General features: G+C 33.9%; 4 protein-coding genes and 1 non-coding gene across 18 annotated transcripts; 2 read left to right on the forward strand and 3 right to left on the reverse strand.

Moving 5' to 3' along the window:
* Nucleotides 1-14,295: 14,295 nt before the first annotated feature.
* On the forward strand, nt 14,296-27,698 carry CFM2 (CRM family member 2). Of its 13 annotated transcripts, none has more exons than XR_005485893.2 (15): nt 14,296-15,141; nt 18,740-19,262; nt 19,333-19,463; nt 19,821-20,126; nt 20,210-20,366; nt 20,483-20,775; nt 21,634-21,693; nt 21,790-21,846; nt 21,938-22,048; nt 22,583-22,825; nt 22,896-23,142; nt 23,709-23,839; nt 23,940-24,177; nt 25,176-25,235; nt 27,263-27,698. XR_005485893.2 is itself a non-coding variant. In XM_090306756.1 (14 exons), the coding sequence occupies exons 1-13, from the start codon at nt 14,461-14,463 to the stop codon at nt 24,126-24,128; spliced, it is 3,114 nt and encodes a 1,037-aa protein (XP_090162882.1). In that variant the 5' UTR covers nt 14,296-14,460; the 3' UTR covers nt 24,129-24,177; nt 27,263-27,698. The 13 variants fall into 13 exon arrangements, 5 of the variants coding, with proteins under 5 accessions (XP_090162882.1, XP_038906194.2, XP_038906192.2 ...); XR_016524447.1 differs by having other exon boundaries at nt 22,903-23,142; XR_016524446.1 differs by having other exon boundaries at nt 22,911-23,142; nt 25,133-25,235.
* On the reverse strand, nt 25,948-26,698 carry PMZ (zinc finger (AN1-like) family protein). The gene is made up of 2 exons (XM_039050270.2): nt 26,564-26,698; nt 25,948-26,469 (listed from the first exon to the last, which is right to left on the reverse strand). Exons 1-2 carry the CDS (start codon nt 26,675-26,677, stop codon nt 25,996-25,998), a joined length of 588 nt encoding a protein of 195 aa, XP_038906198.1. The 5' UTR covers nt 26,678-26,698; the 3' UTR covers nt 25,948-25,995.
* Nucleotides 27,699-30,752: 3,054 nt separating the features above from the next.
* On the reverse strand, nt 30,753-32,514 carry LOC120092078 (peroxidase 63-like). The gene has a single exon (XM_039050279.2). It carries the CDS (start codon nt 32,166-32,168, stop codon nt 31,188-31,190), a length of 981 nt encoding a protein of 326 aa, XP_038906207.1. The 5' UTR covers nt 32,169-32,514; the 3' UTR covers nt 30,753-31,187.
* Nucleotides 32,515-58,152: 25,638 nt separating this feature from the next.
* On the reverse strand, nt 58,153-62,792 carry SAG101 (senescence-associated gene 101). Of its 2 annotated transcripts, none has more exons than XM_090307668.1 (4): nt 62,526-62,792; nt 62,086-62,440; nt 60,219-60,320; nt 58,153-59,259 (listed from the first exon to the last, which is right to left on the reverse strand). In XM_090307668.1, the coding sequence occupies exons 1-4, from the start codon at nt 62,546-62,548 to the stop codon at nt 58,432-58,434; spliced, it is 1,308 nt and encodes a 435-aa protein (XP_090163794.1). In that variant the 5' UTR covers nt 62,549-62,792; the 3' UTR covers nt 58,153-58,431. The 2 variants fall into 2 exon arrangements, with proteins under 2 accessions (XP_090163794.1, XP_038906094.1); XM_039050166.2 differs by having other exon boundaries at nt 60,219-60,764; nt 62,526-62,756.
* An 8,834-nt stretch (nt 62,793-71,626) lies between these two features.
* On the forward strand, nt 71,627-71,732 carry LOC120092312 (small nucleolar RNA R71). Its single transcript, XR_005486018.2, has one exon. It is a non-coding gene; the product is annotated as a small nucleolar RNA R71 (small nucleolar RNA).
* Nucleotides 71,733-72,089: the final 357 nt, after the last annotated feature.

Raw genomic sequence — 72,089 nt, forward strand, 5'->3', positions numbered from 1 at the left:
ACCTTTAACAATTTCGCGTAAATGTGACCCCTTACTTTCGGTGCCAGAGTCCCGCCCTAATGAGCCCACCGTGAGGAAGAAGCATATTAGAATAAGAGACTAAGTAACCTTATCCTATTACAGAAGATCAAATAAAGAAACGCGCAAAACTGTCATCCTATAGGGGACATTCCCAGGGTGCCTCGAGGCGATGCACAGAAATTTTATTCAATCCAACAAAGAAGACCGTGGGATATGCTGTCGCACTTCCTGCTCCCACTTACTATGAACACTTTCTCCATCCACCTTGATATTGACCTACTCAAACACCATCCTTTAGGAAAACACTCCCAGGGTGCCACGAGGCCAAGGGTAGATCTCACGTTGTGGACTATATATGAGAAATGTGAAAGGTTTAAATGAAGCATCATATGCCCCAAGTACCTCCCACTGAATGTTCTACCTAGGGGTTCATTAACCTAGACAATCTGGTTACTGATTTTAGTCTAAGTCATCTTTTTAAGTCCGCTCATAAACAACTTTTGTCTATGAAATATGAACAAGTTCAAGTAGTCACATTTAAACACTTTAATGGACTATCCTTAACTTGCATGCATGTATCAAATCTATCTAATTCACCTTTCCAGGTAGGTTCTCAAGTAAGGGTGTTACATTTCCATCAACTTAAATACCCAGCCTAGACAGAACCCGCCTTAGGAAAAAGGTCCCTTATAGATAGATTTGCTACACTTTAACATTTTATTAGTCAATTTAATCCTATTAAACTGATTAAAAGATTAAAGCCTAAGGGTTGCTAATCATATTCGAACCATGATCTTAGGTCTATGTCATCCAAGTTTTAAACATTTTAAAACCATGAATTAAACCTAAGTGAGCATGCATGTCTTTCTTATTGCTTTTAGTTCTAATTTCTCTTTAACCTTTAAAAAGAAACAACTAAAACACATTGCGTATAACTAGGTGTTTATAATACTTATAAAGAGACCTATGTGTCATGCTTCATGCAATGTCTGGTCATTACTATACATAACTTTTATATACATGTAATAACCAAACAAACATGCTTTCCATACACCCTTATACTATAACAATTATAATATAAAGATGATGCACGTCTATGCTTTTTATGCATGCATAAATATAACTCTTAGAGCCAGGTTACTGATATTCCAATTTTATTGATGCAAAGAATTGCATATACATTCGTGGTGGGTGCATATCTGCTCTCTGTTTAATTGTTAAATTGTTTGTGGATGTGCATATTAATAGAGTTTTCTGGGATGAAACATGGCTCTGATGCCAATTAAAGGAACTCTTAAACAAGAGTATCAATGCACGGATGCGAATCTTTTTTATTTCATTGTGACAGAATTACCACACATATATTCTAATAAACAGATATGCATTGTAACACTAATTATAGGCATGTTTTAACAATTAAAAAATAAAAGACTGAATAAATGTACCAATTGAAGACAATCTTCACTCGAACTCAGTCCAACGGAAGCTTATTTAAAAAATGCTTGTCCTCAAGCATAAACCAAAGATTCCTTTAGTAAGTCAACTGCAAAGTTCTTTTCCTTTATTTCTTAAGAATACTTTGTTCAAATCCTATGTATCAGAATTTCCTTAAGTCTTATTCAAGTCTCTTCTTAAAATATTTCTAAGACTTAGGGACTACAAGCTTACCTTTCAAAAGAACTTTACTAAATTCCAGAACATCGCATGATTTATTTCAAAAAAAGAAAAATTTTCTACCAGGGTATCAAATGATTTTATCCTTACACAAAAAAATTTCTTCATTGATATTTTTTTCTAACCTTGCGCTGATCCGAGTGCCTTGCCTTCATTTTGGCTTGCCCCCACGTGTGTCATGCGGACATCCAACTACGAGCAATGCACTCTTTCTCAGACTAAACTCATACCTATTTGGCAGTGGAGTTGCGGTCATTTATTTATGAGTTGATCCTGGTAACTTACTTTCGTTTTGGCTTGCCCCCATGTGTGTCATGTGGACATCCAACTACGGGTAAGTGCCTTTCACAACTTAATCTTATCAACATGGGTTTCCCATTGCGTTGACAGTGGAGTTGTTATTCTTAATTTTTTTTTTTTTTTTAGAAATAGCAAGGTCAAAATTAAATACCTCACCCCCAAATTTAAAATGTGACAATGTCCTCATTGCCAAAAGATTAAAATAAGTCATGTGATGGTCATAAAATGCGTTGTAAAGAGAGTTTGAAAGAAAGCTAGTAAACCCCTAACTTCGAGAAATATTTTATGAAGAGACTATCATAAATTTAAGTTGACTCTAGTATATATGAAAGGCATAGAAGCATATTTTTCATCATTGAAATCATACTTGGCAAAGAAATAGAATGCGGTAAACTACTAAATTTATCTATGTCAAATGATTGCAGTGATTAAAAATGATGCGGTGATAAAACTTGTAAAACTAACATGCGATGTGATAGCGCAAAATTTGAAATAAAGATAAAGAAGAGTACACCCCCAAATTTTGCACTGTTGCCCGCATTGTATTGACGCATACATCTTTGTGGCGATGTCTCTTCTTTGGATTGCAGTGATGGAGTAGGATAAGTATTTTGTCGCGTAACAACCCCGCAATCCAGTGCCTCGATCGTTGCAAGAAAAGCAAAGAGAGGGTCAAATTATTTTAAACAAAATAAAACTCGTTATCGTATTTTTTTTAAATAAAGATGGTGCTAGTAACATAAAGATAGATCAGGATTGAAAAGATATAGTAAAAATTCCAAATAATGGAGAAAAGTTGAAGAATCGATGTTTCCCAACACTTGCGTCCCTGATAGATTGCGATCATTTGATAATGCAGGGATCACTTATTTCTAGTTGGTTTGTTCACATCCATGGTGGCTTGTCTCTCTTTTCTTTGTCCTCTGGGATCTTTACTGCCTTAATCTGGAGTTTTTCCCCATGAATGCTCATTACAATTTCCCCTTTTTGCACATCAATTTGAGCGCGACCGGTTGAAAAGAATGGTCGTCTCAATATGATGGATGCAACTTCATACGCTTTATAATCTAAAATGAGGAACTCTGCCGGCATGATGAATTTATCGATCGAGATTGCGGCATTTTTCAACTCCCCTTTAGGTTGTATTCGAGATTTGTTCGCGAGTAGGAGAGTTTTCTTTGTGGGCGTAAGTGTGCCGGCATTCAATTGTTTGAAGATTGACAACGACATTATGTTTATACTTGCTCCAAGGTCGCATAGTGCTTGGCCACTGAAGGTCCCTCTGATAGAGCATGGGATCATGAAGATTCCTGAGTCGCCCATTTTAGGTGGGATCATAGCATTTTGCGCTGCAGCCACTATTGCGATATTTTCTTCCTCAATTTGTTCCTCTTTCAATCTTTGCAGAGTCACTGGTGGTTGGACTTCTTCTATCTCAATATCTAGAGGCTTAAGGGTGGATGCAACTTCAGGGTCTATTTTCTCAGGCTTCTCCAAACTATAGGTCAACGAGTCTTCGGTTATCACCGCATTCAAGTTGGTCGCAATGCACTTCTCCCCTACTTCCGCAGTCATGTCGTCACTTAGCAAGGAGACTGCTAAGCATTGTTCCTTCCCATTACCCCCAGTATTGTAAGGGAGCTCGGTAACGCTCCTTGCGGTCTGTTTTTCAGCTCGCCCGCAATTTGTCCCATTTGGATTTCGAGATTTCTGATGGATGTTGCTTGGTTCTAAAGCACTGATTCATTTGTCTCAATATACTGCTTCAGCAAGCTCTCTAAGTATAAAGATTGCGGTGGTTGTGAGCTGCTAGCTTAGCTTTGCGCTGGACCATTGTTTTGCGGGAAAAATCCGGGTGGCCTTCTTTTTTGTGCTACAGGTTGAAAGTTTTGTCGTTGATTTTTCCATGCAAAATTTGGGTGGTTTCGCCACCCGGGGTTATATGTATTGGAATAGGGATTATCTCTCATTAAGTATACCGACTGTGGGTTTGTTGGGCATTCCTCCATCGGGTGAGCATCTCCGCAAATGACACAACTTGCGATCGTTTGAGTAATTGCGCTGACCTGCCCTTTCTTCGCTCCCATATTATTAATTGCGATTCCTTGCATCAGACTCATCATCGCAGTCTTTTGATTTTACAAGGATACAATGGCCCCATTGTTTGCGTCATTTTCTTTGATTCTTAATCTCTGATCGCTTTCTCTCCAATCTTCATGATTTTTGGAAATGCAATCAAGTATGCTCTTAGCCTCTTCATATGTTTTGTCGAGCAAACCACCAGCGACTGTCGCATTGGCAACGGTCTGCAAAGAGGGATTCAATCCTTGGTAGAAAATTTTCATTTGTAGGCAATCTGGTAAGCCATTGTGTGGACAGTCTCTTACCAGTCGCTTGAACCTCACCCAAGCATCGTTGAGTGATTCGTCATCTTTTTGTTCAAATTTGTTATTAATTTCCTTCTCCTAGCGTTCTCAGTTGATGGGAAATACTTCTTCATAAACTTTTCCATCACCTGTTCCCACGAAGTTATCTCCCTCGATTCGAGAGAATATGCTCATTTTCTCGCCTGATCACACAAAGAAAAGGGAAACAGCGTTAGTCGAACTTCCTTAATTGAGATATTCGGGAACACAAAAGTGTTGCAGATTTCTATGCTGCTCTGGTGATAGGCGTGCGGGTCTTCGCCACGCCTTCCTCCAAATTGCCTAGCAGCCTGGATCATCTGCAACATTACCGGCTTCATTTCAAACCTCGATCAATCTAACATCAGCCTCATGATTCCTGGAGAGAAATCATAGAGGTTAGGTGACGCATAGTCCCGGATGGGTCTATTGCGGTCATTCGCCAGAAGGATAGAGTTGGCCATTATATTATTCGCGTTAGCGGCCCTTGCGTCTGGTTGCTCTGCCATTCTTTGTGTTCCTTCTTGTTGTTGTTGGCAGTCTCTTAATCTTCTTCTAAATGTCCTCTTAATCTCCGGGTCGTAATTCGTCAGAGATTGAGAGTTCTACAAAGAAATAAAACAAAATTACCGTTAGCAAACTATCTTGCCGAAGTCCCCGGCAATGGTGCCAAAAACTTGTTGCTTGTATTTATGAAGTGGAAATATGGATGTTATGCGTTGATGGAATTGCATTGTGCACTCAAGTTTCCCCAGCAGAATCCAAGTGTAAATTCCTCTGAGTTTCCTAGTAAGTCCAGGGTCAAACATAGGGACTTGTGAAAACAGTATGTGTTGGTAATTTTTATGACAACTTTGCGGTAACCAAGTAAATAAATAAGTGTTGGGTTTGTTGTTTGCGTTGATGAAAAAGAAATAAATAAAGGCGGCAGATTTGAGAAAAGACAGTTGCGTTGATAGATGCAATGAGTATGCGATGAACGGGTTGAGAAGATCTTTAGCAGCGTTACTCGAAAATGCGTCAGACTATGCGATCATGTTACAACCATGCACATCAAGTCATTTTCCAATGTAAATGCGATGCTCCTAAATCTAGGATGCATGTGTTGAATGCAAAATGTCCATAGAGCTCATCCCTAAGTCTCTATTCTTGTCCTATGCGATGATGCAAAATGCATAAAAGTAAGGTGACCGTATACAATCATATCTTATCTCTAAGATACATGTGATGCGTTGATAACAAACAGTGCTCATTCCTAAGCGCCTATCTCTTGTTTATGCATTCTAATCTGGCTCTTCCGAGTCTAGATTATAACCTGACCTTCTTAAGTCTAGATCATGTCCTTAAACTACCCTCCCGAGTATCTCTAATGGATGAATGAAGCATCATAAACAAGATAATCGCAAAGAATGAAGATTTCCTAGTTGTGCTAGCTAAATGCTTCTCAACCCATTCAACTGATCTAGCTACTCATGCGTGAATAACAGATAGTGAACAAATATAGAGAAGAAAACTAAGAACAAAGACGTGCGAACTGATCAACTGGTTAACCCATTCTCTGAAGAATGCCTTGGTATTTATAGAGCATCCATGGTGAAAGGTGGCTTCTCTCTCCTGGTTGTACAGATGGGACAGCTTTAATTCCTAATTGATGCGTCGAATAATTATCACCAATAAAGCTGAATATACTTTGTGCCATCATCGGCTGTCAACTTAATTTGGATTCGACTGTCATCAGCTTTTTGTCCCATCACTCTCAATTGGCCTTTCACCCAGATGTACCCACCATGTTGCGCTGACCAAGTTGTGGCAATCCTTCTTGGGCAAATGTTTGCGAGCACAGTCAATGCAAAGCCTTGCGATGAAGTTGCGCTCGACCAATGAATTCCTATGATCGCAATCTTCGCATTGTGTTAACGCATATTCTGCACAAAAATACAAAAAATAACTATTCCAATGCGCCGAACGCATGCGACCGTAATATCATGAAAACGATGCTTAATGGACGCAAGTTAACATATTTCATCAATGCAATCCAACATTCTTTAAAAACTTAGCACTATGATAATGTGGATTTCTGCTCGTTATCAGCTAACACCTCTACGCTTCTTATCACCCAGCAAATAGTCGACTAATAGCACCACAATTGTCTACACGAACGGCAGCGCACGGACCAATAACAACTGGGGATGACACCACCCCTCGAAGCCCTCGGTATTCTTGGACTGAAAATCCAAAGGGTAGATTTGATGGAATTGGTAGATGGAAGAGGAAAAGAAGATCGTGTAGTATGAACAAGCAAGTGGGAGATAGTAAATGACTATCATATAGTTGAATGCTTGTCGTTTAGAGAAAGGTACACGATCGTGTAGGTTTTACTAAGCGATCATCTAGCAAATAGTAAGTGATCATTTAGGTCTGCTCGGTGTGCTAAGCGATCGTTTAGAAATCCATGCGATCGTTTAGTGTGCGAGTGTGTGATTGTTTAGGACAATGGGCGCTATCGCATAGGCTCTTAACGCTAAACGATCGTAAAGTTTTCACACCGTTAGCGAATTTTTGAATCTCTTTATAAAATGAAAACAATTTTCATTTTATTCTTCATTTACAAGAACCGAATTCAATCTTCCCACTTTTGCACGATTACGGAGAAATTCTCGGTCAATTATCATATAACCGCCTAATTAATTAAATAATGAATATAATCATATTATACTCTTAACCTATAGTTTGATATCATATATCTACTATAGTAATTTCTCATCTACTTGATATAAATCATATTTATATCTAATTTCCTCCAAAATAATGTATCTCATATATTTAGTCAATTATATCATATATAATTAACCAGTTCAATTATATCATATATAATCGAACTCCCTCTTGTCAATTTGAACATTTCAAATTGACCCAAAAACTGATTTTCAACTTTATCTAAGCTATCAAGGGGACCTTATGGACTTGTGGCTCGAAGCTCCAACGGTACGTGAATAACTTACTAAACTCTTTAGCCACGAGATCCACCATCCGTTAACTGCCAGACATTCCATTAAAGACCAATAGCTAAACTCTTCTAACCACAAATATATTTCTGTGTCCATCGGATATAACCAATCATGAGTAAGATGACCCTTCACAAATGCTCGTAAGTATAGTTGGGCCAATTTATCGTTTTGTCACTGTAGTTACATCTTACTCCTTAAGTACCACTGATTCCTCTAATGAACATTACAACATAGTCCAAATATGTGTGAATACCTCTCGAGCCAAGAGAAGGTATGTGGCACCACATCGTTCAAGCTCTAAAATTAGCCCTTAAGGGAGCTATCTATCTACTTGCCCCTACTTTGGGGAATGAGTGAATTCCATCTTGTGTAGTTGAGTTCCCAGCTCCTAAATCAGACGAATCCCCAAAATGGTAGGTTTGAGTCGACGACTACCCATGCAAATCAAAGGATTGCTCTCAATGGCAGGAGTTCCTAACTCACTCAGGATTGAGGTCATGTTACCTATGGTCATCCTAGTGAAGTAAAGTTTCTGTTATAGATGGTGTTATATAACGAGACGTTAACACTTCGTGGTCATGTCTTATACAAACTCTTTGTATAGGATGCCCCCGCTCGCATGTCCCCTACCTGAATAATCAGGATCAGACCATCTGTGACAAGCCACAACACTTATGACCATTCCACAAAGTGGGCCGCATCTATAGCGTTACCAAGATAAGGTTTTCCTCCTATATCCACATACTACAGACCATTTTGGTTATCACTTAAGACATGATCCACTTATATGTCACCACATACATGCTTAAGTTACATCCAGATAACCAAGGATTTTCGGTTTATTGGTTTGTGGTAAAGTAAATAAAATATTCAACTGAGCAAAAACAAGATGTGAAGTAAAATATCATATATTATACATCACAAGCGTTCGTACGAACTGTTTACAAACTACAAGACACAAGACTTTAGGGCATCAACCCCAACACCCTCAACTATATCGCCATCGATGTAGTACGACATGGAATCGAATAGAAAGATTGTGCACCCCTGTAGATAGATGACAAACATAAGCCAGTGTTGTTTTTTGTTTATTGGCCCAAATACGTAGTCAGCGTCCGGCCATGCTGGTTTGTATTCTTTGTACTGTCCAAGCATGTAGTCAAGTAAGAAGTGAGAGTCCACCCAAAACCTCACCTCATGTGTACTTTTTGATCCAACCAGCCTGCCACTTTTCCATCCTTCGGATCTTAGAAGCAACACCCTATGGCTCCATCAAAGCATCCTGGGAAAGGCAAGATGTAAATACATGGTTGAGTTAACAGTAGTTTCAACAGATATGTGAAATTTCTATACCATGAAGTTCGAATAATTGACCGTGAATCGAATCATATAGAGGTCAGGTTTCGAGTGCAACTTCTGATGCACGTGCATCAAGAGGAGATCCATAGTCTTGTACAACAAAGAAAAATATAAGTTGAGCTTAAAAGTTAGTAAAAGAAAAGTATAAACGATCGTTTAGAAACTTCTAATAGAAAATTCTAATCAATCGTTTATTAGAATTCTGATTTTAATCGATCGTTTAGAAACTTCTAAACGATCTATTAGAATTTTTTGAACAATTTTATAGAATTTTTTGAATGATCGATCTTGGTTAATGAATTAACAAAAATACTCATGTCTCCAAGCATCCATGTGTTCTGTTCGAGGGTTTTGAAGAAATCCTTGATTCTGAATGTATATACTACTGCCCGCTCCTGGTTTTTTGTTTTAAGATGGCTTTTTCCATTTATTGTATGCATTCCACAAAACATCAAGGACTGAGAAGCATGGGTCATATGAACGAACAATCCTTATGGGGAACTCGGGTACAGGGACCAAAGGGTTGAGATTGATAACACCAGTGGCCAATTTCAGTGCCACTATAGGTGGTTTAACTTCTTCAGATTGGGGCTGGGGAGATCTTTGAGGTGAATGAGGTTGAATTGTTTCTAAATGTGGTTGAGAATGGGGCTGAGAGTGTTGGGGATGAGTTTTAAACTTCCTTCCCCTTTTGAAACACTTAGGTGTGAACTTGGCCCTTTTTTTTCCCTTTTCTGATGTTTTCAACCATTATTTCCTATATTTAAATTATAAGTCAGTGGAAGTACAATTTTAAGAATACTAATTCATGTAATAGTCGTACCTTGACTTCAGTGGCATCCTTTTTAATTGATGTCCCCAAATTGAATGGACCTTAACACTGAACGCTTCAGTTGGCGTCCCCACAATCGGCTCCAATTCAGATATTGGATCCTGATAATTGACAGTTTTGGATTGCTCACTGCTCGTCCCAGCTAGCTATTCACCGTGGGTTTCTTGGTGGGTTTGAGGGGGATCTTGTACGTTAGTCTGTAGGGGATCATCATCATTATGTGGTTCCTGATTATTGTACCATCACCGTTATTATCATCACGAGGTCCCTCATCACGATGAGTCCTTGTATTATTACTATCATGAATAAATCAAACGAACTATTCTGTCGAGAGAGGTAATCGATCGTCTAAGAATATGTAAAAGATCGTTTAGAAACTCTATACGATCGTCTATGAAATCTAAACGATCGTCTAGAAAATGTAAATGATCATCTAGACAATATGGATGATCGTCTAGAAAATGGATGGTCTAGACAATCTATATGATAGAAAATATAAATGATCGTCTAGACAATCTATATGATCGTCTAGAAAATCTAAACGATCGTTTAGACAATCTATACAATCATCTAGAAAATCTAAACGATCGTATAGATATTCTAAACGATCACATAGATATTCTAAACGGTCGATTAGAATTTCTAAACAATTGTCCATTTGAGAATATCTAAACGGTACATAAATACATACCTCACACAGACGATGGACCATCATCTTTATCTTGTTATGTTGTTGGCCCATTAGATGGTGTTGGACAGTAAATGTATCTCCCATCTGATGAACCATGGTAGTTAAGTTCACCAAATCTTTTCAAACTTCTTTTATTTCCTCCTTAAGAATCTTGTACGATTTGGAATGATGATGTCTAGAGGACTTTTATTGGTTACTTAGTTCAGGCTTTGTTTGGTTAGTTTAAACTAGCATACGTGGTTCTGGCTTTATACGTTGCACATTTACAGAGCTTTCTACATAGGTTCATGCTTTTCGTGCCACCCAAAGGAATCGCGAGTGTCGACGGAGTGTTCAACCCCTTCAATCCTCGTTTCTCTAACAACATGAACCACATTAAGTCCTTCAAGTTGGTCCTCCTTATAGCTTAACTCCTCTGTGCTAGGTACAAGTCTCGACACAACAATAGTCTATACATAAACAAATGAGCAAGTCAGAAGTAATCGGTTACTTACTTTTTTTGGTGGAAAACTTTATTGCTCAATGATTTATAAGATGGAGCACGAGAACAAGTCCATCTAAGAATTCTAGGAATTTCATCCTTGTTGACTTTGGTGGCTATGAACTTACTTGATGTGGATAACATTTCGTAAGCTCAAACCTACGATATGGAAAATTTGTTACACTAACACACAAGTTTAATGTATATTAAAGTGAATCAGAAACAAAAGTACATGCCTGGAAAGCAAGTACGAATCCCTTTATATAGTAATGTAAAGCATGATGATCACCTTTTGCTTTTTTTTGAATCATATGCCTCATTCTTCTCGCGCATGATAGTCTTTATTCTATTCAATGTACGTCTATAGAAGAGGGAAGACCAGTCATAATGTACGAAGACGTCGTGGTCATCGACAATCCCAAATATATTTCTATCGAATTGGGTTTTCTTATCTTTTCCAATCATCACCGTTTCAATGAACAGTACCAATGCAACCTTGACAACATCTTCGTCATTAATAAAATTGAAATTCTCAAAGGCAATCTCCACATCCTTGCAATAACTATCCTTTCCATTTGGGTCCTTGGGTCCAAGAATGAGCTTTTGCAGCCTTTCACCACTTGTTTCTCTTTCCACTGTTTCCTTGGTCGGCCACAACCCAGTTATCAAGTTAAATCCCTCGTGCAAAAGTTGTCCATTGAAAATAAGATCTATATCCAACAGAAGACTAAAGGTCGTTGCCTATACAATCTCATATGTTATTATGTCAACTTTTTCTTAATGACATGGGGCAATTTTATGGACTTGGAAAGCGATTGTAGTAGGAAAATATTTCTCAGTAGGGACGACCATCTTATCAATCTAAGAATCATGTACATTACAAAAATTAGTAATCAATTGCATAACAAAAACTAAGCAATCGTATAACAACAACGAAACAATTGCATAACAAAACCTAAATGATCGTATAACAAAAACTAAACGATCGCATAACAAAAACTAAACGATCGCATAACAAAAACTATCACGTAGCAGTTAGCTAAACGATCGCATAACAGATATCTAAACGATCGCGTAACAGTTGGCCAAATAATCGTATAACGGATATCTAGATGATCGCGTAACAGTTAACTAAACATCACATAACAGATGTCTAAACGATCGTGTAATAATTAGCTAAACGATCACATGATATAAACCTAAACGATCTGATCGCTTAGTATTCTCTATACAATCGCTTAGTAATCTTTATCCGATCACTTAGTAATATTTAAACGCTTGCTTAGTATTCTCTATCCGATAAGTTAGTATTCTTTTAACGATCGATTACGAACGAACACACGATTAAACCCTAAAAGATAGCCAAACCTCAAATATCAACTTGCATTCTTCAAGGAAAATAGTCTCATACCTTTCAGATCACGATGACGGTGGAAAGTGCGTAGAGACGACCAGTGAGAAACCTGCAAGGAGTGCTCGGCTTCGGAGAGAAAAAAGGAGAAAAATCGAGAGAAAACGTTTTGAAAAGAAATGTTTCGAGCAGGAAATGAACGAAATGGAGAGAGACCCTACCGTTATAAAGTATTCGTAGAGACGCACGTTTACCAAACGGTCTGAAGATTTTTTTAAAACTGGGGGTAATTATTTTATTTATTAACTGTTATGCTATTATGAAACTTTTCTTTTAATAAATATTTTCAAATATGAATGTTTTGTATAAATATATAGCTATTATATTTAGCTAGTATTAGTTAGAAATTTTGATATTTTGATATTTTTTATAATTGTTTGTTGTCCGCATCAGTCAAATCAAATAAAAGGGATAATTTCTCAGTCAAGAACCAATCAAGGAATTTCATTATATCCCTTCTAATCTAAGATCGTTCAATTTTTTTGGTATTTTGTAGGGGTAAACGATACAGAGATACATTAGAGAATGTATTTTATATAAAAAATAAAAAAAATATGTTCTATGTAAAGATACGCCACTTCTGATTAATAAGTGAAAATATTACCTTGTCAATTTATGGCAATATCATTTTTATGTGTGGTCACAACTAGAAAGGATTTATATAAACCAATTATCCAAGCGTTCTCTTGACTTTTTGGGCTATATTTCAAGTGTGCGATTAAATCATTCAGTGGTATGGAGTCAAATGTTAGAAAATTCATTTCTAATAGATAATGCTACATTATTACTCTTCTTGGATCATTGGCTAAAGCGAACTCTTGTAACGTGTTAGGGCATCACATTAATAAGCCGAATTTCGCATGGGTAAAAGGTCAATGGTAGAAAAGTTTTTAGGAAGAGGTTATTGGTAGAAAAGTTTTTAGGTTTTGGGTCATTTTGTGAAATTTTCCTTTTCAAAGCCATTAGCAAATAGACACAAGTCTTGAAGTTCTATATCTTTTTTTGACAATATGTATTGTGTGAAATGAGAATAGAACATTTATCGTCGAATGAGTCAATAGTATAAGTTTGTATAAGTTGAATGTATTTTATTATTTGTAAATTTGTAATTTAATGAAAGGTGAAAGGACAAGTTGTCTTTTTAGCCTCCAAATTTTGAATAATATGTGCATTTGATCTCTTAGTTTTGAAAACATACCCTTTTAGTCTTTGAATTTTTTAAGAATAAATGTATTTGGTCTTTAAGTTTTCAAAATATACTTGTTAGTCTCCAGATTTTAAGAATAGATTTAAAAAGCTCATGAACTATTTTTTATCTTTATTCTTTATAAATATATGAAATTTTAAATCATATAAATATGTTTAACAGATAATTTTAGAGAGAAATGATAATGGTCTAAAAATTAATTTTCTAATTTAAAATAATAAAAAATCATTGCATGGAAATTTAAAACCTATTTAAAAAAATCCTAAGACTAAAAAGTTATATAAAATCCTAAGACTAAAAAGAATTATATTTTAAAATTTTAGTGATTAAACATACTTATTTTTTAAAAATTGAGGACCGAAAAAAACTTATAATTTGGAAGTGAAGAGATGAAGCACACATATTATTCGAAATTAATAAAGGTGTTCAAAAACCCGATGACCCGAAAAAACTGATCAACCCAACCCAATTTGTGCGGTTTAGGTTGGGTTGGGTTCAAATAAACAAAAATTTTATGGGTTGAGTTGGTTCATGACACCTAATATAACCCAAACCAACCCGAATTTATTATTAACTTTAAAGTATTTTATTTTGTTATTAATAACAAGAATATTTATACATATATTGATTTTAATTTTATTTAATTCCAATGTTTTAAGAATAATTTATTATTCAACAACTTTGTAGTTTTTGTATTTTAGGAAGAAAATTTTCACTATATAAATTGAAATTGAATTATTAATCTTAATTTAATATATTAAAATAATTAAACTAGATTTTTAGGTTTTGCTTCGTTTTATAATAAAATTTTAAATAAATGATTGATTAACAACCTAAATATTTTATGGCAGATTGAGTTAGGTTGATTTTTTAATACTTATTTAGTTCAATGAAATTTACAACCTCGGACTGGGTAAAAAGAAATCTTTCAACCCACCTCAATAAACCGATCAACACCCCCAGAAGTTAAGTTAAAGTTAACACACCACGAAACTGTATACATTCACCATAATCCAGAGCTTCATCTTCGTCGTCTCCACTCTCCATTCGCCATCTTCGTTGTTCCATGAAATGTTGCAGACGCACTCTTCCTTTACCCTCAAACCCTTAACAGACCAATCCCCTTCACCTTTCACTTTCTTCCCATCTCACCTCCATCCCACACTCATTTCCCATCCTCCTAAACCCTCCCGTTTTCTCCTCCGCTGCTCCGCCGTTGATTCCGAAACCCTCCCCAAATCCGCCATCCAAAGAATCGCCGACAAGCTTCGCAGTCTTGGCTTCACAGAGCAACCCCCCGAACCAGTGTCCAACCCTAATTCACCCTCTACTCCTGGAGAAATCTTTGTTCCTCTGCCGAATCAGCTGCCCAAGCACCGGGTTGGGCACACGATTGATTCGAGCTGGAGTACACCTGAGAATCCGATTCCGGAACCAGGAACGGGGACTGCGATTAAGAGGTTTCATGAATTGAGAGGTGAGGTGGAGAAGAGGAAGGAGGATGTGGTGAGGCAGAAGAAGAGGGAGGAGAGAGCACCGACTCTGGCGGAGTTGAGCTTGCCTGAGGAGGAGTTGAGGAGACTTGGGGAAATTGGGATTAGGTTGAAGAAGAAGGTTAAGGTTGGGAAGGCTGGGATTACGGAGGGGATTGTTAACACCATACACGAGCAATGGAGGCGGTCTGAGGTTGTGAAGATAGTGTGTGAAGATTTGTGTAGGTTGAACATGAAGCGGACCCATGATTTATTGGAGGTTTGGTTCTTGAACTTTTTTAACCCTCTTCGGTTCTGTCGGCATGTTTTCGGTCCAGGGTTTGTCAAAACAATGTGGTTTCAATTATAAGTTTGGTTTTTCCCCAAAAAATATATAAAAGTATGGTTCTAGGCTTTTAAATACTTTAAAAAGTTTGTAATAAGTCTATTTTTATAAGATCATGTTGGGGAATTTGGTACTGATGGCCCCTTTTAGGGACCAAAATGATAAAAAAAAGGCCAAATTTTTAGAAAACTAAGTGTTTTGATCTTCTGCTCTGAAATTAATGTAACAACCCACCAAAACACGTGTAGTGGCCCTTGATGCTCAAGTTTTGATACTCACTCTCGGTGTTGCTCTTGTTGGCTCAACGCTTGCTCCATTCTCACTCTCATTAATCGTTCTCAATTTTGTTTATGTTACGTAGAGAGTAAAGATGAAAAAAACAAGAAAGAAATGAAACATTATATGTTTGGTCAAATTAAAAATATACAAAGCGAGAATCAAGAACGATTAATGAAAGGGATAGCGAGAATGGTTATCGAGATAAGCGAGAGTGAATGGCAAGAAGCGAGCGTCGAGGGCCACCACACGAGCTTTGCAGGGTGGTTATTGTAATTTCACCATGCGATGACCCAAGCAGAAGGTAGAAAACTTAGTTTTCTAAAAAGTGGGCATTTTTCATTTGGACCTCTGAAAGGGGGCCATCTGCGCAAGAATCCCGTCACGTTATTTACTTTGCTAACTTTGAAACTTTTACCACAATTCCTTAAACTTTGAATTGTGTGTTATAAATCTTTTTTTTAATAATATATTTAGTTTAACGTTATACCACCAAGTATCTTAGTTCCATACAAAATCAGCTTTCCATAAAATCCTTAAATTAAGTAGTCATTGTATCTCACAAGTTTAAATGACAGGGACTTGTTTTTCGATGACTTTCATGTAGAAATGTGATAAAAGTCTCACATTGGCTAGATGGGGGAAGATCTATCGTATATAAGTGAGAACAACTATCTCTTATGGTATGAGGTCTTTTAAGTGAAACAAAAAATAAAGTCATGGTAAGCCCTTGATAACCAAAGTTTACCAAAGAAGAAAGAAAAAGAAGGAAAATAAGCAAATATCAAAGTAAATAAAGGATAGGGAATATTGTTAGTTAGGGGGGGGGGTGGTGGTGGTTTCAAGGTGAGGGACCATGGGGAGAGGAGGTTATTTGTAAGCGGGAGTGGGACCATGGAGGGGCATTGAGGATTTTGTAATCAAATCTCATATTTTGAGACTGCTCTCCAATTCTTCCCTAATGTTAATAAAATAAGGAGAAAAGTCCATTCTTATCAGGTCGTTGTCCTTAACATTCCTAAATAGTCACCCAACTTATTGCTACTCTTACCCAAGGATGCATAACTATGAGACAATGGAGGCATTGCTTTTCTTTCTTTTGGGGGGGCTTCATTTTTAGGAAGAGGATAAGGGATGTTCGTGTTTGGAAGCCTAGTCCTTCTGAAGGCTCCTTTAGGAAGCTGTTGGATCCTTCTCTCATGAGTGTGTTGGTCTTTGATGTGGTCTAGAGGATTAAGATACCAGGAAAAGTCAAGTTCTTTACCTGGCAGGTCTTGTTTAGTTGTGTGAATACTTTAGATGCTTGCTAGGAAGATGGCCCCGTTAATGGGTCCACGGGGAGAGGAGGTTATTTGTAAGAAGGAGTGAGACCATGGAGGGGCATTGAGGATTTTGTAATCAAATCTCATATTTTGAGACTGATGAGAGAGAAGGGAAGCTCTCCAATTCTTCCCTACTGTTAATAAAATAAGGAGAAAAGTCCATGCTTATCAGGTCGTTGTCTTTAACATTCCTGAATAATCACCCAACTTACTGCTACTCTTACCCAAGGACGCATAACTATGAGACAACGGAGGCATTGCTTTTCTTTCTTTCGGGGAGCCTTCATTTTTAGGAAGAGGATAAGGGATGTTCGTGTTTGGAAGCCTAGTCCTTCTGAAGGCTCCTTTAGGAAGCTGTTGGATCCTTCTCTCATGAGTGTGTTGGTCTTTGATGTGGTCTAGAGGATTAAGATACCAGGAAAAGTCAAGTTCTTTACCTGGCCGGTCTTGTTTGGTTGTGTGAATACTCTAGATGCTTGCTAGGAAGATGGCCCCGTTAATGGGTCCTTTTTGTGTATTCTCTATTGGAAGGTGAAGGAAAATCTGAATCACCTTCTTTGGGGATGTCAGTTTTCAAGATCTATGTGGATTTGCTTCATGCAAGAGTTTGATGTTCAGATAGCCAGCCAGAGTGATACTCATACGATGATTGAGGAGTTCCTCCTACCTCTGCTTTTTAGAGAGAAAGGTTGCTTGTTGTGGTTTGCTGGGATATGTGTTGTGTTGTGAGACATTTGGGGGGAGGGAAACAGTAGAGTGTTTAAAGGCTTGGATAAGGACCCCAGTGAGATTTGGTTCTTCATGAGGTTCCATGTGTCGCTTTGGGCTTCAATTTCGAAGCTTTTTCGTAATTATTCTCTAGGTCATATCTTACTTAGCTAGAAACCCTTTCGTTAGGGAGTTGCTTTTTGTAGGCTTGTTTTTTTTTGTATGCCCTTGTAATCTTTCATTTTTTCTCAATGAAAGTTGTTGTTTTCCTAAAAAAAGAAACAAAAAAATGACTATGAAGTTTTTGTTTGTTTGTTTTTTGGTTTGGTTTTGGTTTTGTTTTTGTTTTTATTTTTGTTTTGTTTTGTTTTTTATTTTTTTTTTCTGGTTTACCGGTCAGATATTATTTCATTGATTGAATGAAATATCCAAAGATAGGAGAAAATATGGCTCTTGATGGTTGGTAAATTTTTACACCAAAAGAATGCTTTGAAAATAGTGGATTCTAGTACTTTCTTGGAGATTTGGCTTTGTCCTGGAAAATTCTAGCATTTCTTTAATCCCAAATCTTCCACAAAACGGCAGTAATAATGTTAACCCAAATAAGTTCTTTAGTAGCTTTGAAATGATGATTCATAAGAAGCAAGTTAATCCAACTCTAAGTATCATTCGGAGAAACAATGGACCATTGGAAGACTTCCACGTAACAATGGATTTATTATCGGTTCCAGACTTCCACTGCATTATTGTTGATATGATTGCACCCAAGTGAGAGTGCCTTATTGGATACAAAATTGAAACTTCAGGAATGTATTAGAAATGTTTTAAAGTAGACCAACCATATAGATAAAACTAGATAAAAAATTTATGAAGGTCTTTTTAAAGGGTAGGAGACTAGATTGTAATTTAATCAAGCAATGTGTTGATTAGAGCTTCTCAAAATTGTACATTACGTAAAATCGTGAACTGCTTTGTTAGCAGATTTTGGTTGTAAAAAAAATGTATTTGATGCCTTGGAGCAAATAATGTACTGAATCTCTGATTACTTGTTAGCTGGGAGTGGACTCTACACTCGAGAGTATGAATATTTTCATTTGGCTTGCTCTGATTTTAACTGCTTGAAGTAATTTTTTATTATAATGTTATGAGATGTTTCAATTCATCTATGTAGTTCCTATTTTGACTGGTACATCAATCTGATTCTGTCTCGTGCTTCTCATTCTCAGAGAAAAACTGGAGGAATTGTTGTTTGGAGATCTGGAAGTAAAATAATATTATATCGGGGACCCAATTATATATATCCTTACTTCTCACATGAAATTTTGAAAAATGAATCATCTCAAGGTGCTTTACCTTTATATAATGATGATGGAGGGAATAGTGAAACAGAGAGCATTTCGTCCTGCATCAATAATGAAAAATCTGCTGGACCAACCTCATCTGATAAAATGCCCGGTCCGACTCTAATTCAAGGTGTTGGTGCTCCAAACAGAGTGAGATTTCAACTGCCAGGTGAGGCAGAACTTGCAGAAGATGCTGAGAGTTTGTTAGAAGGACTAGGTCCACGTTTTTCAGATTGGTGGGGATATGATCCTCTACCTGTTGATGCGGATCTCCTTCCTGCCGTTGTTCCTGGATACCGTAAGCCTTTCCGTCTTCTCCCATATGGAGTGAAGCCTAAGCTAACTAATGATGAAATGACCTCATTAAGAAGACTTTCTAGGCCTTTGCCATGCCATTTTGCATTGGGTGAGTGGTTTTGATACAAATTCTTTATAATACGGCCAGGACTGTGTCTTATATTTTCATCATTTTACAGGTCGTAATAGGAACCTTCAAGGGCTTGCTGCTGCCATTATCCAGCTGTGGGAAAAATGTGAGATAGCTAAAATTGCAGTTAAAAGAGGGGTGCAGAATACAAATAGTGAGTTGATGGCTGAAGAGTTACAGGTTATTGATACTTTTTTTGTGGGATGAAAAACCAGACTTTCACTGAGAGGTTATTGATAAATTTTCAATTCTCTTTACAGAGAGTATGTCTTACATCTTCTGTCTGTTGGGTCTTGTAAATACGTATGAAAACATCATAAGTTCCAGGAAATAATGTCACATAGCTTTTTAGTCCGTGTAAACAAATAACCCCAGGAACCGTGTCTGGTTAAATATGAAAAAGAAATGTATATGTTCTTCAGACTTAGGAATATGATGTATGCTGATTGTGAGTTCTTTTAGAAATCTTATTATTTTATGCATCTTTTATTATCAGTTTTGCTTCATGTGCTTATAAAATTTATTTTGTCTTCACAGTTGCTAACTGGAGGAACATTGCTTTCCCGAGACAGGGAATTCATCCTCTTATATAGAGGAAAGGATTTCCTGCCATTTGCCGTTTCTTCTGCAATAGAACAGCAAAGGTACATTCGGTTACATAAAATGAAACAGATGGATAATGCACCAGCTACAACGGTGCAGGAGCAAAAACTTGGGATAAATGAAAATGGTCCCACAAATGAAAGTCAGAGCATCACGGAGTGGAAAAAGATTAACTCTGAACAGAGAAAGCTGATGTCATCTGAGACATCTATGAGAAAGACTAGCATCAAATTGTCCATTGTATGTCTACATCGATAATGCTGCAGCTAAAGAGCTAACAACTTCTGGTCTCTGAATTATAACCTTATGTTACTATTGAACAGGCATTAGAAAAAAAAGCAAAAGCAGAGGAACTTTTAGCGAAGCTGGAGGAAGCAGAGATGCTCCAACAACCCGAAATAGATAAAGAGGGAATCACTGTGGAGGAAAGGTATATGCTGAAGAAGATCGGCTTGAGAATGAAGCCTTTTCTACTTCTTGGTCAGTCATACCAATCTAGAACGGTGTTCTTTTTTTGTTGGAAAGTGACATTTCAAATTAATCTTTCTCGCGGAAATAATTCCCTTGTGTTTATTTTATATTTTCCATACACACAGGTAGAAGGGGTGTTTTTGATGGAACAGTTGAAAATATGCATCTTCATTGGAAGTATAGGGAACTTGTAAAGATAATTACTAATGAGAGAAGTTTCAAAACCGTTCATGATATTGCACAAACCTTAGAGACAGAAAGTGGTGGAATTTTAGTAGCAGTTGAGAGAGTGAACAGGAGTTATGCTATCATCATATACCGGGGGAAGAATTACAAACGGCCTTCACGTTTAAGGCCTGAGTCACTCTTGAATAAAAAAGAGGCATTGAAGCGATCTATTGAGGCACAACGTCGAAAGGTGAGGCAAGATTAGTCCATTTTCTACCATGTCTATGTATCAGTTTCCCATTCTTTTGATCTTCTCCTGTACCTTGACGAATATAATCATATAATCAAAGAACTCGAAGGATATAATCATATAAATAAAGATTTCTTCATGGGTTTACTGAGAAAGTGGTTAAACTGAAGCAACTATGAAAATATATGGTCAAGTATTGCTGTTCTCCAATGGAGTTATATTCTGGGTAACAAGTCAATACAATAATGATTATGGTTGATTGGATTGGAGTTTAAACTGATGCAACTAAGGAAAGGTCCTTTCTACATTTATGAATGTATTTTATTTTTTTATCTCCCTATTTAAATCTTCTGTCTTAAGAACCCTGAAAATTTGGGTCATGTTTTATGAGCTGCCCAATTATCACTAGTAGGCTACAGAGTGGTATCTTCTTGGATCTCAATTTATACTGGTGTATTCCAAGCACTTTTCAAGACGGCTATCGTCTTCAGCTATGACTTCATGAAAAATAGCTGAATTTCTATGATCAAGCATTGTTGCTATGCTTGTATTGAAATGTCATAGTTTTTCAGGACAATTTGAGATGTGAAAATGGAATCATGGATTTTGTGATCTACCTTGTATCTAGATGAAACACCATATATGAAATTTTACATAAATGACAATTATTCAACCGCTCTGATTCATGCCAACTAAAAGTATGCATATGATGCGACTCCTTTTGCTTATAGGAAAACGTCTTAACCTCCTTTTTTGTAATAATTTTTGGTAACTAACATACTTGTTTCTTATTCAAAAGAAATGACTTAGTATTATCCATCCATCAACTTCTTATTCTATTTGTTGCTGATTTTGCAGTCATTGAAACTTCATGTTTTAAAGCTTACACAAAATGTAGAAGAATTGAAACTTAAATTGGTGAGTTGCTTCCAAATCTGCATACCTTCTCTATTTGGTTTTCTTTTTCCTTTCCTATTTTGCCAAGCAAGTTTGGTTGAGTCTCACGCCTTTCAGGATAAAGACAAGGGAGCAATTGCTATGGAGTCAATAAAGAAATCAACGTCTCAGCAGGTGAGCCGTTTTTATATTCTTTTCATACACAGGACTTGTCTACCCCCTAATAATCATCAGATTGGTAAATTACAGTTTTGATATGTATTAGGGAAAAGAAGGGATAAACGAGATGCAAACAACTGGAAGTTTGAAATTAGATGCTGATCCTGCCTGCCTCTCTCATGCAGAAGATAATGCTTGTTTGGAGGAGAATGAAGTGGTAAGATTCAAACCATGTAAATGTTTGGAAATATATGTGTTTATAATATCTTCTATTTAGCTGCCCCAAAAGGGAAGCCCCATCTGCAAGGGCTTGGAGTCTCTTGGTCATACCAGCTTGGAGGTCCCAAGTTTGAAACTTCAAGTGAACTTAATATAGAAAATCCTTGATATCTCCCATATCTGAGCCTTGAGGCAGGCACGTGGGCTAGGGGAACAAAGCTCTGTCTCCCAATTATCATTTAAATAACAAAAAAAAGCTTCTGCTAATCTTGAGTCTTGACCCACCGCTTGTTATAGCATCTATTCTAAAAAATGAACATTAAAATATCCCTAGCCTTGATATCCACAGTTGAAGTGAATTTAACAAAAATGTTAACTTATTATGCCATTCTGCAGTTTGCGCAACTGTAGTTTGTACACATGTTGATTCTGTGGTCTTTTGGTGAATCTGTGTTCGCTACTGTTTTAATAAATATGCGATGGGTTTATTCAGAAGTGACTTACGAATTATCCCCTGGCACGATTGTTTTAGGTCATGGTCAATGGGGGTCATGGGACTCATGTGAGTGGAACTTTCTGTTTGGACACTTCAGCAAACAGTTTACAAGCCACTCAACGGGATAATGATGTCTTTTCAATATATGACGTTGACCAGAGTAATGCCGAACTCAGATCTTCATTTGAATCAGTTAGGCAAGGAAAACCTGCAAAGGTGTCCATGGATACCAATGCTGAATTTGGAAGTATTGAACCTCTATCTGGCGCTAATTGTTTGGTATGTCAACAATTGTTTTGTTTCTATCAATTTGATCATTTTACTTGGTATAATTGCTCATGCACCATAGATGCTAGAATTCCAGTCAGGAGAAAGTAGTTCTGAAACTTCAGATGCCGTGCATGATGTTGCATTGAATGAGGAGATGAAGCCATCTGTTAGATTAGAAGAGGGGAATTCATCACTATTACTTTCCTCAATGAGGACAAACCAACCTGGTCATTTTCCTGCTAGCGCTCCTCAACTTTCCAACAAAGAGAGGCTTCTTCTGCGACGGCAAGCCCTCGAGATGAAAAAACGTCCTGTGCTTGCTGTAGGTAATGCTTGCTTCCATCTTTTCCATTGTGAGTTTTGCCTTGCAACTTTTAAAGCCGGATATTAGGAGATGCATGTGGACACAGCTCAAGGAACTTAGTTTCAATCCTTCTCTCTTGGATTGAGCTGGAAGCTTGGAGCCATCATTAGAGAGGGAACCTTCCGAATAATTTCTCCTCCTTCCATTTATATATTCATGGATGAATCCTGAAATTTATTCTTCTTCTTGATCCATGGCCTTTATATCTTCTGACTATGTGCTAGCCTCATTGAGTAAAACTATTGACTATGCCTTCAGATTCTGCAATGTCATGTCATATTATCTCTGTTTTTGAGTAAAACTATTGACTGGCATGTATATTATGCAACGTCATGTCATTATTTCTCTGTTTACGCTGGCAACCATGTCTTCATTAAAGAAAAAATTATGTATCAATATTTCACCATTCATTGCTGAAAAAGTTTATTAAGTATTTGGGCCTCCGAAGAAATTTAATGTTAGTAACTTAATTTTTACATTTCCATGGACGCTTGTTCAATCTTTTAAGTGCCCTCTATTAATTTTTAGGCAAGAGCAACATAATTACAGGAGTTGCAAAAGCAATCAAGGAACATTTTAAGAAACATTCTCTTGCTATAGTTAATGTCAAAGGCAGAGCCAAAGGAACATCAGTCCAGGAGATTGTTTTTAAGCTTGAGGTTAGCACATCCAAGTCTCCCGTCTTGTTTGTGTTTCTCTATGTTGAAGTGAATTTAATGCTTTAATATTTCTTCGTTTAAACTGCTTTGGCTTTGCTAGCAAGCAACTGGTGCAGTTCTAGTCTCTCAGGAGCCGAGCAAAGTTATTCTTTACAGGGGTTGGGAGGAAGAAGATAAATCCCAAGATGGCAAACAGAATGCTACCAAGATGGAAAACAAGGGTGAAGCTCAACTATCTACGTGTCCTGAACTCTTGGCAGCTATAAGGGTTGAATGTGGACTGCGGTGAACTGAAAGTAAAATCAGCTCCTCCATGTGAATTCTAGCTTCAGTCTCAGGTATTTCTTAAATCCTCGCAGTATACTCATTTCTATTACAAAATGTTTTTTCGCATCTTGTATATAATAAAGGTTTTCAAGGAACGTTTGATTTCTTTTTTAAAACCACCTCCACTTAAAATCCAAAATTTCTTCTCATGACCTTTATTAAAATCTGAAAGTAAACCGATCTTTTAACTTGGACGAATGAAGTTTTTGGTCCTTGAAGTTTGAGGTTATCTAGTACCATAGGTTTCAATAAAGTGCATTTGAGTCTCTGAAGTTTACAAATAGTTCTCAAGGTCCTTGACCTTTTTTTTGGGGGGGGTGAATTCAGAGTAAGGTCATTGACCTCATTGATCGTCAGTTGACCTAGCAGAACTATGGCGTGGTGATTAATCTGCCAATTAAAATTTGATAAGCTGATGCTTGAGTTAACCACCACATTACATTTTGTTTGGTCTACTAATATGTTGAGTCAACCTGATAGTCCAATGAAGTCGGTGCCATTTGGAACAATATTTTCATCTGAAACTAAAATATCTGTTTTGGGACTTCATAGATCAAATAGACATTAAATTCAGTGTTTTCCCACGTTCATCTTGAATTTTATGTGTTAATTCTTGTTTAACAAATTTCTTAAATCAATACAAGGCTCCGACTTATTTCAACCTTCTACATGCATGCCTAAAATTTCACCTCATAGGTTTGACATTGAAATTTATTTTTTACAAGATTATTGATTAACTGGACTTTATATAGTGTATACTTCTTTTTTAAGCCAGTGGATGAAAATAATCTTGAAAAAACAGATTTTATTACTTAGTTTTATAGCATCCAATATCTGGTTCTACATGGTAAGGATTCATCCAAGTGTAAAATATGATTCCTGATATTTTTTATTCAATCAACATGCTAGCTTGTAGGTAAGATTTAACCATAGAGTGTTAAATTTTCTTTGGTTGACATATCAAAGCTGTTACTTGAAGAATTTCTGACTGTTCGATCTCAACCTCCAGAAATCAACTGGCATTTATTTGGCCCGAGGTTCATGGTAACAGTCGTTCGTAATAGTGCAAGTAAGATTTAAGCATGTGTCATGTCTCAATCTTGATGCATATGTAAATTGATGACTGATCTTCAATGTCATTAAAATTGTTATGATCTAAAGTTCAATTATTTCGTATGAACTAAAATATCAGTTCACGTTTTTATATTTTTATGGGTTCAATAATTTATACTAAGGATGTGAATTTGACATTGACATGAAAATTTTAAATTTTGGACATGAAAGGTGAATTGACATTAAATTCATTAAACATAAAAATAAAGGGTTGCTAATGTAAACTAACATACATGACAGACATGATAATAACTTAACAAAAAGAAAAGAGGCATGTTTATTATAACTTAAAAACAATTTTTGAATTTTTGTTTTTATAATTATTCCATATTTTTGTTGACATTTTTGTAAAACACTGTTTGAAAATGTGCAGTATTGGTACTTTCAATCTGCCTTTTTTTTGTTGTGAATTTTAAAACTATGAGATAGGTAGTAAATCTATATGACAATTGAATATTATGTAATTCCTAGACATCTTTTAAATTTTAAGGCCTATACAATATCTCAATTGATATAAAAAGATATGAATAGAATCCAGAAGTAAAATTATGCAGACCCATCTTTTCTAATAAGAAGTTGACAAAGCAACATGTAAATATTAGTGGATAAATATTTACAATATATTTTTTTAAGGGAATATTATTGAAGAGAGGTTTTGATAATCATGAAACATGAAACAAATGGAGGAACTGGTTCCTCATACAATTAATTTGTAATCAACAAGCTTTAACAGATGGGGCAGTCGGAGAAGATCCCTTCGCCGCCGTCGGACGTTCCCTCTTCCCACAATCGCCACCGCTCCTCAACTCCAAAGCCGCCATAAACTTCTCATTCCACCGCCCTTTATCCACCACCGTCGCTGCCGTCGACGACGGCCGTCCACAACCATGCTCCGCCGGGAACCGGTGCTTCAAACACACCTTCAACCGGCAGATTTTACACACACAAGTATTGGAAAATGTAAGAATTTCCCGGCACCGCTTCACTGCACACGTGGGTTTCTTCTTCTTGCTCGGATTGCAATTTCCCGATTCGTGATGCCTCTCCAAAATCCTGGTCTCGTCACCGCCGTCCTTCCCGGTGGTCTCGATCGACGTAGAGCAGATTTCGCAGACCACCACTTTTCTGCTGTTCCGATCAGATTTAGGGCAGTCGTGGGATTTGAAACCGCGATGCTCCAAACAGAACACCTTCATATTCAAACAATTTTTAGAATTAAAGAAACATAAGAGTTCAAAATTGAAACCAGAGATGGAGAAATAAATTGGGAATTGGGGATGAAACCTTTTGGCAACCGTCGCAGGTGAAGGGGAGGAAATCGAGTTGGTGGCAATCGGAGTGCTGGCAGTGGCGGCCGAGATCGGGGAAAGCCTCTGTTCCTCCTCCGGCGGCGGCCATGGTGGTTTGTTTGTCGGAAGGTTTTGGAATTGGAAGTGAAGGGAAATTTAATTTAGAAATGAGGATGAAATCGTGGAAGACGATTTGGTTTGTTGGTTAATAGCGAAAAAGATGGAAGAAATTTGAGCTATTTATAGGCTTGGAATTGACTTGAGGAGAAAGTTAAATTGAAATGAGGATGAACTTTTTTTTTTTTGGAAGAAATTTAGAAACTTCTGTATGGACGGCGGAGATTCCTTCTTCCTACGTGGTGTAAACGTGTAGCTTTTTTTTCAATTTGGTGAAAGGAAAACTCTTCGACCTCTTAGAACGAAGGATATGCCGAGTCAAATTCGCTCTGTGTTTTGTAATTTTTACTTTCAATTCTTTTTTTGTTAATTTCTCTACTAATTTTTGCCAGAAACATAAAAATAAAAATAAAAGGGATTTCTATGTAAGAGCCCAATCTTGAACATTTCATTCTTCTAAAAAAAAAAAAAAAAACTGTCTCATTATTTTTACTAATATCGATGTATTCGCATTATTCTCTCCCATGTACATGTGTATTCTCTTCCTAATACATATATTCTCTCCTCATGTTTCAAGGTAATTTCTTCCTCCTCCCTTCCTCCTTTTTTTCGAGACGAATGACGTGGGACGATCCGACGATAGGGCGAGCACGGAATGACAAAAATGACAATGGCAGACTCAATGATGGATTCAGAGCAAATGAATGGCAACGGCGTACTTGGAACAAATGCACGACAATAGTAGACTTAGAATAAATGAACGGCGAGGATGGACTCGAAATAGATGTACGGCGGGCCTGATTCAACTTTTAGTTTTTTTTTTTCCTATTATATATACTCTGTGATATACATGTACTTTTTTTAGTCTCGATAGAAAATTAATATATACTGTGGTATGTGTTTTTGTTTATTTGACCTAAACGAGAGTGTTTTTATTTAAACTTCATATATTATGATATATATACTGTGGTGGAAATGAAATTTATGAAAATTTATATACTGTGGTATATTTTCTATATTGGTTTATATTGGGATTTATGTCAAACATCGAATCATCCTCTAATTTATAAACCGTAATATATTTCATATATTGGTTAAGATATTTTCAAATACCTAATAAAATATTTTAAGGTATATTTAAAATAATCATAAATTCATCAAAATGTTCTAAAGTATATTTAAAATAATCATTAATCTGTCAAAAAAATGAATAAATTGATACGTGAAAACTAATGTAAATAGAAAATAAAATTTCATTAAATGCAGTTTTTTCCGTGTTAGAAAATGAAAAAAAATATAATAAATGTATTTTCTCTTTCCAATTGATAAATAAGAAAATTATATTAAATTCTCTTTCATATAATAAATGTATTTACTCTCCTCATCATTAAAGTAACTTCAAAAATAGGAAAAAATAAATATCAAATATAAATAAATAAAAATTGTATAATTATCCAAAGTTAACCCTAAAAGTCATCTTTGAAAAAAATTCAAATTTTAAGACATTTATGAAATATAGAGTTTTTTTTAGGCCTTCTATTAGAAACTCCAAAACAAAAATCTTTCAGTCTTCTTGGGCCCAATTAATTGAGTTTTGGACTTAGTTGGACTTTGAGCCAAATTAAGTCTATTTTTTAACTTAATTGAATTTGGTCCTAAATATTAGACCAAATTAGCTTATTCGATCTAAAGGTTATGACCAAAACACATGACATCATCAAGAACTATCAACTTTTGTCATCAATTTCAATTTGAGACATATATCAGCTTTTAATTAGTCATAAATCTGATCTTTTGTAATTTTGTTATCAATTTAAAAAATGACATGACAATTTGTGATTGATAAAAAATTCTCATTCCTAAACTTTGCTCAAGGAAGCTTATATCTTCCAAATTTTCCGTTTATAGATTTTTAGAACCAAAGTTGAATTTTAGAACTACGATCTATAGATCTTTAGGAGAGCTATATCTTGAAACTTCGATCTTCAGATTTTTAATGAAGCTAAAATTAATCTTTGAAGCTTGTCTTTAGGGTCTCCTAATATTCTTCCGTTTTGATTATCTACCGAATGGAAAGTAAGACCTCTATCAATAGAGTTTTGAAGAGTCCTTTTTGGGTGGGACCTTGTTACTTTTTATGCCCATTGGACTTGAACCCAATCTTTTATTTGACCCAACTTTTTACCATGGACTTCAATTGGATTGAGCCTTGGGTCCAATCAACTTCATTGACTCAAACTCAACCCAATTTATAATTTATATGCTAATCAAACTCATGTGATCAGATCAAATAGATAAAAAGAAGACGTCACATTTTTTATAATTTGTCGCCTATTTGTCTTGAAATTTCAATTTAGGAATGCAAATTAGTTTTTAGTTGACTCTAAATTTAATTAATTGAAGTGTTTTGTTATGATGATGTGACAAAATTTGATTGTGGAACAAGAGTGCAAGTTGTAGAGTGGAAAATGTATGAGAGAGATAGTGAAGGGCGAGAGAAGAGATAAATAAGAAAAAGAAAGGAAGGGGAAGAACCACATGGAGGGAGTGGAACAACGATGAAATAATCGGAAGTGAAGGGAATGGGAATGACACATTATTGAAAATTCATCTAACCTTAGCCTTAAATCTAAGAGATGATTTTTACAATATGTGTGGATGGTGTCGATAGTACAAATTTTATATTAATTAACTTATGCTATATTATAACTACATCACCAAAATTCTTCAAACAAAGATTAGTCATATTAACCAATCAGTAATGAAATGTCATTATCACACAAAAGTCAGTGCCACTAAAATCTTTCATCCTCAAATTCCAATTTTCTAAAAAAAACCATAACAACTTTCACCCTCACTAGTGACATCAAGTTCATTCAGTTGAAATCAAATTGTTCATGGGGACAACTAAACCTAAAAGCTTGACTTGACATTATTTTAAAACTTGGGAGAATGTCAAACAAACATTTTTCAGCCCAATTTTCTCTTTACCCTGTGTATTTTTCTTCAAAACTTGGTTTGGATTTAGTTAGCCAACAACAAAACAAGTAGTAATCAATCACTGTATAAAATAATAACAAAATTCTTAATCCTTCACTTGTTCTTTGATTTTCCTTCACCCACCTTAGCCTCGAGAGTGAAGACAATAATAGATCGTTTTAAATACATAAAACCCATCTGGCTCATTAATAACTCTTGACCTTAAACCATTTGTAACAAATTATAAAATAATAATAGAGAATAAAGAATGAAATGTATAGGATATGTATAGACTCCATGAACTTCCAAAACCTGTGATTTTTCAGGACAGAGAAGTTCCAGCTCAAAAATTGATGCATATGAAAACAGATAGCTGGAAGCAGGTTATAACAGAGGAAAAGACCAAGAGACAACCAAGCAGAAAAGTCTAACAAGTAATCAAAAGAGAACATGTAGGAAAGGAAGGATGTATATACATTTTTCAACAATATACTGAACAAGGATCCATCACCATTTTGATAGCTTTAATGGTCTTCAAGCTCTATTGCTTGAAGCAAAAGCTTAATACTAAAATTCAAGGTTCTAAAATATTCTTTCTTGCACAAACATAGAGGCAGGTGAAAAGCTATAAAAAGAATCTATGCAAAATTAGGTAAAAAGATCATGCAATGGATAAACTTACCTGTTCAATCATTGTCTGGCGGTATCTTCTTCCATGTGAGCATTGCCATCTCAAAAGCTAGAAGCCTGAAATAGTTAGGAAAACAAACCAACAACGGTACCAAATCTAAAAGGGTTTTGGACATATTATCAAGTTTCAGTCACAAAGTGGAATATAATTCACATGGCTGTTAGGTGGAATAGATTGCTTAAGGCATATTCTTTGGCATTATTTAAGGATATAAGTATTTTGTCAAAGTTTTGAGAAAGAAGAAAAAAGGGTCTTTAATTCTATTTCTTTCTGAGAAACAAAACCAACAAAGAAACAGCTTTCAAGTTTGAATTCACAATCTCAGTTTCCAGCTCTTGGAAGTCTAAATATCAATGATAATGGTAAAGAGCCAGCCTCATTCATCCATTTCAAGTCATTGAACCAAAATTTCAACTCTCATTTTATTTCTCCTTTAATCCACAGTCAAAACAATCAGTTCAAATCAAATCTTAAGAACTAGCACCATGATCAAAACTCAAATCATGGACAAGAGTTACAAGACATAGAATTAAGATAAGGACATTTTTTTTTTATAAATTAAGTAAACTGTGAACTCTTTCACCCTTCTACAAGGCTACACATCATACAGAAGCTGATCAACACAAGTACAAACCCCACTAGAAGAATACAAAGATTACAACCCAGAACCCAAACAATTAAACATGTATATATTGGCTCAGATATCACAATTGATGCGGAAGTATACAGATTTTTCATATGCTCATAATCAGAAAGAACCAAATGTAAATGATCTTGATTCCAACCTGATGCAATCTCCAAATTGAATCATGAAAAACAGAAGCCTCTGAGTTCAATTAATTGCATCACATTTATGCCGAATCTCCCCTTGATTCCCCGTCACAACTTTATAATTACTCAACTTCTCCATCGCCCGAGCAAAATCATTGAAGAACTTTTTCTCATCTGCCGCATACGCCTCTACGAATGGCCTTGTCCTCCAATCATTATACAACCCATGATCAGACTTCAAGATCCCCAATCCCTTCGGCAGATTCTGGAAGTAAGAATTATCAAATTTGTTGGGAGTCATAATGTCATTGAAAACCGATAATGTAGGATTCTTTTCAAAACCAGAACAAGCCTTCTGCAACCCTTGCGCAAATCTAGGGTTGTACTGCGAATCATACGAAGACGACTTGGTATAATTATAGATCTGAGAGCTGAATTCCTTACAATGCGAGAATCCAATCGTATGAGCACCACTTAACGCTACCATTTCCTGCACAGTAAACCCCCGAGCTTTAAAAATATCAATAATCTGAGGAATCGGCGAGGTAGCTTTCGGTAAAGAACCAGGAATCGTCGAAGCTTTGGACACTCGGCCATCTCTGCGACCAAGGAGAACATTGTAGTAAGGTCCGCCAACCATGGTGACGAGGTCGCGAGTGGCAACGGCGAGAATGTCAGCACAGGAGACGGTGTTGGGACATGCGAGCTCGAGAGCGGTCTTGGCTCGAACAATAACATCGAAGGCGTCGCCTGGGAGAGAGAGGTTGATGTCGGCGTCGCGCTCGGCTTTGTTGAAGGGAGTGGAGGAGATGAGAACGGAGCCGTCGCAGCCGTTAGGAAGGCAGTCGTGGAGGAAAAGGCGAAGAGTTCCAGCGGCGGTAGAAGGGGTAGTGATCTGCTTGTTGGTGACTGTATCTTGGATAATCTGGCTGAATCTCGGGCAGGATTTTTGGTAGTAATTCGCCGTGAGAGGAACCGATTCCGATAGAGATAAAAACGACGCCGTAGAGAGAAGAATAAAGAGAAACTTCAGAATCTCCATTGCTAACTCTTCTCTTCTCTCTAAGGTTTCAGTGAACTGAAGAAGAAGAAGAAGAAGAAGAAGAAGAAGAGCGGTTTTACGGAGGGAAACAGATGAAGACGAGCAAAAACGGCGTCGTAGCACCAATCCACGCGCTTCGATCTGGACCGGTAATCACGGACATGGTGGGACCCACTTCTATAAGTTAGCGGTACTTTTATCGAATATTAAAATAATTTAACTTTATGGAGCTTAATCGTGAAAGCAAATGAAGGAGCAAATGGGAGACTGACACGTGGGCGTAAGGAATTAGAATGGCGAGAGTACCCTTGAGAATTGGGAGTGGAGAGATTTGATTGGGTGGGAGTAGATGCCGAAGATGTGAATGGTTGTAGGGGATAAAAACTGGAATGTGAGTTGGAGATTTTAATGGGGGCACGAATATATGGAAATGAGTGAGTGAATTATTTAAAATAGAGGTAGAGGACGTGTAATGTAATGTATTGTTTTATTTATTTGGGAAATTTCAGCTGCCCCGCGTTTTTGTGATACTACTTTTATTCAACTAAACATTATTTCACTTTTTTTTTTTTTTGTTGAAAAATACAAAATTAAACTCTTTCTTTCTACTATTTAAATTATGTAGCCTCAATTTTAATATTTTAATATTTATTAATAATATTTTGTATTTTGGAGTTGATTTCATTTCAATTCATCTACTTTCAAAATGACCAATTTTAATTCATGTATTTTCAATTACTTTTAAATTTAATTTATTTTATCGAAATTGGTAAAATAATAATAATAATTTTTATTTAATAAATATAACATGTGAATATGTTTTAAAAATATATAATGAAAAGGATAAAGATAATAATTTTTTAAAAAAGAAATAAAAAAAATAAAAAAACTAGTTTTATAGACTAGATTTAATATTTATTAAAAATACCTTGACATTTGAAAATATAGAGACTAAAATCGAATAGATTTGAATAAAAATTTATACATAATTAAAAATTTTATTTTATTTTATTTTGTTTTTCAATATTTATATATAAAAACAAGAATTAATGATACCGAATTGCAAAACATATAAATTAAAACCGGTAGTAATACAACATAAAATTGTAGATTGACGCTTACTCCAAAGTTTATTGCTACTCAGCTCACTAATAATTGCTACTTTTAGTTGATTTCTTTAAAGTTCACTTAATTATTGTTTGCATTGGCCAATAATATTTTCTAATCCATTAATTGATTTCAAACTTTTACATGGGTTTTAATTAACTTTTATACACATATTTTTTTTATTTCAACAATTATGAGGAGAAAATAATACAATTAATTTTAAAAATGGTAATTACTATCTTATCTATCTGTTGAGTTATGTTCAGATTGAGAATCAATTTTAGAATTTAAATATTTATTTTTATTATGTTTGAAGATTTTATTCTAGTGCATTGTTTTGAATGTGTACTTGAAAATAAACTTTTTTTTTTATAGTGTTTCAAAACTATTTTAATCCTAATATGTGATTGTGGTGTTAATTTTGTTGATAAGTATAAAAAATTATGTTAAAGAGATTGGGGTTGGGGGAATTAGAGCTTTTGTGATGCATCAAAACCAGCTGGCCCGCGTTTTATGTGGAAATTTAGGCAATTTGTGTATAATAAGTAATTTCAATCTTTTCTTCTTTTAATTGATTTTAACTTTTTATTCCATTTGTTTGACCTTTGTTTTCTTTTAATGTCAGAATGTTTTATTTCAAATATAAAAAAATGAGCTAACTTATTTATAATTATAGCAAAATGATACTGTCACTAATTATCTATCTCATTCTTTACCTTCATTTCAAATAGACTTGACTTCTACGTCCCATTTTTTTCTTTTTGTTTTTTTTCAGAGTTTTGACTTGAACTTTAATACTATTCCTTTACCTAGGTCCTCAAGAAGGAAGAAAAGGCAGTCTTCAGTTTTGTCACGAGAAGGATAAAATCCATTCAACATTTTTAGACTCTAATATAATACCCATGAATAACCGGTATGAAAGATCGTCTACAAGTTTCTTATTCATTATTTCTCCTGCACCCATAGTCTAGTTAGGTCAGATTACGCTTTCTTAAGAGGAAGAGCACTGGAAAGTCAACATCAACCTATAATTCCCGTCAGGATAACCATGTAAGAGCGAGAGCTGCTTTGTAGTTCAAGAGGAGGACTTGAGATATCAACATTTTTATATATTTATAAAATTAAAATCGATATAAGAATGAATGAATAAAAGATAACAAAGATGTCAACAAACAATCAATTAAGTGAAACTGATATTGATAACAAAGAAATTTAAACTTATTTGAAAATTTTGAAATACTTTTATTATAATTTTTTATATTTTTATTTTTTTTAAAAAAAATTTATCTATGACGGACAACATACATCTAACTTAGAGACATTTTATATTTAAAACTTTATTTATAAGTTTGAAGAAAATTTGGTCATCTAAATTGATAATCAATGTCCTTTTTTTTTAAATTTATTATTATTTTTATCTACAATATCTCACAAAAAATGGATGAAACTCGTAACCTCTTAAGAAGTAAAAGCAATAGTAATAGGTGAAATTAACTGTATATAAAAACAAAAATAACTGAGTCATTAGAATTAAATTGTAATTGTAATTTGTAAGTTCTTTAATATTTTCTCTTTCTAAAAAAATATTACATCGATCTTATCTTCTTTTACTTCTACTTGAAACTTTGAAACTTTATATTCTTATTTTTGTCTTAACTAGTTAGAGAATACGTGCAATGCATGTGTTTGTTAAATTTAAATAGTAAATATCTAAGATGAAATCTAAAAGTAATGAAACAGATATGAAATCATGAATAACATATGTTTTATTTAATTAATTTATAATGAATATGAAATGTGTTGGATGTAGTTATTGAAAATGTTGGAAGCATAATTTTATAGTGTGAAATATAAAAGGTTGAATGAATATAATTTTTGTAAATATTAGACATAAAGTTTAAATTAATTAAATAGATAAATTAAAGTATGTTATTTTCATTTATAATTTTAAATGATTTTGAGTAAAACTAAATAATCAATGACTTTGATACGATATACACTTTGAGATTTTTTAATATGAAACTATGTCGTATCTACAAAAACATGGTAGAATTTCATAAATTTGATAGCTATTATTATTTTTTTATTTTGATTTTTTAATAAAAAAATTAACAACTTGTTACAAAGAGACTTGAAGGAATCGAATTCCAATGGAAGCAATTGGTCACCATGCCATTACTTTTGATTAAGAATTTTGAAATATAAAGAAAACAAACATAAAGCTTAAACATATTTTTTTAGAGAGGAGAACTACAACAAAAAGGTATTACCAACTCTTCAAATCTTCTCCAATTCTACAAAATAGCACGATCTCTCATTCTCTTCTTGAATTTCGAAGAGGACACCACCACAAGGGTTTTCCCACCATCCTCCGATAAGGACGTGATTTGTGGGATCCACTTTTTTTGGAAGATTAAAGGAAGAAATTTTTGCAGAGAAATACTTTCTCTATTGTATGAGGATATTGAGAGAATGAGAGAGATAATTGAGAGAAAGAAGGAGAAGGTTAGCAATCATGTTCAAAATATAGGGAGATCTTTGCATAGCATGAGAGAGGAGAGTTATCTCACCTCATCCCACTCCCTCCAACTCCTTTATAACTGCACAAGAGTTTACTTTAATTTAATTTTAAATTAAATCAAATTTAATTAGTTAAATAATTATTAATTAGCCTAATTAATTAATCTTCCTTCATTAAATATCCTATATTTAATATTATATTTTAATCATATTCAAATGTATTTCCCTCTCATAACCTATAGTTTTACTGTGTGTCCCATTGATATTAAATTTAATCTATAATTTATATTATTTTCTCATATTATATAGTTTAATTTTGAATATCATTCAAAATTAACTCTATAATATAATGTATATAAGATTCATTATATTAATTGTATCACATACAATTAACATATATTCCCTTATAATTTGAACAATTCAAATTTTTCTGAAACTAATTATTCCTCGTTTTATCCTTAGCGAGCTAGTAAGGGGGCCTAATGAACCTATAGATTATAAGCTCTAATGATTTGAGATTAATTAAACTCTTTAATTAAATTAATCAACATTCATTAACTATGGATCACTGCATAAAGACTCATAGTTGCACTCTTCGCACTGTAGAATATTTTTGTATCCATGGATATAACAATTACCAGTAAGTCGATTCTTCATGAGTTATTCGTAATTATAGTTGGATCAAATTACCGTTTTACCCCTATAATTAGCTTTTTTTTCTTAAGTCACACTGATCCTCTAATGAACAACCTATTTATGGTCCTACCATAAACAAAATCCCACTCGAACCACTGAGAGGGAGGGACCCTATTGATCAAGATCTGGAGTCAGCATTTAAGGGAACAACCCGTATACTTTCCCTAAAGTCGAGAGAGAGTGAATTCCATTTTGTGTAGAGAGTGAATTCTATCTTGTGTAGCAATGTTCCTAGCTCTCCACTTGGTCATGTCCCCAAATTGGAGATTTATTGAGTCGGTGATACGGGCCACTCTCATCCATATAAATTAAAGGGCAAGCCCTCACAGACATGAGTCCATAACTCACTCAAGACTGAGATCTGGTTACATATGGTCATCCCTATGGAATATTAATCTCTTCAGTCAATCGTTACAAAGAGAGATTAATTATTTCGCACTCTGGTCTTATACAAACTTGTTGTATATGTCTCTATATGAACGAATTAGATCAAATCATTTGTAACGATTGAGTCGTATCCATAGTATTACCAAGATAAAATAATCAACCTTATCCATATACTATAGACCATTTAGATTATCGCTTGAACATGATCCACTTGTATATTAACTACGTTTTGTTTAAGTTACATGTAATCTTGAATCTTAGTTTATTGGATTGAGTTACAAGTCTAAATGTCAAATAAAATAACTTTTTATTTTATTAAATAAATGAATTTTGTTTATACATTACAAACCACGAGAATGGGGGCATAAACCCCAAGAAGACTAATATTCAATTCTTTTAAAATTTACCTTAATGACATTTTTTTACTTTATCAAAATATTAACCATAAACATTGAATTCAAATGAAAGGAGCAAAACAATGGTGAAATATAATTTTAAAATAATATAAATATACATGAGAACAAATTGTTAAATTATACTTACATATGTTTTTAAAAGGGTAATTGTTTAAGTGAAGAAACTGTTGAAAATATTTCAAAGTATAACAAAATGTTACTGTTTATTGGTGATAGACTATGATAGACCCGATAAATATCTACCGCTGACACTGATAGATGTCTATCGTAGTCTATCACTGATAGATAGTAACATATTACTATATTTGTAAATAAGTTTACTCATTTTTTTTATTTGAAAATAACCCTTTAAAAAAATATATTAGTAAACAATTATTTCTTTTTAAAATAAAAAAATAAAACAAAATAGAATTATTTATATGTATAATCTTGTTTTTGTTTGAAAAAGAAAATAGTGTTATAAAGTATGGTAAAAAAAACTTTTGTACAACTTTAAAGAAGGAAAAACTTCAAATATTTTTTTGGAAAAAATTATTTTTATGTGTTTTTAAATAAGTAATTAGTAAATAATCATATCTTCTTAAAAAGAAAGAGAATTGGTTGGACACAGAATCTTGGTTCCATGATTTTTTTTACCATCCATAAAATCTAACATTTCATGTAACTGAAGTTGTTATTTTTATATGAGAAAATGAGTTAGTAATAAACTATCTACTACTCTAATTTTGGAGGAAAAACTTAACATAGTATTTTGAGTTGTATCTAATGGTAAAAGGAGATATAAAAATAAGAGGAAAAAAAAAAATGATACGTACAAGACCATGAACGAGTGTGAGTTAACTCTTCTTAATATAACTAGTTTTTAGCCCGTGCCATGCACATGGTAGTTATATTTTAATTTATTAGATATTATAGTTACCTTTTATAAAAAAAAAAATATTGTGATCGGAGAATGTTAAAGGTTTTATATTATTACTATGATCTCTATATTTTTTTTTCCAAAAAAATAATAAAATATTTACTCCAACTTTGAAATAGTTTCATTATATATCACATTTGAATTTGAGCTTCATAGAAAATACAAAAAGATCACTAGTATTGATATATGATAGAAAAATAATAATATGAATATAATATTGATAGAAAAATAATATTATTAAAATTATAATAACTTACATTATTTTGCGAGATATAATCTTCCAAAGACACAAAAGATGATATTTAATATAAAATGGAGAAAAATGATGGATGTTGTTATTTGGTTGTTCTAGCATTGAAAATTGGGTTAAGTTCAAGAATAAAATGATTTTCAAACGTAATGACAAAAATGGATACATAGGAAAGAAATTTCAAAAATGGATCGAAGGAAAAAGTATTGACAAAAATATGGTAATTTTGTGCAGGCAAAAAAATCGTATATCCGTACACGATTATGGTTTAATCCAATCAGCACACCGTAGATGCTAGACAGCTGCCATGTCAGCCATATGAACTTGGTCAAAGGGCAAAACTCGTGGACCCTATCGACAATTTTATTATTTTTTAAGTTTTTTTCGATTTTTCGATTGTTTTTTTAATTTTTAACAAATAATTTTCTTCCTTATTTGTTTTGTTTTTCATCTTTTATATCATACTCATTTACTAACTTTAACGTCTCATGATAAAATGTAATTTTATTAGTTCTTTAATTTGAAGATAGACGTTCAAATGAAGCTAAAAGTTTGAATTGCAAGTCACTCAATTTTCCGCATAGTGGCCATCTTCGTGTGCATTTAGATTAGCTTCGCCTTGTTGCCATTGTCGTCCACGACGAATATGTCTTCGATCGGTGTCAACAATTTTGAGTCGTCTTGTTTGCTGAATAATATTTTCTTCATTTACCAAGGTTTGGTCACACATTGAACCCAATTCTAGTACATTATATTGTACTGAATACTGTCATACACCTTGGACAAATTTATTATGTGTGATGAAAAAATTAATACTAAATAATGTTCATATCATACATTTAGGAAACGTAAGATAATAAAACTCTTACCATGCAATAATTGTAAGCACTGTAAGTGTGATAAATCATATTGTGATTAGATCTACTAGAAAAAATAGTCATATGATACACTTGATCCACTTGTTATTTCTCCTTATGCACAACGATCATGACATACACGCCAGTATAATATATATTATGTATCAATTCAGCGCCAGTCTTGTTTGTGCTTACCTCTCAAATCAATCTGGTGTAGTGTCGGGAGTGTATAGCACAATGACGGTACTGTTTTTCATAGACTAAACTGTCTAAGCACACAATCTAATTGATCTCACTCTACTATATGGAAGCATATAAAAGGGTTAATGGTCAACCAAATGTTTTGACCATCATGATAGTAATTAGGCAGTAATGACCAAATATCTTGCGTGTATGACATCCAATTAATCTAAAAAAAAAAAAAAATTAAACACTATAAAAGTATGTTATGTTCATTTGTATATTCATTTGTTATCTGAATATGCATCAGTTGATCAAATATTTGTCAGTATACTAGCAACATATTTGCTGACTATTCAGAGACAGCTAATACATCACTTTATCTAAACTTTTTAAAAATACAATTAATTTATTTTATTACATAAAATGATAATAGAATAAATATATAAATAAAATAATACCTGACACTGAGTGGATGATGATCTGAGGATCTGAGGTCTGTAACTGGACTTATGGTGTTATCATTTTAAATATTTCATAAGCCCATGCTTGTAGTAGTATCAGTGACGCTGCTATTTCCAAAGCTTGTGCATTAGTAGCTCGACATAGTTCTCTATAAAATGAGGCAAGACAGGTACCACCCCACGAGTACATACTAGCATGCTTGAAATCAGCTAGTAGTAGAAGAAACATAAAATGTACCAAAGTGTTCGACTTATCAGCGAACAAAAAATCTTCAATAAGCTACATAATGTATGCTCGTGCATACCTCTGTACGTTGATGTTATTAGCATCGGGAGACAACTCTGGAAATTGGGACGCTAACCACAGTATACTCATTATTGAGCCTTTCGAATCATTTGGTCGAATGCCCAAAAGATTGTCACAAATAATTTTCCAATCATATTGTAATGTACCTGTCACAGGTTCTACATTGATTCGTAATCCAAACTGAATTGCAACATCCTACGATGTAATTGTGCATTTCCCTTAAGACATGTGAAATATGTAAGTTTTTGGTGTCCAACGCTCTCTTCTAAAGTAGTAATAAGGTGCCAATCCAGTTGGATAAATCCAATCTGTGCAACCCTAAGAAAACCATCATGTTGTACGTAAGGCATAATACGTGGATCAAATGGGATAGTACGTTGTGCAAATGCCTCTCTTCTTCGACAGCCCAAAATGACAGTAGAAGAACTATCTCATATCAATTATGAACGATGTGTATTTTGTTAATACAGTTGCATAGAATAGGACCAAGATTCATGATGCACAAACATTGAAAGAGTATAAACACATATTAATTTAGTCAATTCTATAACAAAGTCCATTACATAAAAAAATCCATTACATAAAAATTCAATTACATAACAAAATCCATTACATAATAATTTCAATTACATAAAAAAGTCCATTAAATAGCAAATTCAATTACATAACAAAATTCATTACATAACAAATCCAATTACATAAAAAAGTCCATTGCATAACAAAGTCATCAATGACCCGAAGAAGAAGTTTTTGCCTCGTGATTCGAGTCTAAAAATGCTATGAATGACGATAAGGAATGGTAATGAGTGGATAAGTTGAATAGAGATGAATGATAGATCAACTTCTTTTTAAGATGGCGATGTGTTGTAGTGGATGTAAGCACACCTTGTGAAATATGTACAAGCTTTCCTAAATTAGATCCAAGTATAAATCTAACTTAGGTTCCTGGTAAGTCCATGGTTGAACATAGGAATTCTAGAATAGTCTAACATAGATTCTATTTTCACTCTAATGCAGAGGGTTCATAAGTTTGCTTAAGTGTGAATCATGTACACTAATCTAAATATAAGCATACAAGAAGAAGTAGGAGTTCAGAGGGAGAAGGGGAAATTATGGATGAATGATCTTTAGTACTGATGATATGTGTTGATCCCAAGTGGGAGTAACAAGCTTATGAGTACGATGAGAGTGAGATGAAAATAGTATGAATGCTGGCTTACAAACAAAATGTTAGTGTTATACGTTGGTGTTTCTGTTCCTTAGTTCAGATTTAGTTCAACATCTTTTAATGTGAATGCCACATGTATTCCTATCTCTAGGGTGCATGCGCTAATTACAGAGAACAAAATGAAGACGCAAGTAACTTTATCTTTAAACTACTATGCACTCTGATTTGATGCGTTCTATGGCTAAAGTGCTCGAGGATCACCTAGTTGGACTAGGACTACGAGATTCATAAATCTAGGACAAGTGGGAGAATTCATGGGTATCTGATACCCTAGTTTATTGTATTTATAATTTATTCTCTCTTACTCAACATTGTATATATGTAAACCCACTGGATTTTTAGTCCAAGTGGGAGGTTGTTGGGTTGTATGTTCTAAAACTCACAGTTTGTAATCTTTAAATATATTCTATTTGCAATAATGTTGTTATTAAGGTTTATTCAATAAAGTTGCTATTGAACATGTAAAGTGCACTTGTAAAACATAAATCTAATAAACTAACGAATCTCTACCTATAGCATGAATACTTAAACTTTATGTAGAGGCATAAAAGAGGATCAAGTTTGAGTATATAGCCAAAATAATTTATAAGTATAAGGATAAGGTTGGGTACCTTACCCTAGAGATATTATGGATGTGGCTCACTTTGTATTTGATACAAACGATGTGATCCCGAAATCGTTCATGTGGAGACATGCAAATGGAGACATCCTATGCAAAAGATGTTTACATAAGACTGAATCACAAAATAGTCAATTTTCTTTATAACACTGTTTACTGTTAAAACTTACTATTTCAACTCGATGACCTAAGGTAACTCGATTTCAACCCTAAGCTAACTATGAACTCCTGTTTATTTAGGATTATCTTTTAATCTTCAATGGTGAGAGTAGCTCAACATCACCATTCAATAAGTCCCCCGCTTCAGGGGTAAGACCGGGTAGATAACTGGGGACATAGTCCTACAAGATGAAATTCACTCCTACACGTTTCAGGATTAGCATATAGGTTGTTCTCTTAAGTACCGACTCTTAGTCTTGAACAAGGGGCTTCGCTCTCTCTATGACTGAGAAAGACTCGGTTTATTAATAGGACCATAAACCAATTGTTCACTAGTGGATCAGTAGAGACTTAAAGAGTAAGATGTATTACAGGGGTAAAATAGTAATTTTGACCTAGTTGTTAATACGAATAACCTGTGAAGGATTGACTTACTGATCATGGTTAAATCAAGTGGACACAAATATATTTACAGTGAGAAGAGTGCAACTACTAAGCTTTAGTGAAGTGACCCGGTAGTTGACAAATGTTGGTTAATTCAGTTAAAAGAGTTTAACCAATTAATATCGAATCGTTGGAGCTTATGATCTATAGGTTAATTAGGTCCCATTACTAGCTCATAAATGGACTAAACCTTAGAATAATGTGATGAGAGAATTTGAAACGTTCAAATTCAAATTACGGGAATTATTAATTATATGCGATATAATTAGACGTTTAATCATTGAATTAAACTAATTGGGGAGTTAGAAAATATTTAAATAAGATTTAAATATTAATTACATGAATAGGGATTCATGTTTGGAAGAGGTATTATATTAATTTAATATTAGATATTAAATTAAATAATTAATTATTTAGAATTAATTAATTTAAAACTAATTATTAGAATTAATTTTGTTTAAAATTAGTTAATTTTATTTAAATATTAATTATTGAATTAATATTTTATTTCATTTTTAAAATATGAAATTATGATTTCAAATTACATTTTTTTATATGCATACTACAACTCGTTGAGTTTAGTTATTAAGTGGGTTAATGAAATAAAATTTGAGTTATTTAGTACTAGTAACAGATTCTCATTGGTTTCCTCTTTTTATACTCTTGATTAATAAATGAGAGACTAGAGATTCGAGTTTGTTATTCATAAAGGCAAGTACATTTTATATATATGTCACAATTGGTTGAGTTAAGTTATTAAATGGATTAATGAAATAAAATTTGAGTCATTTAATATTGGTACAAGATTCTCATTGTTTCCTCCTCTTGATTATGATGTAAGTCTAAGGGAAGGTCTACAAAGTTTAGGAAATTTATGTTTTTAAATTTATGAATTTTCGGTAATAGGTCTATTTGGTTTTTAAAGTCTCAAAATATAGTATTTTAGTAATAAATTTAAAAGGTTTATGAGTAATTTTTTATTATCATTTTAAATGTTGATATGATATTTTAAATTAAAATTGATTACAAAAAAGGTTATATCTTGTCTCCCTCTTTTCTTCACCTTCGTTATCTAATTATTATTATAATTTACAATATCATGTGTCAAAATTTAAAATAAAAATTTACTTTGCGACTTCTTAAGACTATATTCTGTGAAGTAGGAACTAAAATGTTATATTTTAAAACTTTAGAACTTAATCCACTGATTTATAATTGAAAATTAAAAATATAAGTTTTTCTATAATTTAAATTCTTTTTTCCTTATTTAAAATAAATAAATAAAACCGTAATGGAAGGCAGCAGCCGTACTGCGTGGGTTGGCCTTGGCGCGTTAAATCACGTGATGGATCGTGCCGGGACGCGAAAATATGAACATCGACCATTCCACCTCTCGTTGAAATTCTAAAATTACTCATTTTAAAAATCAAATAAAATTAAGAAGAAGAAGAAAAAAAAGGTGGTGTGTCGGTTCTATTTGATTGGTAAGAATTTAAACAAAAATAAAAATTTAGTTATTTTATAATGGTTTGGATAGTTGTTCTTAAAAGGCCAACAACTTTTGTGGGTTTCTTTTTACCCATATATATATATATATATATATATATATATATATATATATATATATCACATTTCAAAAGATATAACTCAAAAGGATAATTTTTATTAAAGGTTAAATGACAACAATCCTTTACAACTCCTTCGATTTTAATATAATTATGTAAACGACATTTTACTAAAACTCATACCTCATTTTGATCTCATAATCATATCATTTTCACTTGAATATTTATCTACATATCTATTTTGAGTTACACAATAACATATATACAATAATTTTATTATGATTTAAAATTTACTGATGTCATTGAAACTTTCTCAATTGATTGATAAACGAAGATTAAGAGTCCATTTGATACTGTTTATGTTTCTCATTTTTTTGAAAAACGAACTTGTTTGATAACTGTTTTCATTTCTTGTTTTTAAATTTTAAAAAATATTTTTTAAAAAGGGAACCAAATTTGAAAAACTAAAAAAAAAAAAATTGTTTGTACCATTCCTCTTTTTCTTAATACTTTTTCGTTCCACAAATTTAAAAAACATCGTCTTTGCTCCCCCTGTACCAGATATCAGGCGCTAACGGAGTCCACTCTTACTTTACTGATCATGGATTTGAATCTCGTGAAAGCAGTTTTTTGACCTTTTTATTTTTATTTATTTATTTATTTTTGAATAATTTGATCTTTATATTATATTTCAATATTATGAATATTAGTTTAATATTGAATTATAAATTTTTTAATATTTAAATTTATATATTATTTAATTTCAAAATTTCAATATGTAAGTTTCAATACTTCTTTTAATTTTAAATTTTGCTGATAGTATAGTTGAATTAGATGTGACTCAAAATTATTTAAGATAAAGATTCAAGTGAGAGATATATTGTGGATCAAATTAATTTAGACAAAATTTGAAAGATATATACAATTTTTTTAATTTAATTGTGCATCGAGACTTATTTGTATTATATTATATAAACTTTTGATAATTTCTTTTTTGATATTTAATTTATGATATATATTTTTTTAATATTATATTACTATAAAAAAACGGAAACAAGAAATAGTTATCAAACAACTTTATGTTTCCGTTTTTTTCCAAAAAACAGGAAACATGAATAGTTATCAAACATATTCTTATTTCTAATTTTTAAAATATAGGAAACAGAAAACAAGAAATAGGGTATCGTAGACTTTCAATAGCGTTTTCACTACAACAAACATCACATTTGATAGCTTTAAACAAACGCTATCGTAGACTTTCAATAGTGTTTTCGAAATGCTGTCGTAGCTCATGTTATTGAAAGTCTCTGACTTTCCATAACATTTTTTTTAATGCTATAAAAAATACTATAAAAAACCAACTTCTGATAGCACATTAATGTAATGAGAATGTTTCATAGCGTTGACAAAAAACACTATAGATTGTCTTTTATAGCATCTTTTATAACGGTAAAAAACACTGTAAAAGGCTTTCTATAGCATTTTTCATAGCTATAAAAAAATGCTACAAAATACTTTTTATAGCATTTTAGGAATGTTGTTGTAGCCGATGTTATTAAAAGTCTTTGACTTTCTATGGCATTTTTTCAATACTCTAAAAAAGCTATAAAATATTCATTTTTCTTTTACATAATGAAAATTTTCATAGCATTAAAAAAATGCTATAATTGACTTTTGATTGTAATTTTTATAATCGTAAAAAAATTGCTAAAATACCATATTGCATTTTGAATCTCGCTTTGATAGTCGATTTTGATCAAATTGTATATAGTTTATATAGCACTTTATACTAGTAACAAATTATTACAAATGAAGTTATAAAATTAACTAATCATATAAGTCTTAAATCATGAGAAGTCTCTCATCCCTGCTTGCTGCAAAAATAACATATATTTACCATCAAACTCAAAACTCATTCATAAAATGTGACAATATTTTTCTACAAGTATTGAACATGATGTAAACTAAAATTGTAAAACACAAATATGAGGGTAAAAATACCGCATACAACTAAAGAGACCATATACGAAAGTTCAAAAATAGAGAAATCACAGTCAAAGAAACCTATAATATCAAGAATTTACATAGTTATTTGACATAAACAAGAAGATTGAAACAAACACTTACTTTAAAAAAGTATTCTTGAAAACATAGATCAATACCTAAAGAAAAGTCAAAACATTTAGCACTAGACATTTGGTCAAGCCATCAATTTACAAATCTAAATGCTAAATTAAGAATTTCCAACATTAAGAACAAAAACGAATACGAAATTAAACTTACACAAATATGTTGAGTGATTTGTGCATTTCCATTGAAGCCTAGCATTCCTTCTTGACCGAATGCAAGTCTTGCAAAAATCCACCATCTACGAGATATGAAAGTCGGAGATGGGAGTTTGGGACATAGACTTTACTTTAACTTTGAGAACTAAAATGAAAGACAAAATTGAGACATGACATGATAATTGAATTAAAAAGAGCCGATTTCTGTCTTTTGTCTCATGAAGTAACTTCACAAGACAAAAGTCAAAATCGGCAATTTCCGTTAGTAATCCTAATCTAGACTAATAATACCAAATAATGACTATTTGTAATTGTTGTTTTTAAACTTTAAACATTTTACATGTATTTCTAAAGCTCTATTTGCTCTTTCAAATTGCGAACATCTCCAAATATGAATTATCCAAGACGAAAAGAAATAAAGAAACAAGAAGAAGAAGAATAGATAGTTACATCATTCAAATTTTCATATTGCATTTAACAAAATCTCAATCTATATCATTCAAACTCTATTTACTGTTTCAAAATTTCTTTGATTGATTTAAAGTCGCCAACAATTGAAGTAATAAACAGTGTACATTAATTTGACTCTCAGTCATAATAGCGTACTAGTCTACATTAATTTCTTTCAAAATCTATAATCTCTACCCCATAATTTGATACAAAACTGAAATAGAGAGGGCTTTTACACTGCCTCTATTTTACCACGTGAGTCCTCAGATGTGAAGGCAAGACTCTGATCACTACTGTAGCCATCTTGGGCTATTGAACAAAATATTCCCCTAAAGGAATCCATTGTATTGAGAGTTTCTTAAATCTATTGAAGGCCTCATGGAGAGTGAAATTATAGATTTAACTATTATTCATAAGTTCATACCATTCATAAAGTACTTTCCATGTATAAATAGGAGAAAAAAAATGAGAATTATAACATATCATAAAAGCTTAATATAATTCAAGCAGTGGATAGCAATCTATTTAAAATAGATTTACACACTTTTGTAGATTTAAGTAATAGACATAATATGTTTGAGACACTGGTTAAACTTCAAACTCAGGAGCAATTAGTTTAGTAATGATATTTGGATATTTAGGCATTCATTCAACTGTACCCCACCATCACACGTAAAGTTCAATTTCCCTCACAGTCTTAAAGAATCCAACAAAAAGTCATATTCTCCACGCTGAATTTCGAAATCCCCAATTCAATTCCACAAGGGCAGAAGCAATTGAAAACCTACCCTTTCCAAAAGCACCATTCTTCTTCACTCCAACAAAGAGGAAGAAAAAAAATTTCCAAAATTTCCAAACAACATAACTAAAAAAAATTCTAATAAAATTTTTAAAATTTTATTCAAATTTCTAACATTTCCATAACAAATCCATTCACATCAACATCAAACCAAACCACATAAAATTTCCGAAACATCAACCAAAACAAAAAAAAAAAAATCTAATAACAAAGAGAAAGAAAGTGAATCGTTTAGTAAATGCTTGATCGTTTAGCAAAGCTACATGATCGTGTAGTATTTTCCTTCTATCGCATAGTGTCATCATCTAGTACCAAAGGAAGCTACACGATCGCTTAGTGTTTAACACTATCGCCCAACTCCATCGTTTAGCACGGACAATTTACTACACAATCGCTTAGCTCCATTGTCTAATACCTGAAGCCGATCGTTTAGCGCGTGCAAAAGGTAAACGATCGCTTAATGTCATCGTATAGCATTCAACGCATCGCCCAGCTGCTGCACATAGGTAAGCGATCGCTCAGCGCTATCGTATAGCTCTTCATCACATCGCTTAGCTCCCACCCGAAGCTACCCGATCGTGTAGTGCCATCATATAGCAATACAACACATTGCTTAGCTCTTGTATGTACACGATCGTCTAGCGCACAACACCTCGACGATTAACACCTGAACCTACACAATCGTTTAGCTTCTGAAGCTCAAAGACAATAAGAACAAAGGTTGATTTTGTGGAACTGCAACTTGGCCTCTTCGCTTGTTTCTTCGAGTTTAATTTCAACTTTAATGACTCCACATAAATTATAGACTCTTGGGAACACACTAAAGATCATTAAACAAGAGTCAATTACAAATTTAAATGAAAAATCAAAACGAAATTAAAAGCTAAAACTGAAATAATCATATCAGTACAACAGTTTCATAATTCTCATATACAATGTGCAGCAAAAGAAACCAGGATCCATAAGCACTCTAAAGATAGTATGAACACTATGCCAATTGAGCTAGCTCTTGTTCGCTTTTCTTTTTCTTTTTCAATATTACCTAAATTGATTTCATAAATCAATTTTATTTAATAAAAGTAAATATATTATTAATTTTACAAAATTAATTTCATAAATTAATTTTCTTTAATAAAATTAATAAATAATTATTTAAACAATTTAAATAATTCTAATTTATTTAATATCAAATATTAAATTAATTTTTTACACAATTCCATTTTCAAATATTTAAATCTTATTTAAATCTTATTTCTCCAAATTCATTTAATTCTAATTTGAACACTTCAAATTAACTTATCATGCTATTCTAGAGCTTATCCATTTACGAGCTAGTAGGGGGACCTTGTTAACCTACAAATCATGGGCTCCAACGATCCGAGATTAATCGGCTAAACTCATTAGACCGATCTAACCCCATTCGTTAACTAATGGGTGATTCCGCTAAAGTCCATAGCTGAACTCCCCACACTGTAGATATATTATGTCCACTCAATATAACCATGATTAATAAGTTAACCCTTCACAGGTTGCTCGTAATAACGACTGGGTCGAATCTATGTTTTACCCCCGAAAATACCTCTTGTTTCTTAAATTCCACAGATCCCCTAATGAACAATTGATTTGTGATCCAATCAACAAATCGAATCCCTCTCAAGCCAATGAGAGGGTGAGGCCTCTTGTTCAAGATCCAAAATCAGTACTTAAAGGGAACAACCTCTCTACTAACCCTAATCGGGTAGGAGTGAATTCCCTCTTGCACCCTATGTTCTCAGCTATTCATCTGGTCTTATCCTCAAAATGGTAAGCTTATTGAGTAGAGACAATTGGTCTACTCTCACCATTTGCAGATCAAAGGATAATCCCGAACAAAAAAGAGTTCATAGTTAGCTTAGGATTAAGGTTAAGTTACCTAGGTCATCGTTTTGAAATAGTCAGTCTTAAACAGTAAACAACGTTATAAAGCAAGAGTGACTGGTTTCGTGGTCCGATATTGCACAAAACTCATTTGCACAGGACACTCCCACTCTTCATGTCTCAACATATACGAATTAGGATCACTTTATTTGTAGCACTTTACTCTTTGTAACAACTACAGAGTAGACTACATCCAATAGTGTTACCAGAATAAGGTACCAAATCTTATTCATATACTATAGATCATTTTGACTATTTACTCGAACCTCATCCACTTGTATGTCTCCACATAAAGTTCAAGTACTCATATAATAGTCAAGGGACTTAGGTTTATTGGATTTCTAAAAACAATATATTCAATAACAACTTTATTGAATTCTCAGAATAAGTTCTTAATATTTTCAAACCACGAGTTTTAGAACATAAAACCCAACAAACTCTCACTTGGACTAAAACTCCAATGATAACTTATATATTCGATATATAAGACTGAGTCTCTGAGTTTTACAGATAAATACAATAAACTAGAGCATCCCATACCCATGGTTTTACCATTCAATATCTCATACCCGATATTTCTCTCACTTGCCCTAGGTTATTGGTATTTCTAGTCTTACTAGATGATTCTTAAACACTTTTGCCGAGAGAATCATTCTAAACATATTATGTACAATAGGCTTCTTAGTAAACTATATGGGGAATGCATCTAATTCTCAATAATGGCTAGGAAGCACATTTTCCTCCCACCACATTGATATACTCTCAGCTCTTTGATTAAGATGGTCTGACCTGCCTTAACAACTCTTATTAACAGTTAAAGCTAGAAATTTTAAAATTATACTTCGATCTTAGCCGTTTAAATATCTGAATATTTACAAATGGTTTTTTACAATTTTATTCATAATAGAAGTTGCTATGAGATAGAACAAACATATTTCCTAAAGATGAACATTTCATTCAAAAACAAAAATATGTACAAAAGGTTTATTACAGGATTTAACAAAAACAGGTAATTTACATCTTCATCAGCAACTTCTCCTACTGGATGAGCTGAGCAAATGGTCTCTATGATCTAAGTAGCCTGTTTTCCTTTCTTTGCTCTCTTCTCTGCAAGATATTTAGGGTAATTTCTCTTCCAGTGCCCTAGCTCATTGCAGTGGAAACATTTCCCTTTCTCTACAGCGGTTTTCTTGCTCTTCTTGCCAACAGGCTTATTTTTCCCTTTTCTTTTATCTTTTTTCACTGGAATACTCTTAGTCTGCGAAGACGAGGCAACTTCAGGCTTGGAGGACATTCCTCTCTTCTCAATAGAAGTAATATTTACTTCTGGTACTGCTCCAGACCCTTAGTTCTCAACATGATCTGGAAAGCCTGCAACTCATTAAGTAGCATTGTCAAGTTGTATTCGATTTTATTCATCAAGGCATTAGTACAAAATTGCAGAAAACTCTTAGGAAGAGATTCTAGAATAAAGCCAAATTGACTTCTCTCATCCATCATAGCATCGTTCACCTTAGCCACATTAAAGTGAACCATCATGTCCAGGACATGTTCACGAACATTGGTCCCCTCTTTCATGCGACTATTGTAGACGTATTTGATAGCATCATGCCTTAGAGTGAAGGACGACTATTCAAACATCCCTCTTAGAGAATCCATAATCTCTTTGGCAGTATTCATATCCTCGTGTTTTTTTGCCAAGACGTGAGACAGGCTAACGAGAATATAAGCACGGGCTTTATCATTCGCCTTGATCCATCTATCAAATGCTTCCCGAACAGTTCAGTTAGAATTTGAGCTAGGAATGAGAGGACATTCCTCTGTTAAGAAAAATCTCAAATCGTCAATCGTGAGTATTGTATTCAAATTCGATTTTCAGTTTACATAGTTGTCCCCAAAGCCAACAATTGTATAATAGAACTCATCATTCTGAAATTATAAACAAGTTTTATAAGTGAATTGCTTTTAAATCCAATCAAATTTTAGCAAAATGATAATGTACCCATAATCATTTTTTTTTTGCAATGATATTTAAGTTATTTAGAACAAATGCTACCGTAGAACAGTCAAGAATTCCTTCACAAAAGTAAGACAGTTCTTGACCAAATACTATCTCCACAATAACTCATATTCCGATAGTCATTTAGTTATCGTTTTCAGTCAAGATCATTACTAACACTTAGTAAGTCTTATAAGTGTAGACCCGCCATTTTCAAAACTTACAGAACGATATGAGTATGCCTTCGAAATAGAAGACAATACCCAAGATGAAACTCTTATTCGTTTTATTGAAGCCTGGGTTGTTCTAAACCCTATGTTACAACCCTCCATAGGGATCGACGCAGTTAACGACTAACTAGTGCCGCATAAAAACGACAGTAGTCGCAACATAGAAATCTCATGGTTCAAACTAATGGAGGAGACTGTAGGACAATGTTGACACATTTCCTTCACCCACTTACTATGAACAACTTCCCTTATTCACCTTGTTATTGACCCATGCAAACACTTTCCGTATGGAGCAATCGAGGTAAAATCGACAAGAATCCGAGCACAGATCTCATGGTGTGAACTCTTGAGAACGTGAGAGCTAAGGACTTTTATTCACCCACTGAAGTGTTCTAAAATTTGGGTATATTTATACTTAGGTTATTTTCGGCTAATAAAACAACCCTAAGTTTAGGTGGTTTATCCAAGTATAACACTTATAAATGGATTTTAAACCTATGATGTCTAAGTGATAAACCGTTTTTATTACCTCACATCGCTCACAAATGCTCATAAAATCGGTTACCAATGCTCAATTATTCGGCTATAATCCCCAAGTAGAAGGTGTTTTGTAGACCGTCAACTTAAATACCCCCAGCTTTCAACAGAATTATATATCGATTGAGTTTGTAACCCTAGTTTTATAAGTTTAATGACCTATTTTAACTATTAAAACAAGTGGTTAACCTAAGTGAGTATGCAACTGTTCTTTGTTATGGATTTTAAACGTCTAACCAAATTTTATAACAACTTGCAAAATTTTAGACATACTAAACATCCACGACAAACAACAAAGGCATTCAATATCTAATATAACTATTATATTAAATAAAAAAATAAAACTCTAACATGCATACTATATATTATAACATTTTATAACATACTTTCAATGCATGTAGCATGCTTCCTATGGTGAGATTTTAAATCTACATGGCATACTTTATGCACATACAAGATTTATTTAATTATAACATACATTACATGCATAAATAATTAAACACTAACTGATATGACTTTAATTTGGGCAAAAACAAGCAAACAAAACCTAATTATTACAAAACACTTCTGAATCGCTACTGGACCGCTCAAACCGCTTCAAAACGAACTCAAGTAGCTTGAATCGGATCCAAACCGTCTGAACCGGACCAACCAAGAACCATTCGAAGCTGAACCGGACCGGACTACAAGAGGACCGGTCGAACTGGTTGCTCTTGCTCATGTTCAACATCTCGCTAAGTCTCATCGTTTAGCAATGACGACTATTGTCTTGCATTTTTCTTGATCGTTTAATAAATGCTTGATTGTTTAGCAAAGCTACACGATCGTGTAGTATTTTCCTTCTATCGCATAGTGTCTTCGTCTAGTACCAAAGTAAGCTACATGATCGCTTATTGTTTAACACTATCGCCCAGCTCCATCGTTGAGCACGGGCAATTTACTACACAATTGCTTAGCTCCATTGTCTAACGCCTGAAGCCAATCGTTTAGCGCGCGCAAAAGGTAAACGATCGCTTAATGCCATCGTATAACATTCAACGCATCGCCCAGCTACCACACATAGGTAAGAGATCGCGTAGTGTTATCGCTTAGCAACTCAACGTATCGTTTAGTCGCCGCATAGTGGTAAGCGGTCGCGTAGTGCTATCGCTTAGTAACTCAACGTATCGTTAGCTCCCGATTAAAAGTAAATGATCATGGTAAGCAATCGCTTAGCGCTATCGTATAGCTCTTCATTGTATCGCTTAGCTCCCACCCGAAGCTACACAATCGTGTAGTGCCATCGTATAACAATACAACGCATCGCTTAGCTCCTGTAGGTACATAATCGTCTAGCGCACAACACCTCAACGATCAATGCCCGAAGCTACACGATCACTTAGCTTTACTTCACATCGTCTAACGCATGAAGCTAAACGATCATTTAGCTACTGAAGCTCAACGACGATAAGAACAGAGGTTGATTTTCTGGAACTACAACTCGGCCTCTTTGCTTGTTTCTTTGATTTACAGCTTAATTTCAACTCTAATGACTCCAAATAAATTACAACTCTTGAGAACACATTAAAGCTCATCAAGTAAGAGCCAATTACAAATTTAAATGGAAAATCAAAGTGAAATTAAAAGCTAAAACTGAAAGAACTATATCAGTACAGCAGTTTCATAATTCTCATATAAAACACCCACCAAACCAAAATTAAACCGAATTGAATACTTATTGATGCTCTGATACCAGTTTTGGAAGGTACCAATGTATAACGGAAGAAACCAGGATCCATAAGCACTCTAATTCATTAATTTTGATATAAAAGAAAACATGCTTCAACAGAAATAAATGGGTTTCATGACATACCTTTGAAGAATTTCTTCTAAGCTTTGATTAAGCTACAAATCTTATTAGAATCTTGTTGTAGACCACCCCAAGATCTTCCCTACTATCCTCTTGGAGCTTAAGATTGAGTAATGGGACTCAAAATAAGTTGGAATTAAGGGAATTTGGAGAAGCTCACATCAACAACCAAGTAGAAGAACAACCTTCTTCTCTCACAAATTTTTCTTAAAAATTTGTTCGGTTGCAATTACTTCATAACACTCTAAACTCTTTAATATATTGTAGACATTCATGCAAAGAAATTTGTTGCATGAGATGCAGCTCATGCTTGGAGTGAATGGAGAGTTAATGTGGGTTGTTGGTGAGCTAGTAGAAGAAGACAATGGAAAAACGATTTTTCCAACTTTTGTGTTTTTCTTTTTCTTTTCAATTTTATCCAAATTGATTTCATAAATCAATTTTATTTAATAAAAATGAATATATTATTAATTTTACAAAATTAATTTCATAAATTAATTTTCTTTAATAAAATTAATAAATAATTATTTAAACTATTTAAATAATTCTAATTAATTTAATATCAAATATTAAATTAATTTTTTTACACAATTTCATCTTCAAATATTTAAATCTTATTTAAATATTATTTCTCTAAATTCATTTAATTCTAATTTGAACACTTCAAATTAACTTATCATGCTATTCTAGAGCTTATCCATTTACGAGCTAGTAGGGGGACCTTGCTAACCTACAGATCATGGGCTCCAACGATCCGAGATTAATCGGCTAAACTCATTAGACCGATCTAACCCCATTCGTTAACTAATGGGTGATTCTGCTAAAGCTCATAGCTGAACTCCCCAAACTGTAGATATATTATGTCCACTCGATATAACCATGATTAATAAGTTAACCCTTCACAGGTTGCTTATAATAACGACTGGGTCGAATCTCTGTTTTACCCCCGAAAATACCTCTTGTTTCTTAAATTCCACAGATCCCTTAATGAACAATTGATTTGTGATCCAATCAACAAATCGAATCCCTCTCAGGCCAATAAGAGGGTGAGATCTCTTGTTCAAGATCCAAAATCAGTACTTAAAGGGAACAACCTCTCTACTAACCCTAATCGGGTAGGAGTGAATTCCTTCTTGCACCCTATGTTCCCAGCTATTCATCTGGTCTTATCCCCAAAAATGGTAAGCTTATTGAGTAGAGACAATTGGTCTACTCTCACCGTTTGCAGATCAAAGGATAATCTCGAACAAACAGGAGTTCATAGTTAGCTCAGGATTAAGATTAAGTTACCTAGGTCATCGCTTTGAAATAGTCAGTCTTAAACAGTAAACAACGTTATAAAGTAAGAGTGATTGGTTTCGTGGTCCGATATTGCACAAAACTCATTTACACAGGACACCCCCACTCCTCATGTCTCAACATGAACGAATTAGGATCACTTTATTTGTAGCACTTTACAACTCTTTGTAACAACTACAGAGTAGGCCGCATCGAATAGTGTTACCAGAATAAGGTACTCAACCTTATTCATATACTATAAATCATTTTGACTATTTACTTGAACTTGATCCACTTGTATGTCTCCACATAAAGTTCAAGTATCCATATAATAGTCAAGGGACTTAGGTTTATTGGATTTCTAAAAACAATATATTCAACAACAACTTTATTGAATTCTCAGAACTAGTTCTTAATGTTTTCAAACGACGAGTTTTAGGACATAGAACTCAACATAATACACATGCAATTTAAAAATATTATTAAAATGCTAAATTCTCATCATTTGTAAAAATTAAAATTTAACATTTAGAGTATCGTATCTTAAATATTACAACATCTAACGAATTAAAGTAATAAAAATCTTGAACTTAAATAATTAAAATCCATAATTATCTTAATAAAGTCTACAATATATATATATATATATATTAAAAATTTATAATTTATATACAAAGTCGGGGCGGGACTAGAGACGGGGAATATATTCCCCGTCCCCAACCCCAAATTGTAAATGGGGAAAAAAAATTCTCCACTCCCTCTCCCATTTCTCATGTATTCGAGGATTCCCCACCTCGTTCGGGGTGGGTCCTTGCAGGGCCCGACTCCGCGGATTTTTTAAACATCTCTATGAAGAAGTAAACGAGAGAGAGGATAGTAGAGAGAATCGAAGATATGGAGCTGTGAGTGAGGAAAAAAGGTAAAAAAGCATAATTTTTTTATAGATGAAATTTGCACGGTTTCATGTGGTGCTATTCCGCGCTAGCTCACATACTATTAAAAGGTATATTTGTTGTAGTGTTTGAAAACTAAGGAAAGTAATTGTCTATTTTTTTTTTATAAAAAAGTTGGTTAATTAATAATTCAAATGTTTACATAAAAAATGAGAAAATCATGAGTAAGATATTGCAGGAAAAAGTAGAATTATCAAAAGTCAAATGGTTACCAAACGAGGTCTTAATTTTTATTTTTAGATTTAAAAAATTAAGCTTATAAACACTATATATACCTATAAGTTTATTTGTTCTGTTATCCCTTTGCCACCAATACTTTCAACAACTAAGTCAAAATTTGAAAACTTATAAAAATAATAATTTTCATTTTATTATTATTATTATTATTTTAGAATTGGACTAAGAGTTGAAATGTTTTTTTCATGAAAGGTAAAAATCACAATATGAAATTTAGAAGAAAACAAGAATAAATTTAGAAAACTAAAAATTAAACACAAAATTGTTATCAAATAGTCCTAAAAAAACATAGTTTTAAAAATATTGTTTTTGTTTCTAATTTGACAAGATAAATAAAAATCATAAGAAAGAAATAGAGATAAAACAACATAAATTTTAAAAAGAAGAAAATTAAAAATGAAATAGCTATTTGAGGAGGCTAAGTTTTTAAGGTATATTTTATATAAAAAAGATGGAAGTTGATGCCCCCATTGACTAAAGGGTTTTGTTAGCAAAAAGTCGAAGATGATTTGGAATTTGGATGGAGACCCTTTCTCTTTCCACACACACACACACATATATATATATATCACCCTCTCAAAAATTTTACATCAAAAATTGAATTTCTATTAGTGACATCAAAGTCGATGTATTTTTAAGCCTTAATCGTTTTTTTCTTTTTTTCTTTCTTCTTTTCTTTTTTAATAATACTTTGTGAATCCTTTTTCAGTGACAAGTAAGATATTTCTATTATTTTACTATTATCCATACATATATATTTTTAAAAATGTGCCACTAAAATTCTATATCATATTTTACTTTTTTTTTTCTCTACCAAAACTATCTTAATAGTATGATACAAAATATAAGTTTAGTACTTAAGCACTTAAGCAATTTTCAAATTTGTGCTCTATTTAAATTTTGTATTTTTAAAAGTGTATACTAGACCTCTAAACTTTTAAATTTTATGTCTAATAAATTTCTAAACTTTAAAATTTTCTTAAATGAGTCAAAAGACTTATTAAATTAAAAGTTCAGTATCCTATGTAAAATTTTGGACAACAACGATTTAAATTGGGAACTAAAACTTGTTATCAAACCTTTATTTCTAACCCCCACTATTGGTGCAAATAGTCAATCAAATTTACAACCATTCCTTCATCACAACAATTCATCAAGGAATAAAAAATCTGTCGATATATCAATACTTTCATTATTTGAAAAATTCAACATTGTTATTAAAGATTTAATTGATATCTCCGATATTTTTTTATAAATATATTTAAAACATAATAAATTCTCATCCATTATTCTCAATAGAAGTATGAATATGGATGATCTAAAACAACTCAATTATTAATTTAAATAATTTTTATAAATTTCATAATTTACAAAAATATCCATCGATATCTCTATATCTGTAAATTAAAAGCTCGAGGTCGATATCGAGCTCTATTTACGTACAAAAATGACCAAGACCAACACCTTACTCCACGAATGTTTAATCTCAAATCTCCTTTCTATATGCCCAAAAACTGAAACATCCATGCATTTTATTAGACATTTGCTACAAAGTAAATACAATCTGCAACGACTAAATTAATAATTCAACGTATCCAAACAAACATCATTTCAAGGGATCTGTAACCTCCCATTAGCATATTCTTCATACTCTTCATTCCTCATTAACCTCGAGAGCACTGAGTCATGATCATCTCCCACAATCTCATCATACTCTTCCCACCATTTCATGAAGGTGCTATGTGGCAAGAAAATCTCAGAAGATACAGCATAATTCCTCATCAATTCCACTACATAATCCTCAAATTCTCTAAGCTTAGCTAGTTCTACTTCATTTTCTTCTTCACTACAATCCACCATCGTCAGCACTTGACATGCCAGAACAGCCTCTTCCACATGTTCCCAAAACAGAGAATCCACAGTAAGTATAGAAGAAACCGCTTCTCTTTGTGTTGAACTCGAATCGGGAGTTGGCGACTCTTTGAACCATTGTTCAAGCTTAGTATAGTGCTTTGGCCTGTGAGATTTGTAGTCAGTCAATCCCTTTCGGTAGTGTTCGGCGATGTCGAGTGGTTCGACCATTCGTCGGTAATTCGTTCCTCCGAACAATAATTGTACATTGAATGGAGCTCCATCCCTAAGAGGTTTTCTTTCTGCTTCCTCTACCTTATTTTCCCAGTAAACTCGTAGGATCTTTTTGAACTCAGCAACTCTAATGTCAGGTTCACTTCTTTGATTTTTGTAGCTATCATAATAACCAATATTATCAAACTTACACTTCTTCTTGTACCATTCAAGTTTTGCCATGTTTATCTTAACGTCATTTAAAGTCTTGGCAAAAGGTTTTGTGTTCTCAAGTATCAGGTTCATCTCGTTGTCTTTTAGTGCTTTTGCGAGTCTGTTAACATCTACTACTCTCTGCTGCTGCTGCTGCTGGGCCTGCAATGAATTCACAAAGATAAGGTAGAATTTATCAGGGCTCGTTCCATAATGTTATTTGTTACTGGTTTTCAGTTTTTTTGAAAAACAAGTGTTTGGTAATTGTTCATGTTTCTTGTTTTGTAAAAACATTTTCAAAACTGGATAGAGATTTAAACTTAAAAACTAAAATCATCGTTTGATAATCATCATCGTTTTTTATTTTTAACTTTTGAAAATTGAGCTTATAAATGCTACTTTCATATATAAGTTGTTTTGTTTTGTTATCTACCTATATGTATTTTCAAAATCTTAGCCAAATTTTAAAAACTAAGATTACAAAAGGTTATTTCTATCCATGAATAAAATTTTTGATTTGTTATGTACTTTTCAAAATGTTTTAAGATTCAAGCCAATTGTTTAAAACTAAAAAAAATGGTTTTCAAAATTGGTTATGGATTCAAATATTTTCCTAGATAAAGATGAAAATCATTCTAAAAAGAAAAATATGAAAAAACAAACACAATTCTCAAAAATAAAAAATTAAATTGTTATCTTATTTCTACAAGTTTTTTTTTCTTTAATTATTAGTTGTTATATACTCATGTTTATCCAAGTCAAATTTAGAAAACTAAAAAGAAAAGTTCTTTTTAGAATATAGTTATGAATTTAAATGTTTTCATAGGGAAAGATGAAAACTATCGTAAAACAAACGGTAAGAAAAATCATAATTCTCAAAATCAAATTATTAAACATGTCTTAAAAGGAGATTTTGAAAACAAACTTTTGTTTTATTCGATTAAGTATTTATGTAAGAGTAGTGAAAATCATGATAAAGAGATTGTGAGAAAACAAACATAATTTCGAAAACATTATCAAACCGAACACAATAATATTAAAACACTTTACCAGCCGAGGAAACCAATTTGGAGAACTAGTTAAGAAAATTAAGTTAAAAATAGCCCACCAACACAACTTACTTGATTTCGAGCAACTCCAATAGTTTCAAGTTGTGCTACAAAGCTCCCAGTCCACGACTCTGCATTCTCTGTGACCATCTTCATAGTAGCCTTAAGATTGGCCTGGTTTATCAAACGATCAATTGTTTCTTTATAATCAAAGAATGAAGAAGCAGTAAGAACATCATTACTAGCTTTGGTTGCCTCCAACAATTTCAAGACCGATTTCGGGTCTTCGAAAGAAGAACAACCACCAGATTGGGAGCAGAACAAGAAAGTGCCAAAGGGATAGTAAGCTTTGTTATTCAAGAACTTTGTAGGAAGAGGGTCTTGGTTGGAGACAAGATGAAGGAAGCAAGAAGACCAAGTTGAGAACTGTGAAATGGCATTTTGAAAAGCCTCATTGCCTAACAGAGGAGAACCAAAAGTTATACAGAGAGGGCGTTTGGTTTTGGTGAGATCTATGGAATCAAGAAGTAATAATGTCAAGAGAGAAGCAACTGATCCTCCTAAACCATGTCCTGTGATTATTATTGGAGTGTTGGGATCGGATATCAGCCTTGATATCTGAAATACACAAAATCATGCATGCCCCATCAATGAAAAACCCATTGACACAGGATCTATTTGATTCTTGCATTTCTCGTATTTACATTCATTCTTGAATATTCAAAGTATTATATATACATGAAAGTTATAACGATTGTGAAATGAAATTTTAATGGAATGTTTATTGATTCACTAATGATGTAGCGAGAAAAATCTTACATCAAATTCATGGTTAAAGAAGGGAAATTCATCCTAAAGGTGAGAGAGTAGAGAACCAAATGTTCTATATTCAGAATGATAATCAAATAACTCTCCACACTTCATAACACTCCTTAAAACTCAATATTTCACTCCTTGTCTCAAACACCCGATTATTTATAACCTTACAAGAAAATAAGACAAATAACTAAATAATTTTAAAATAGTAATTATACGTTAATTAGTCTAAATTAACAACTATACTAAATATTAACTAGAATATATTAATTCTCATATTATTCTACTTCAATAAATAAAAGTTTAAAGTTTAAATTGATACAATTATTAGTTTGTGATTTTAATTAATACAACTCCAAAATTAAATGGTATAAATAGATATGAGTAAGATTTAGTTTTGTTGGCTATATTTGCAATATTCAAAAAGATAATTGCTAGATTTACAAAATATATTTATTTATTTACTATTTTTTAAACTAACTTTTAAAATACTATTTTAGTCTTTATATTTTGAAGTTTGTTCAATCTTAGTTTTTGTAATTAAACTTATCTAATTTTAGTTTTTGTGCTTTCAATAAATCTTAAATTTAGTTCCTTAAAATTAATTTCTCTAAAATTGATTAAATAATAATATTAATTTTCATGCAAAAAAATATAATATGTGAATATGTTCTCAAAATTTATAATAAAAATACTAATAGATAACAAAAAGTTTTTTAAAAAAATCAACAATAGTGGAACTAATGTTGTCAAAACTACTATTGGACAATTGAGAGTATATTAACTAAAATTAAACTAAATTTTAAACTAAAGAGATATTGTCAAATATTAAACTAAAGAGATCCAAATGGTAATTTAACCTAAATTTTACTGACAGTAAAAGGATTAAATTGAAAAGTGGTAAAACAGAGAAGGATTAAATTGAAAAGTGGTAAAACAGAGAAGGATTAAGTTCGAACTCCTTTTAATTAAATTAAAATGAAAATAGAGATTAAACATTTTAAACTCTTTTCTTTTCTTTTTTTGAGAAAAAAAAAACTTTTTAAACCAATGTTGTTTTGTTTTTACGAAAGTAAATAATAGGGAAAAAAAAAAAAAAAAAGGAGAAGAAGAAGAAGAATACCTCTTGTTCATAGACAGGATAGAAACGGCGAAAGAGGTCAAGAGCAACTCCATTAATGGCGGAATCCGGGCATGTTTTGGTTTGAAGAAACTCAAACGCAGTAAACTCATCGATGAGCAGATCCGAAAGCGAAACTAGATCTTCTCCTCCATCTTCATCAATAGGATTTTCGGTACAGTTGGGAGTAGTAACGAACGCAAGGATCTTACAGTTCGATCGCTCATTGTAATATTTATAAAAGGCCAAATAAATCGGTACAGTAATTTCAGTTCGAAGTTTTGTAATCGCCTTCCATGAATGCTCCAACAAATCTGAAGTCGCAATGAAATTCCCTAATTCCAATCCGCTGCTGAATCTGTATTCGAAAATAGCCTGAAATTAGCGAAATCAGATTGGAAAATTAGAAGAGAAGAGAGGAAATAGAATGGAAATATGGTTACCGGTGAGAGTTATGGTCGTCCATTGATGATGATTGGTGTTCTTTGAGGAATCCAAATTTTCTTTTGCAGTGAATTTAAGCATGGAGTTGGTAGTGTTGATGATTGACCAACAGGGGGGGATTAGGTTGGAATGAAATGGGAAGGTGCGTCGTAAACTAAGAAATTAGGGAATAGTCACTGTCGCAGTGACTTAAAATTTAGCTTTGCTTTATATTTAATTAGAACTTCCCATAGACCATGTCGAAGGAATTTTTGTACAGGTAGTCTAAAATGGGAGGCCCAAACGCTGACCCATATTTGATAGGATAGGCTTCTAAGTTCCATCTTAAACTTAATTTATCTGTCATCATATTCCTTTTTTCAACACTCCATTCTCAACAACCCACCCTTCAAAATTAAGTATTTTGGATGGCTATACATACGAATGCCCTTATATCCAACTAAAATTTCAACATGGATTATATATATATTTTATTGCATCTCACTAAAGTGTTTGATCACAGGTTATCACTTGATAAAAAAAATTAAAATTTTCAAATACATTTTTTCTTTTTATAGACGAAGGGGATGCATGTAGATAGGTGCACTCTGGACTTCACCAAAATATTACAAAAAATAATTAAAATTTTCAGCCAATTTATATGGTGGTGTAATTTATTGGTGGCAAGAAGAATTTTAGCACCTTCAAAAATCATGTTTTGCAAAGTTGTTTTCTGTAGCAAGCAACGCGTGAAGCAAGAAAAAAGAAATTCCATTTTGTAAAAGATTCTAATATGAAAAAGTATTTCTTAAATTGAAAGCTAACTTTCAAAACTACTTTCTGTTTCATTTTCCTTTTGCTTCTACTATTTATAATATATATAATTAAGTTGACAGCCGCTAACGATAACAAGTACATTCAGCTTTTTGATGACAAATATTCGGTACATCAGTCAGGGAATTAAAGCCATCCCATCTGTGTAATCATAAGAGAGAAGCCGCCCTTCACCCCGAAGCTCTATAAATACCAAGGGCATCCTTCAGAAAAGAGATTAACTAGTTCACCGGTTCACGAGTTCGGATACTTAGAAAAATTTCTCCATAGTTTAGCCTTGTCCATAGTTTCCCTTTTTATTTTAAGGCGGAGCAAGAGAAGAGCAGAGACACCGGAAGATCGCTCAGGGCAACTCAAGAGAGAACTCGGAGGCGTAGAAAGCAGAGAGCAGGCCGACTCTCGCGAGAGCGAGATTATCTTTTGAACAAGAGTAGAAAAGACAGGATAAAAGCCTGTGAAGCAAGAGATTGCTACCAGGCTCTTTATTCTCTTCTTGCATTGTTATTCTATACTTCAACTTTATATTTATACAATGGAAGTTCTTTATCTACATCCTCTCTTAGCACGCATGAGTGGCTAAACTTATCGAATGAGTTGAGAAGACTAAGCTAACATGACCTAGGATCTTCATTACTTGCGATTTTCTTGTTCTATGTTGTGCCCAACATCCCTTTAGAGCTACTCGAGAAAGAGTCTAAGGAAAGGACCTAGGACTTGAGAGAGCTAGGTTAGAATCTAGACTCAAGAGAGCAAGATTAGAACTGTATAAACAAGAGATAGGGACTTAGAAATAAGCTTTGTTTACCAACACGCATCACATGCATCCTAGAGATAGGTTATGATATTATGTGGTCGCCTTATTTGTGTGTGTCATTGTGTCATCGCATAAATAAGAATAAAGGCTTATGTGTAGGTCCTTTAGACTTATTGCATATATCACATGTGTTATAGCTTTAGAAGCCGTAGCATTCGTATCGAGAGATGATTTACTATTGTATGTGTGTTGCATGATCGAAAAACATGAACGCATCCTAGGAAATGTTCGTTGAAACCCTTCTCAACTTGTTCACCGCATACTCATCGTATCTTCCGTTTTATCAACTCTTTTTGAAACTCCGCCACATTTGTTTATTTTTCATTACCACAAACAGCAAACCAAATAACTATTTGAGTTACTGGTTACCGCAAAGTCTTCTGAAAATTACCATCGCATATTGCTTTCCCAAGTCCCTGAGTTCGATCTTGGACTTACCAGGAAACTCAGTGGGGTTTACACTTGGATTCAACTGAGAAAACTTGAGTGCTCAATGCATTTTCATCATCACATTTCATCCATAATTCCACATCATAAAATAACGCATCAAACATACAACCCAATAAACTCTCAATTGGACTAAAACTCAAGTAGGGTGATATATACACAAGGTTGAATGTGAGAGAAAAAACGTAAATATAATAAACTAGGGCATCACATGCCCATGACTTCTCCCACTTGCCCTAGATTTATATAACCCATAGTCTTAGACTCGCTAGGTGACCTTCAAACACTTTAACTAAGGGGACCTTAGTAAACGAGTTAACAATGTTGTCTTCCGAGGCTATTTGCGTGACAATCATGTCTCCTTGATGTACGATCTCCTTGATGAGATGGTATTTGTGCTTGATGTACTTTCCGTGCTTATGGCTTCTAGGTTCTTTATAATTGGCAATTGCTTCACTGTTATCACAATAGAGGGTGATAGACAGATGCATACTTGGAACTACTTCCAAATTGATTAAAAATTTTCTAAGCCACACTGCGTCCTTTGTTGCTTCGTATGCAACCATGTACTCCACTTCCATGGTGGAGTCAGTAATACAAATTTTCTTTATACTCCTTTAAACTATAGCTCCTTCGTTTAAAGTGAATACTGATCTCGAAGTTAATTTCCTCAAATCTATATCGGTTTAAAAATCAAAGTCAGTGTATCTTGTAAGAATTAGATCTTTATTGTCATACACGAGCATATAGTCCCTCGTTCTCCGAAGATACTTGAGGATATTTTTAACGACAGTCTAATAATCATATCTAGGATTGGACTGAAACCTGCTGGCGATTCCTACTGCATAACATATGTCAGGTCGTGTACACAACATGACATACATCAGACTATCAACTGTTGATGCATAGGGAATGTGTTTCATATGCTCAACTTATTGATGTTTCTTATGACACAGTTCCTTAGCCAGATGAATTCCATGCCTGAAAGGTAACAAATCCCTCTTAGAATTCTACATCTTATATCTAGATAGCATTTTGTCTATATAAGATGCTTGAGACAAGGCTAATATTTTTTTCTTGCGATTCTGAATAATTTGGATTCCAAGAACCAATTAAGCTTCTCCTAAATCTTTCATTTGAAATTGCATTGCTAGCTACTGTTTAACGTCAGTCAGGTATCCTACATTATTCTCAATGAGTATGATGTCATCAACATATATACTAGGAAAGCTACAGCTTTGTTGACAATCTTCTTGTAGACACAAGTAGGGTGTTCAAAAAATTTGACAAACCGAGCAACCAAAACTACCCAACTCAAACTATAAGGGTTGGGTTGTAGTTTTGTTCTTGGATTAGGTTGGTTTGAACTTTTTCTATTTTTTGTCGGGTTGGGTTAGGTCTAGGATTGGCTAAAAGAAAAATCTGGTTGGGTTTTACATATACAATAATAAAATGAATATACACATTTATATCTCTTTGATTAAAGTTTGACTACTTTTTTTTTAAAAAATTAATATTTTTTCTTTTAAAATTATTGTGATGTTTATCTTTGTTTAAAGTTTGTAATAAATTTACATATTTTAAATTAATTAGAAAAAATAAGTTATAATCCAACAACCCAACCCAACCCAACCCGAATTTTAAAGGTTGGGTTGGGTTGGGTTGGAGACTTTATTTGGGTCTTTTGGGTTGCCAACCCAACCAACCCGGATTTTTGAGTTGGTCTAAATACACTCTCAACCTAACCCAGCCTAACCCAACCTTCAAAGTCATAAGATTTGATTGTAGTGTCAAATCTTATATTCTAGGATCTAGAAGCTTGTTTTAACCCATAAATGGATTGTTTTAGCTTGCAAACTTTTTGCTCTTGACCCTGTTCAATGAACCCCTCTGGTTGAGCCATATAGATAATCTTTTCAAGATTGCCATTCAGAAAGGCTGTCTTGACATCCATTTGCCAAATTTCATAATCATAAAAGAAGCCTATGGACAAAAGTATTCTAATAGACTTTATCATGACAACATGAGATAAGGTTTCTTCATAGTCCACCCCCTCTCGTTGGGTATAACATTTTGCTACTAGTCAAGCTTTAAAGATTTGTACCTTATCGGCTTGGTCTTGTTTCCTCTTGTAGATCCATTTACAACCAATAGGTTTTACCCTATATGGCTGATCTACAAGTTCCTAGACCGAATTGAAGTACATAGACTCCATTTCAAGATTCATGACTTTGATCCATTGGTCTCGATCTACATCATTCATTGCCTGTTTAAAGGTTAATGGATCCTTAATGCCACCATCAGGTATGACGATTTGAGTTTATATTAAACTCATGTAATGATCAGGCTATTGAACAACTCTCCAACTATGTCGAGGCACTCTCAATTCTTGATAAGGATGTGACTGACCAGAAGTACCAGCTTCATTAACAACTCTTGTTGATTATCTATAGCTTCTTTGGTAATTTCATTCAATACTGGTTTATTACAAGGTTGATGATCTCTCATGTGATGTTCCTCTAAGAATATAGCATTTTTGTCGATATAAACAATTTATCATCTTGAGGATTATAAAATAAACCACCTTTCATTTCCTTAGAGTATCCTAGAAATAAACATAGTTTTGAACGACGTTCCAACTTCTTCGGGTTTTGCACCAACACGTGTGTTGGAAATCCCCAAATTATAAAGTGATGTAAACTAATTTTACGCCCTCTCCATAATTCATAAGGTGTCTCACAAACAATTTTTGAAGGCACTGTGTTTAAAATGTATACTGTAGTCTGTACGACATATCCCCAAAACGAAATAGACAACTAAACATAGCTCATCGTTGATCGTACTATGTCTAACAGGGTTCTTTTTCTCCTTTTTGATACACCATGCAGCTGAAGTATATCAGGTGCAGTGAGTTGGGACTAGATTCCATGTTCTATCAAATAGCCTTTAAAATTCAAGTCCATATACTCACCACTTCGATCTAATCAAAGTGTTTTAATTGTTTTACCTAATCGATTTTCAACCTCAACCTTATATTCCTTGAACTTTTCAAGAGTTTCAGACTTGTGATGCATTAGGTAAACATAGTCATACCTTGAATAATCATCAATGAAACTGATGAAATATTCATACTCTCCTCGTGCTTTGACATTCATTGGACCACAGAGGTCTGAATGCACAAGTTCTAAGGGTTTTATGGCTCTAAGACCCTTTCTTGTAAAAGATCTTTTGGTCATCTTACTCTCAAGATAGGATTCACATGGAGGTAAAGAGTTGTCTTCTAACTGACTTAGGATTCCACTCTTTACCAATCTCCCAATCCTATTGAGATTAATGTGTCCAAGTCTCAAGTGCCAAAGATAGGCATTAGGAGAAACTTTTTGCCTTTTATTCTGAGTCTTAGCAGTTTTAAACATCTTAGTATTCAAAATAGCTTGAGCCTCAGTTGGTTTTAACACATACAAGTTGTTTTGAAGTTTTGCTGAACATATTTGAACACTTTTTGAGCTAATGAACACTTCATTAATATCAAAAGATACTTTTGAAGGAACTCTTATACAAGAGTAACTATGAGCGAAAACGGATCTTTCCAATCCATTGTGGCAGAATTTTCACATATACATTCAAACATACAAATATGCATTGATAACACTAAATTACTGACATGCTTAAAGGATAAATAAATAAAAGAGACCGAAAGAACTTACCAATTGAAGACTTTTCTTCACAAAACTCACTCTCTCCGTGAACGAACTCCTCTCGCTCTTGCTAGTCCAGCAAGTAATCGTCCAGCAACACCTCGGTCATCTACACGAACAGCTTCACATGAACAACGGGCAATGGGGGACCTTATGGATCTTTTGACCCCAACAAGTAAGGTCTAAATTTTTCAATCGCAAAAATTGCCGCTAAAAGTTCCTTCTCGGTGGTGGTGTAATTCGCCAGCTTGGAGTTTAATGTTCTGCTAGTATATGATGGGGTGTAACATTGTCTTTACTTTTTGTGCCAAGACTGCCCCCATCGCATATTCGCTGGCATCGCACATTAGCTCGAATGGCTTTGCTCAATCGGGTGCAATCAGAATTGGCATTGTAGTCAAAGCGTCCTTTAGTGTTTTGAATGCAGTGAGGTAGTGTGAATCAAAATCAAAAGGTCTATCAGCTTCCAACAACACATTCAAAGGTCGAGCGATTTTAGAGAAGTCCTTTACAAACCTTCTGTAAAACCCCGCTGTTCTAAGAAACTCCTCAAAGCTTTCATATTTGCTGGAGGTGGAAGTTTTTATATAGCTTCAATTTTTTGCTTTATCCATCTCTAACCCATTCTTTGAAACCTTATGCCCAAGCACAATTCCTTCTTTGACCATAAAATGACACTTTTCCCAGTTCAACACCAGATTAGTTTCTTCACATCTTTTTAGCATTCTCCCAGGTTTTGCAGACAGATTTCATATGTTTGCCTATAGACTGAGAAATCATCCATAAAGATTTCAACTGAGTCTTCAAGGTACTCGGAGAAGATTGCCATCATACACCTTTGAAACGTACTGGGAGCATTGCATAGTCCAAAAGGCATGTGACGAAAGGCGAAAGTTCCATATGGACATGTGAACGTGGTATTTTCTTGATCCTCTGGTGCGATCATAATTTGGTTATAGCCTGCGTACCCATCAAGGAAGTAGAAATAGTCATTCCCCACTAACCGGTCAAGCATTTGATCAATGAAAGGTAAGGGGAAATGATCTTTCTTTGTCGCCACATTGAGTTTCCTGTAGTCCATACAAATCTGTCAACCCGTGACGGTCCTCATGGGGATCAACTCGTTGTTTGCATTAGGAACTATTGTCATCCCACCCTTTTTGGGAACACATTGCACAGGGCTGACCCATGTGCTATCTGCGATAGGGTAGATAATGCTGGCATCTAACCATGATGATTTCTTTTTTAACAACCTCTTTCATCGCAAGGTTTAGTTTGCGTTGAGGTTCTATTGAGCCCTTCTGGTTTTCTTCAAGCCGAATTCGATGCATGCAATACGTCGGGCTAATACCTCTGATGTCTGCGAGCGTCCATACGATTGCTCTAATATATTTCTTTAAAACACTGAGCAACACGGTTTCTTTTTCTTCAGGTAAAGTAGAGGATATGATGACTGGTAAGGTTTCATTCTGGTCGAGAAATACGTACTTTAAGTGGGTTGGTAGAGTTTTTAGTTCTAGTGTAGATGGTTTCTCTAAAGAAGACTTTTGTGCTTTTCTTTCTTCATCCAAATTCAACATTTCTTCATTATTCAATATCTTTATTATCGCATGGAAAGTCTCTATGGATGCTGTCGCATCCTCTCTTTCTTTATTTTCTTCCTCAGACTCCCAATCTTCAACGCAAGTGTATTAATCATCGGAATCTGATAAGCCTTCCTCATCTGGGAACTTCATTGCCTTGATAATATTGAACCTGAGCTTCTTTTCGTTGATGCTCATTGTGATTTCTCCCTTGTGCACATCTATTTGAGCACAACTAGTAGACAAGAATGGTCGTACTAATATGATTAGAACATCTTTATCCGCCTCATATTCTAAGATAATGAAATCTGGAGGTAGTATGAATTTGTCTATTGTTACCAAGACATCCTTTGATTTCCCTTCAGGGTGTACCAAGGATCTATTGGCGAGTTGAAGAGTCACCATTGTGGGTGTTAACTGTCCTACATTCAATCTTTTGAAGATTGAAAGGGGCATTAAGTTTATGCTTGGCCCAAGATCGCATAATGCTTGACCAATATAGATTCCTCCTATTAAGCAGGGTATTGTGAAACTGCTTGGGTCGCGCATCTTTGGTGGGATGATAGTAGTGGATTCTTGTGTCAATGCCACCGTGGAGAATCTTCCCGTGCTTCTCTTCTTGAAGACAATGTCCTTAAAAAATTTGGCATACACCGGCATCTGCTCCATCGCTTCTATGAATGGAATATTGATGTGCAATTGTTTCAATATTTCTAGGAAGCGATGATACTAGCCTTCATCGTTACATTTCTTTTTTAGTCTTTGAGGAAATGGAGGTAGCTATACTTTCAATGTTTCATGGTCTGGAGGCTTAGAGGTGATCGCATCTTCTGGTTCCATAGTTTTGGACTCCTTTGACTCAGTCTACGATAGAGGTTTCTTTGATTCAATCGCAGGTTGCTCCTTTGGCTTGGTCTTGCTAGGCTTCTTTCTGACTTCTATCACCGCCTTTCCACTTCTTAGTGTGACTGCTTGGCAGTGTTCTTTCCTTGCATTCCCTGGATTGCATGGAAGCTCAGTTGAGCTAGGCAATGTCCCTTGGGGTCTGCTCTTTAGCTCTCCTACAATTTGTCCTATTTTAATTTCCAAATTGCGAATGAATGTAGTTTGGTTTTGAAGGATTGTTTCATTCTTTTCGATGTATTGCTTCAACAAGTTTTCTAGGGATGATAGGGATGGTGTTTGAGAGCTGCTAGCTTGCTGTTGCTATTATCCATTAGTTCTATGGAAAAACCCTGGCGGTCCCTCTCTTTGAGCCACAGGCTGACTACCTTACTATTGGTTATTCTTCCAAGAAAAATTAGGGTGATTTCGCCACCCCGGGTTGTAAGTGTTTGAAAAAGGGTTGTTTTTGGCAAAGTAAACTAATTGAGGATTTCGTGGACATTCCTCGAAAGAATGCGATTCTTCACATATAACACCGTTGGTGCTTGTTTGCTCTATCGCATTGACTTGCCCATTTCGAGTTCCTGAATTTTTTATTGCGATGCCTTGCAATAAGTTTCTCATCATACTCATCTGATTTTGTAATGATGTGATGGCACCATTACTCACATTACCTTCTCTGGGTTTTGTTCTTTGATCACTTTCTTGCCAATCTTCGTGGTTTTTTTAGATGCGATCAAGAATATTCTTTGCTTCATCATATGTTTTGTCCAACAGACCTCCTTCTGCTGCCGCATTGGCAATTGTCTGCGATGCAAAATTGAGTCCATGATAGAATCTCCATCTGTAGGCAATTTGACAATTTATTGTGTGGGCAGCGCATACTAGTCTCTTGAATCTCGCCCATGCGTCACTGAGTGATTCATCTTCTTCTTGTTCAAAATTGGTGATCAATTTTCTCCTTCTGGCATTCTCCCTGGGAGGGAAATACTTCTTCATAAACTTCTCCACAATTTGCTCCCATGACATTATCTATCCTGGTTTGGAGAGTAAGCCCATTTTCTTGCTTTATCACATAGTGAAAATGGAAATAACGTGAGTCGAACCTCTTCTGAGAAAATATTAGGGAACACAAAAGTGTTACAAATTTCAATGAAGCTTCGTAGATAGGTGTGCGGATCTTCACCACGCCATCTTTCGAACTGTCCTGCTATTTGTATCATTTGTAACATTACTGGCTTCATCTCGAACCTTGATCCATCCAATGCTGGTCTCATGATTCCTGGGGAGAAATCATACAAGTTTGGTGACGTATAGTCCCGG

This window comes from Benincasa hispida, chromosome 11 (genome assembly GCF_027475165.1).
Source record: "Benincasa hispida cultivar pf3 chromosome 11, pf3_genome.v1.1, whole genome shotgun sequence".
NCBI classification, from domain to species: domain Eukaryota; kingdom Viridiplantae; phylum Streptophyta; class Magnoliopsida; order Cucurbitales; family Cucurbitaceae; genus Benincasa; species Benincasa hispida.

Coding starts and splice junctions, on each gene's coding strand:
- CFM2 (XM_039050266.2), top strand. CDS start 14,461: ATGTTGCAGACGCACTCTTCCTTTACCCTCAAACCCTTAACAGACCAA. Junction 20,127..20,209: donor CTAGCATCAAATTGTCCATT/GTATGTCTACAT, acceptor ACTATTGAACAG/GCATTAGAAAAAAAAGCAAA. Junction 22,049..22,582: donor GTTTGGAGGAGAATGAAGTG/GTAAGATTCAAA, acceptor CGATTGTTTTAG/GTCATGGTCAATGGGGGTCA.
- PMZ (XM_039050270.2), bottom strand. CDS start 26,677: ATGGCCGCCGCCGGAGGAGGAACAGAGGCTTTCCCCGATCTCGGCCGC. Junction 26,470..26,563: donor CCTGCGACGGTTGCCAAAAG/GTTTCATCCCCA, acceptor TTGAATATGAAG/GTGTTCTGTTTGGAGCATCG.
- LOC120092078 (XM_039050279.2), bottom strand. CDS start 32,168: ATGGAGATTCTGAAGTTTCTCTTTATTCTTCTCTCTACGGCGTCGTTT.
- SAG101 (XM_039050166.2), bottom strand. CDS start 62,548: ATGGACGACCATAACTCTCACCG. Junction 62,441..62,525: donor GACGACCATAACTCTCACCG/GTAACCATATTT, acceptor TTTCGAATACAG/ATTCAGCAGCGGATTGGAAT. Junction 60,765..62,085: donor ATCCTGTCTATGAACAAGAG/GTATTCTTCTTC, acceptor TGTGTATTTCAG/ATATCAAGGCTGATATCCGA.